Raw genomic sequence first — 71,311 nt, 5'->3', positions numbered from 1 at the left:
GGCTCACCTTCCATTCAGAAGCCAGGTTCTTTTTTCCCTTGTTTTGTGCTCATTAGTGCAAAAGAAGCAACTGTGCTGCTGTCTTAGCTGATGCCTCAGCTAGACAAAGGAGAACAGCTTCCTTAGGCGGAGGGAAGGTGTTTGTTTTGTACTAGGTGCTCACTTGGGACAAAGAGTAAACAACAAAACTAACTCCTTCCCCCCATCCTAACATTTTTGTTAGTTGTCTCCTATGAAGGTTCTCCTTTAAAGTGGCAAGATTTATTGACTGGACTTGAAGGCATCCAGATAATGCCTCAAAAGGCAAAACTATACTTATGTCAGCAGCATTAAGGGAAGTTAAAGTTGTGGATATAAGCAATCCAAACTAAGCCAGGAAGCTTCTGTTTGATTCAGACAGCTTATAGCTGGCTATCACTGAAGTTTTCTTTTGACAACTGCAGAACTATATCCTTTTGATTTTTCAGGTACAAAGTCCTGCAGTAGTTCGAAAGTGAGGAGCAAGATTTCATGCGTGCGACTGACTAGAGAGAGGCAGAAGCATTTTGAAATTATTCAACACAAGTTATGTTTTATTCTTACTGCTTTTCTTTTTAGCACCAGAAATCAGTGCTGATGTCATTCTTGTGTTAGCTGCTTAGTTTAGTGAGAATAAAGGACAGCTAAATTGGGTCCCTGCAAAATGCAACACCCAGATGGCTGAAAAGACAAGTGAACAAGGTGCTGAAATGAGAGGCTTTTGTCTTGGGTTTGAAAAAGAAATAAAAATCAGGCAGCATACAAGTAATACACATGACCATAAACAGAAGTGAAGTTCATTTTGAGCCTGAACTTTGCATTCCTTCACATCAAATCGGGCAGGCAGTATTGCTATACTTATTCTGTGTTAAAAACAGAAGCAAAAGCAAAGCAATGCAAAGAGAATCAGACCTCAAGGAGTCTCTTTGGCAGTATTTCAGTACTCAGAGATAGTTTTTGCCGGTGAAGTGCATTTCACAACCTCTGTGCAGGCCAGGTGGTATAAGGGACACGAGTTCTTATGGTGATCCTTTGCAATGACCTCCTAGCCAAATGCTCAAGTGCCAAGGAGCATCCCAGGTTTTGTTTCTATCCCAGATCCTGGATATTTCACTGAATACATTTCAACCCCTTGTCATCGCAACATTATCACTGCAGAATGACAGCAGGCTAAGCCAGTAAGTTAACCTGGATCTTGCTGTATGAGACGTTACAACAGAGGCAAGAGTAGTGGCTACAAATTGGGGGACCACTAATCTAATAATTATCAGGTAATTACACAGCCACAGTGAGCCAGGTGTGGCTGCTTTTAGAAATGTCCCAGGAGGAAATGAAGTGGAGAGGGAATTATTCTAACATATGGCAATTTATCAGTTGCTAACACCAGCAAGACTTTGTTAAAAGATTCCCCTCGGGTTCCCTATGACAATGTCATGGATTTATGACTGGTGATGAACATCTCTCTGAATAGTGCAAAATGAGGTAAAGGATTACAGGCTTCTGGGTATTCTGTGATCTGGGATACAGGTGAAACAATTTCCACCATAGAGGGTGTCTTGTGACAGAAGGCAAAATGATTGCTGGTAGTCTGTGAGATTGGTAAGGTATAATATTATTTGCTTAGATTGTTTCACACAGGAGCTAGAGAGAGAGTTGGTAGCCAAAGAACCCAGAAGAAACTTGCTTAGTTTATCTTAGAAGATACTTTTTCATCTGATTTTCTCTGTTTTTCCAGCAGCACTGGTTATATCAGACATAGCAGCATAACACATAGGTGCTAAAATTAACAATTCTGTGTTGTAACAATCTCTTTCAAAAAATGGTGACTGGAGGGAACTGCTCATGAATAAAACTGAAAAGGAAGGAGGAGCGATGCATCATGGAAATGTTGGAAGAATTCTCCTTTCAAAATTTAAATGTGAAAATTTGTTGACAAGCAATATAGATTGCTTTAGGTAGGGCAGTGATCATGTACAGATTATGGGGTTTTTTTCTTGTCAAAAGTACAAGATGACAAATGCTGAATTTTGTTTCACTGTAGGTTCACCCCATTGCTATGCATAGAAACTATTTTACCTTATGCCAGACATATGGAAGTGATCAATGTATGTAAATTACATGAGGAGAGGTAAAATACAGCTTTTTAGACTAGGAAGTGTGTACTTGTTTCTGGTTATAAGACACTGAAACCACACCAGAGAAGGAGACTTCAGGTCTTAAGTTTTCCTTTAAAATAACAACTGGCGAGTGGGTAGAATAGCGATGATTTTTGATCATCACCATGAAAGCACAATATTGTCCTGAGCTGAACCACTCAGTCAGGTCTCTCGGACACCAGGGTTTGAGAGACAATTGCTTGCCTGTGCGGGGCCGGACTGTGGACCTGTTCTGTGCGGAGGTGAGCTGTTCTGGGACCCACTTATGAGGGTGTACGTACTATGGGCGAGTGCTCAGCAGTGTAAGCCAAGTTTCTTCAAAGGTGGGGTTTAACAGGCAGGGCCAGCTTAAGTGTCTGCTGTTCATTTTCCTCCCCTGATGTCATGGTGTGCCCATGGTGTAATGATTTGAACCTACTCTAAAAACCAGGGGTTTTGAGGGGCTGAGTTATTTTGTTGGTTTCTGAGTGACCAAGGGAGGAAGAAGCAAGAGCCTAAGTCAGCTCTGCCTTTCAAATAGTTTGTAATACTACTGTCCCCCAGCTGGTGTCTAAGAAATTATTTTATGACCAAAATGCATTCACTTTGCTCCCAAAATTTTCCATTCCAAGAAAGTTGATTTTTTTTTGTTTTTTTTTTTTCCTATTCAGTATTGCAGAGTAAGAAACTAATCTAGAGTCTGGCAGGGCTTTATTCTAAGGCATTGTCATATCCTTCATTCTGAATTGAAAAATGGACAGATCACTGGGTTTCATAAATGCATGGAGAAGCTGTCAAAGCTCCTATTTGCATGTGAATGGTCAGCTGAGGTAGGAAGGGAGATACGTAAATAATTCTCTGGCTAGCTCCTGGCAAAGATCATTGCATTTCAAAGTGCTGTGAAAAGCAGCATCATAAAACTTTAACCTATTCACTGGTAGGGAAACTCCCATGCCTTAAATAGAACTGCGGTAATAATGACCACTTGGGGAAAAGCGAATCTTAAAAAGCAATATCAGGTCTCCCACCACTATACATTTTCTGCTTCTTTTAATATTTCAAAAAAGATAAGCTAAAAAAGCCGCTCTCCCTCCCCCCCGTCCAAAAAAAAAAGGAAGAAAAAAAAGCAAAAAAAAGCGCACGATCTAAGCAGTAAGCAGATGTAGACCTTCATTGAAAGTCTGGCAGACAAGTGTGATAGGAGTGGAAGAAATGTAAGGGATTTGAGTATTATTCTGAATTGTGTCTGTATCTGACCCTGGAGGCACCCAAAATAATCATTACTTTAATCTTCCTTAGAATCTGCTCATCATTTCACTATTCTGCTCCGCTGTTGTACTCCAGTACATGCTGAACTAGGTAGAATGGGTGAATGTGTTTGTTTAAAACTAAATGTATACTTCAAGAGATACAGTTCTTCATGCATCCAAAAAGGCGAAAAAGTCAAAGTAAACAGTAGAAAAATGTGGAACACAGGGTAAAATAAAAATCTTAATAGGCTCTGAGCCAGACAATTTTCTACATGTTTTATTGTACCTCGTGTCTGCTTAGATAGAATTAGCATATGTATATATGGAGAGAGAAAGATTTACTAAGCCATTTATGCCTGAAACAGCTCCAAAAACTGTGATCAGGCAAGGACTAGAATATGTTTCCAAAGTAAAGTTCACCTCCAAAGGTGATGTGAATTATCTACCTACTTCTTAATCATGAGAAAACGTGGGGCTGTTGCTGTAGTTTATCGATATCATTTCCCTCGATATTGTTTTGTAGTTTCCATCTACTTAACTCGAAATAGCATGACGTATATTTCATTCAAGCTCCATAATTCTGTAAATAGCTTGTGCCACCCTTGTAATCGTTTACAGCACACATTTTCTTTCTCAAAAAGCTTCTGCACACTAATTTGATCTGGTTACATTATGCTGAAAAGAACTCACAGAGACAAAGTTAGATGCAATTTCATTCACTGAATTTATAAAGGGCAATTATTCAAAGGCTCTGGGATTTGTTCAATCACACTAATATTCCTGTAATGAAATGTGATTTGTCTTGGTATTTACCAGGAGATTAAAAACAAAAAAAAGGACTGATCGAACAAACTCCTACTCACATGATGAGTCCCACTGACTGCAACGTACATGGCACTTGCGATGTTAAGTGCCCTTTTAGGAGGTTATACAAGTTCTTCTTCACTTATGAAATAATAAACCAACAACACCAAGCAATTGTAAGGATCACTTGAAATTTCTGAGCTCTGCCCAGTTTTCGGAAGAAATGAGGCAAAATCTGTTCAAAATACTGTTCTGTTCCCAGATTAAATTTTTCATTCAGTAACAATCCCCCTTGATCCTGCTTATCCCATGGCTCCACTGCGCTCTACCACAAGAAGAGCATTCATTGCCTTGCTGTGGTTCATTGCATCCTCATGTCCAGTATGATACAATGTCAATTGAAGTCACTACGGAAGACCCTCACTCAGTCTGGTGGATCTTTGAGTCCTTTTAAGGATGCATATCAATATGAAATTCGATCAGGTATTTTTGAATGCCCAAGCAAGTTTAAACTGAGTTTTTGCGCAAAGGAATGTCATATCTTATCCACGTCCTCCTGTTAACAGGTCTTTCCACTGAAACCTTCTGTGCAGAAGTCCATCTGTGTGAATCACAGAATCATTAAGGTTGGAAAAGACCTGTAAGATCATCAAGCCCAACCATCAACCAACACCACCATGCCCACTAAACCATGTCCCGCAATGCCACGTCCACACGTTCCTTGAACACCTCCAGTAATGGTGACTCCACCACCTCCCTGGGCAGCCTGTTGCAATGCTTTACCACTCCCTCAGTAAAGAAATTTTTCCCAATATCCAGCCTAAACCTCCCCTGAATGTAACACAGAGCACACATTAGACACAAATCAGCCTTGAAGCAATTCCACAGATTTGAGCACAGTAACTTTAGATAAGTAACACTGCAAGTTGGAATAGGTGTTCCATAATGCAGTTGTTCTGTTTCAATAACCATTCCCATATCTATCGAAAAAGGGCACAGCACTGTGGAAATTTTTATGTCTTACTGGAGTCTTACTTCCTTACTGTAGCTATGGCTCCAGACACTTTGAGTGAAAGTTGCTACTGCCTGCTTCGCACATGAGCTCATTGGAGAGGGCCCAGGAGCTCTCCCCACAGCAGCAGACTCCAGAGCTGCTTTCCTGCCACTCCAAATAGCTGCTAGTGCTAGCAGGAGAGCAAGGAATCCCTGCTCCTTTTCAAACATCAGTCTGACAAAGTGGGACAGCGAGCACGGGGCCATGTGCTCCCTCGCCCCAGACGTCTTGTCAATGGGCTCTCAGTGCTCTTTGCAAAACAGCAAGAGAAATCTCAAATTGCAGCCACTCAGATGTAGCCACTTGTGCAGACACTTCTATTATCCTAAAATTTATTGTCGCCTATGTCACATGTTAAGAAGATGCAGAAAGTCTCAAATGCAGTAGGGGGTGGTGGGGCAATAAAATTTTTCACATTTTATGACAGGTACACATTTAAAGAAGGAAGCAAAAAGAATGTTTTCTATTAAAAATAGGAGCAGAAACCATTTGTGGCATAAAATCCAATAGGAAACACATTTGCTCTACTTCTGATCTCTGGTGCAGTTGTCTGTGAAGTCCTTCACTAGTCTGTAAGGGGCATCGATTTAATTAATTGGAGCTGTTACTTAAACTATGTTAGCAGTCAGAGAACAACCCACAAAGTAACTCATTAGTAAACAGGTCTATGATGTCGTGGAACAGACGCATCCTAATACTTCTCTAATGCTGGCTAAGGATGATGTTAAAAGTTAGAAATTGCATTATATATTAACCTATATACAAAAGATTCATATACCCAGAAGGCCACTTACTCAGAAGTCTCTGCGTCCTGTTCAAGTGATAACTAAAGGACACACAGACATCAGACATCTGTGTAAAGTTGCTAGACAGTGGCAGGGTACGTGGAGCATAAACGCAACACGGGTAACTCCTTCCTCTCCTTTGTCCTACTGAGACCAGATGCTCTCTTCCACCCAACTGCTCTTCCAAAGGGATTTTTGTGTCTGACTAAGCTCAGCCTGTGCCTCTGTGAAGCTAAGCTAAGGGAAGAAACTTCCCAAACTCTCTGAATTCTGAAAGTATCCTTAGGTGCATGCATGCATTTACCTACATAATGTAGGTAACATAATGAAGCTATTTACACACCCGTACTTGGACCAGATCCATTAACAGTGCAAAATTACGCCACGCCCTGCTGCAAGTTATTTTTAGCTGTTCCTCAATGTAAATGTCTAATTCAAAATTAAGTTTCAAAATAATGAATGATGTGTTTTGTGTTTCAGTGGGTATAAACATATGCGTTGCATAGTAGATGATTTAAGCATGAAAGGGCTTGCATTCCTAAATCTGTTACAGAATGTGGGTGGGAGGTGGATCTTTTCTCCTTTGCTCATACCAGGAAACAAAGAATGAATGAATATTTGTCATGATGTTTCATCAAGACAGCATTAACATTAATTGAAGATGCACGTGTACGTTGTGGAGAGAATGACAGCTTGCTTACAGTAAAAATTTCTGAAAACCAGGACGTTAGCTTTTAGTATTTGTACAGGGTGTTAGTATGTTGGTATTGAATTGACCCAGACATGAGCCTTCTACAGTAGTCAGTTAATTAGGCCAGGTATGGAGGAGATCAAACGCTATTTAAAAATCCCAACAACAAAAAGCCCAAACCCAACCCAACCAAAACCCACCCAAAAAACCCACCCAAAAAACCTAGCACAATTTTCTTCAGCTCTGACATAAGGACTATCAGGATCTATGTCTTCTCCTGTTCTCGTGTTCTTTCCTTAACCATCCACGCATGGTCACCAGTAGTCCCTGCATTAGATTGGCTTTTGGTCTGGCTGGATATTGCTGTTCTTATGTTCCCATCTCCAAGATCAGCCTGGAGATTTCTCCATCAATGTCAGGATTCGTGCTCAGTCCTGCCCCCAGGGACAAGTTGATCCCCATGTATACCTGCTAAGCAACAGTTATAAGAAAGAAATAAGAAATAAAGGGTTGGGTTTTTTAGCAGTGTCCCTGTGTCTTAAACTGGAAATGGAATGGTATTTTATCCAGACATGCATTTAAAAAAAAAGTACAAAATAAAAAAAACAACAACCCCAACAACAGCAAAAATCCCAAACAGAGCTATTTCTAATAAAAACATTACTCATACTAGTATCATAGCCCTGACTTTACATTTATTGTCATAAATGCAAACTTACAAAGCTGTGTGGATGCTTGCCATATGCAAATCCATCCATCCATAAATCAGTGTACAGACTGGAGGCTGCACAGCTGAAGTGACTGTAATGGTAAATGAAACCTTTCACCACCAGGTCAAATGCAGTTCAGCATATGTGGTAAATGAAAAAGCGCCATCATACAGGAATTGATCTGTGGCGTGTGTGAAACGAGTGACTGACCAGTTCACACTGTCAGCCACCACAATAGGCACCCCAGGTTTGAGCTGGCAAGTAAGACAGAGCTGAGCTGTGATGGCAAAGCACTGAAGCAACCTGGCTGATGACCGTTCTCTCAAAGTCATGCATAAACAGAGAATTTGCCTTGTGGGACTGTCTGGTAGTGTATTACAAGGATTAGGCAGGCGTTTTCCATCAAAATGAATTGTCAATGAAAAAGGAAGTTTCCATTTAATCAAAATTTTCCACCAGTTCTATCCAAATGAAAACATTACTTTGGATCGTTGTGCTGACCTAAGGCACATAATATTGTATTCGTCTGACATTAACCTCTGTGTGTTTAGGGTAACAGCGAGGTTTATAAGAGCTTCGTGTGGTTTTGCTGCTTTCTTCCCCATTCTTCCCTGCACAGGACCATAAATCCCATTAAAATATTTCCGAGTACCTCAGAAATCAGAATAAGGCTTATATGATAGCAGGACAGCATAAAACATACAGCCCAGTGCCCAGTCTCAAATCCTGGCCAACAGGTCCAAATTGGGGATGAAGCATGTTTATCCTCTGTATAAGGTGCAGTTCAGTCTCAGAGGATGCCATGTAAGACAGGACACACTCAGAAGCGTTTCCAGACTTCTCGATTTGGGGATATGGCTTGGCCATGTCTGGGCTGTGGAGTACGTGCCCTGTTTTTCCCCATCAAAGCCTAAGAAAGCTGGACACCCAGATCAGAACAGACATAAATAAAATGATCAAAAGCAAAAGTTATACATTCCTGGATTTCATTTTGTTCTAAGTTGTCATTCTGTGACAAGTTCAGCATTTTGACTGTTTGTCTTCATTTGAAAACAGATGTTGGAAGATTGTAATTGCCCCTGAGACAAAAAAAATTCCTTGCTTTTCTCGGCTTTACTTATTCCTGCTCTGAAACTGTGTCATCCCAGAAAAACAGTGCCACATAAAGCTCCTGTGTGAGTTGTGAAGCTCCAAACCATCTTGACACATACAGCTATGTGTTAATGTCCAGACATAGTCCTCAACATTTCTTGCAGCAAAAACAGCGTTAAAAATTAATGTCTGATTCTTTAATAGAATTTAATACATTATTAAAAAAAATAGTGTTGTTATTGGTTATAGTTTGCTTAACAGAACTATTGCTCTGCTTTTAAAGAACAAAGCTTTTAAGACATTGATAAGTTGAGATGTGTTTGCCTTCACGTTTCAAGGATGTTTATAATGTCAGGAAGATTGGTCTTGTGGCTAAAACTCTGAATTGATAGATGATCTTCAATTCCAGAATCTTACACAAACTTTCTATGTGACGTGAGATGATAGCTCTGTGCCTCAGCTTCCAATCTGTAATTGCTTTTTATACACATTTGTTTTATTTTCCATTGACATTGCATGTTTTTTGGAGGCAAGGACTGTTTCTGCGCAATGAGATTCTATCTGGACTTTTCAGAACAAGTAGTACAACTGATAAATAACACAAGTGTTTAGTTCAAGGCTCAAACAAACGTCTGAGTACCAAGAAAAAAGCCTTACTCTTGCTTTCTGGTAAGAAAGCAATAAAAGAAATTAAATATATTAAAAAAAAAAAACTTTGAACAATGCCTTAACAGTATATCCAGCCTAATTTCACAAACCCAAGCAATTTAGTCACTTGAAAGATACCTTTCTGACTTTTGCAACTGAGAAATGAATTTTTTTAGAGGCTAGTTCCTTTTAGAAGGAGGAAAAAAAGGTGTTACTTAAAAATATCACTTTTATAATTTCCTCTTGTTCTTAAAAGTTTCTTTAAGTGATTATTCCACTACATATAAAATTCAAAAGCTGACAATTTTAGTTTTCAAAATTTCTCCCTTACATATCATCATCTTCATGTTATGCAGTTCTCTAGATATAAAGGCTGCAAAATTATTCAGGTTTGCTACATACATTCATTTCAATATGAAAAGCCTTGTTTGTCTCACATTGCTGTTGAGGAGCAGCGGTTTCATTTTCATTCTGATTGGTGCTGAAACTCTTTGTGCATTCCCCTCTTTTTCTTTTTTTTTTTTAAATTTTTGATCTGTGGTTTCAGGTGTAGTTTGTTATATCAGTCGACTGGAACACTATAGATTATCAGGGGACTTCCAGGTGTCACACAAGAAGAATCACTGTTTTCCAAAACAAGCTGTGCAGTCCCCTAGGTTCTGGCATAGATGAATATATGGGTGTTACTAGGCATAGAAAACGTTTCTGAGGAGTTAATCCCATGTTGTGTTTGAATGTTAAGGAAACCATCTACTCATTCTGAGGGGTTTAAGCTTTCTTCAGGAGGTAAGTCTGGAACAATGGTCCTTATTGACAACAGGTTTCCTTTATTTTCCATAAGGAATATAAAACCAGAATTTCTCCTTTGCTGGAGTTGCTCCTTCCTTGATGCAAGTGCGCACTGCCATTGCTGATTCATTCAAATACAGATTATTACAGTAATAATAAGTGACAAGCTATGTGTTATTTTGAAGTAACACACGTTATGGTTCACATCATGCCTTCAGAGACCTGAGCAATGTGTTATTTCACATTGACAAATGCTCCAAAGTGTTTGCGCTTATGAATAAAATATTCTCCATGTAACTTGACTTTCGAGTGTGCATTGTGCAACAGCATTAGGATGTGGGCCTCACCACAGTCATCCTAAACCTCTATCACCTTCCTCTTGGATTACTCCTCTCCCTTCTGTGGCGCTTGTTCAAAGCTTTTGGAAAGACACCAGCGGACTTTGATCAGTCCTTTAAACCGGTCGTGCCTGCTTGCTACTGCCTTGGTCTGTATGACATTCTGGATGTAATTCACGTCCTCGGTATTGCTCTATGGAAGTGCAATCTGAAGCCTATTAAATTCAGTAAGAGTCTTCCTGTTGATCTCGGTGGCCTACAAACGAGGCCACAGTCTTTGGTTATAGCTGGTGTTACAACACGAGTTCTCTTTCTGAGCTCAACCCCAACAGTTGGCCTTACCTGAGGGGACAGGCCAAGGTGCAACGTTATTTGGTTGCCCGGGATTTCTGACAAAGTCTTTTTTAGTGGTACGTCAACAGCGCTGGATCTTGCTCTGCAAGCTGGAAAGTGCTTTAACATACAGGAATGATGCAAGGGTCAATTTTTGCATGGGCGCTTGCCAGCTAAATGCAAGCCGTGGTTTGGTCCCTTGAAACTGAACTATTAAATATGCGTGAAAACTGAGAATTAAGAATGGTAACATAAAGCAGCATAGGACCTGGTGTTACACAAACTACTTTGGGCCCTGAGCAAACTGTATCGTGTCTTTTGTTAGACTGCTCGGGGTGCTGCAAGTCTTTTGGGGCAGATAAATATACAGTCCAGGCGTGCCCACCAGAGCCAATCCCATCAGACGGATAGTGAATTTGTTCTCACGTAAGAAATATCCAGGACTGTGTTTTGTTGCAAAATCCAGAAAAAATGTGAATTAAATCATCAGCACATCTTTTCCAGTTCCAGTGAAATTTACCTCCTACATAACATTTCCAATATAGAAAGTATTTCAAGAGGAAAATCTCACATGGATTAATGTTTATTGGTTGCCAAGGCAATAGTTTGGAGACCTCTCTAGCACAAAACAGATAATATTATAAGCAGAAGTAGATTAGTATGAGGAGAAAATCTGTTGACTTCGGGGAAGACAATGCTCTGAGTGTTTGTTATACCTTTTTGAGATTATATTAATTTTGCTTTGGTCATTTTTCCGTTCATTGCTGTACTTTTGTACTGTTATTTGTATGACAGGAGAAATGAAATATCCCCATGAAGACTGGATGCCACTGTACAATGCAAAACAGTGTTTCTGTGTGGAAAACCTGACAGTCCATTTAACAAGCCAGCCCTAAGGTAGGCAGGGAACTGAGACACCATAGGATAAGTGGTCAGGCCAAGGTCATACTGTGGCTTTTTGGGAGACTTGGGAAAAGGACACAACCACATCAGTCCTGAATTATCCAAGTTTTGAATGAGGAAAAACTAAAAAAAAAAGGTATTAGCTGATTTTGTTTCTGAGGAGTAAAAGTGAGGAGCTTTAGCAGATGCTACTGAGATTGACAGCTGAGAAAAAAGAGTTGAGAGATAAAAAAGGAAAATAAATGCTGAGGATTTCTGTATTTATTTCTTTTCAGCAAATGAAGTCTTTAAATTCTCTTTTGTAATCATAAGACAGTATCAGTATATTGGGCTTTTCCAAACCAAACATGACTGTGGATCTAAGCAAAAGAAGGCATTTAAAACAACATTCACTCTGAATCATTTCAAGCCTAGCAACAGATTACAAGAGCATTTCAGCAGGAACAGGAGCTGAATCCTGCACAGTTCTGTTCCAGAGTACATCTGTACCAGCTCTTCCTCCTTTTTTATATTCTCCCTACCACCATCATGATCCAACCCGTGTTATGGAAGAAGGCGAGAAGTTACCATGTTCCTTTAGAGATGAACTTGCCCAACTCCTTGCCAATTATCGCTAGGTTTTGTTTTCTGCCATTGTACCTCTGCAGCTCTTTTTACAGTTCTTCTAAACAAAACCAGGACAAAGTGATAATGAATTTTTAGATCCTTTGATTGACTGATTTCAAATTATAGTCAGTTTTATCTATAATCTTTGATATTTCTGAAGTTGCTCTGAACCTCGATTTTTCAAAGGTAGCTAGTCAGCAGAAGTGTTGGATGTTTAACACCTTTGAAAGTACTGTCTTTTAAAAGAGACAAGCCAAATCAAAGTAATATTGCTCATTCATCCTTTAAAAGCTGTGTTCTTCTCATCTCTGCCCCACACTATACATTTTTTTAAATCATGTCCGTAGTTCATAGATCCCTTTTAATCAGATGTGAAGGTAGTCTTTGTAATTTCTAGTATATATATGCATGTGTACATTCTAATATATGTATTATAGGCTAAGATAAAAATATTGCAAATATATTATATGATAATGTCTTCTGGTTACTAGAGAGAGATAGAAACAAATTAAAAAAAAAAAACAACTTGACTTTTTTGTCAGAAATCCAAGCCAAACTTTCCAGACTTGGAAACATATTACCCAATCTTTTTTCTTACGTAGTAGTTTCTTTTACTTAGCATAGTGGTTTTCACTGTCCTGAAGAAGTAGGCCAAACCACTTTTCTGATATTTTTCACTCCACTGGATCAGAGGGCTGCTCATCTCTCTTGCCATGAGATTCTATTTGCATCTCAAGTTAAAATTTTCTGTCTTGTCATCTTGATTGTTTGCCTGAGAATCTTTCAGGTGAGATCATCTTACTGTCTTTATCAGAGAGATCTGGCAAGATCCTAGAGTTGTTCAACGTTTTCAAGGATGGTGCACAGTACCCTGACAGAGTCGAAGAGTGATGAGAGCAAACAGAATTTGATATCTAGTTGTCAGAAAACTCAGATATGAGATGCTTTCTAACTCAAGGACTGAAGGTTTTGCAAAGTTTATTCAGTGCAGAGGTTTCTTAATTGTTCGTGACAGTGTTCACCTACTCCTCAGGTTGTAATTATGTCAAACAAGCAGATATTTGTTTTCTCCTGCTGCTGATGACCCCAATGAATTCGGCACATTTTTCCTTAGAATACGGGTGTCTATTTCTATTTCCATTGAAGGTTTGGCTCAAGGTCATATTTGGTCAATCGAGAGACAGGAGTCCAGTGGCACCAGGCGGGTACTGAAGTTAAAAGTGGTTGCATTGCATAATCCGAATGTCACCTATTTAATCATGCTACCTTTCTTAGAGGAGCTTCCCAACTTGGATGACAATTATGGATTTGTGGCTATTTGCTTGTTTGCTGGACGACTGAGGTGAGTATGAAGGTCACAGGGGTTCCAGGCAGGGCTGCTAGAAGAAACCTGCATATTACAGTGGTCTGGGAAAGCAGTTTGATGTAGAATCCACTCAAGCCATCGTTAAGATCCTGAATATGCAGTGAACAACATTTCCTTGCATGAATGGTAGAAAATGACCCTACATGTTAGTCTGTCGTGCTTGGTAGGAAACATATACAGGTATGTTACAGCATTTAGTAAGCCAAAGCTTACTATTCTCTGTGATTACAACCCCCCCAAGAAATGTATGGCATTATGCCAGCTCCATTTGGTGCATCCACAAAATGTGCTCAAAGGTCAACTCTGAGCTTGCTAAGATGGCTAATGCAGTTGTCAGTATGCTTTCACCATACAAATTGTTCAAGAATAAGCAGCTCTGTCCGCTGTAGGGCTCAGCTGTAGAGAAAGTGTTCTGTCTGGAGACAGGCATGCTAGGCCCAGAGTTTTGGAAATTATTCCAGTCATATCAACAGCATCTATTGGCGGGGTCTGATGAAGTAAGTGTTGACGAAGGGTCAGGGCTAGCAATACGTATTGACTAACATCGATCATCCCATCCCTGTGGGCCATGAGGAAACGTGGCAAGAAGTAGAATAGGGAACTGGTGCTCTGTAGTAAAAGATACAGGCCTAAAATATTTCTAGGAATGTGAATATAATTTCTCTAAATGGGTCTTGAAATAAACAAATTAAGTAGAAGTGGATAGTGTAAAGCTTGAGAATATGGCCCTATGCTTTAAAAATCCATAATAAAGTGAATCCAGACATTTTGATTCCATTTCTTCTCCACATCTCTATAAAAAGCAAGTGCAAAAGGAGAGTATGGGCTTGACAAAGTGACTTTTCCATAGAGTTTAAAGCAGCAATCTCACAGAAGTGGAGCGTAAGGCTTCAGACCAGTTTTCAGTAAGAGGAGCTTAGTCCCCAACCATGATTTGTACCTTCAAAACCAAATTAAACTTCTTCATGCTTCAACTGCTAAATGGAGCTAGTGCTGCCAAATCATCTTTGAACCATGTCTGGAGGCTGAAGGATGAAAAGTATTGATATTATTAATAATGGCTGATAGCCATGGACATTACAGGGGATTTGTCTTCACTAACTTATGACAGAGTTATAATTCTCTTGAGGCAATTACAGACTTCTATTTACCACATAGTGTTGTGGCTTGGGGGAACATTAATTTACAGAAAGATGAGAGCATTGTGAGGCAAAATAATTTTCAGTATGTGGAAAATAAATCTCTCCACCACATTTGCTAATAAGCCTGTGACCCAAATGCTGATTAGGTCACATTAAAAAAGAGGAGTGTTATCACTGAAGAGTCAAACTGAGAATTCCTGAAAAGTTAGGCGTCTCTACAGAAATGAAGAGAATTGTAGTCATTTTACCAGGACAGAATTTGGCTTTGTAATTTTGCTTCTGAAAATAGGGTTACCATGCACAGCAGTTCTTGACCACTCACATCAACACATCTTTTTTTTTTTTGTTTGTAAATGCATTGATTTTTAACAGTAGCAGTTTATTGTTCTTAAGGTCTAAGGATACAAACAAAGCAAGATCTCAAAAGGAGAGAGAACATTTTTTTATTAAAACTGGAAGAGTTGGAAAATGTAGTCAAGGCTTTGGTCATAAACACACTCCTTCAAATCCGCAATAAGGAATAAGGACTATTGAGAAAGAAAAGTATAAAGTTTTTGTTTGATTGGTTTTACAATACTGTACAATTTAGAACATTACTAGAAGCTCTGGCTTATGATTGAATATAGTGAATCTCTTGTACATTGCCTTAGATTTCTGTTTTGAATTCATATTAGAGTTTGTGTTGAAAGTAAAAGCTCTAATAACTAGAAAATAAACCAAAATAATCAGATATGAACTTCAACAATATGAACCTGTTATACTGAGTATAAGTGCCTGTTTAAAGGGATTTCTGTTCATCATTCTTTGTAATTCAGTGTGATATTGTATTCCATCACCAGCAGCTTAATTTATTTCTTTCACCATCTGTTCTTTTTTTTTCCTTCTTCCACGCCAAAAAATCAATAGCACTCAATGAGCAAAACGAAGCTATTCTGTAATTCAACGAAACTGGTTTTATGCTGTTGTTATTCAGAATATATTGGCTTATTTCTTACACTGGTTTTGTTTAGCTAACCAACCCTTTTGTTTTCTAAACCTGTAAAATTTGAAACAGTAAATACTGTGTGTGAGCTGCTAGTACCAGCGCTTTTGTGGCTGTTACTTCATGAGACATATATCAGGCCAGTTGGTTTTTAATTATAGGCAATAGCTAAAGCCTAATAATAAGTGTGGGTACCCTCGCCACAACTCTATCCGGCTCATCCCTTATACAGAGCAGGCTGAGCCACTTGCATAAACAGACCAGTAGTCAAAGCACTTTCCATGCCAAGCAGTATTAATCTAGCGATATCTCAAAATGTCCTTGTGTGTTCCCTGAACCGCCAAAATAATTATGTAAGTTTTGTGAGCTCCTAGAACTACAACTGTGCTCTCATTAACACCTCCTGTCCCTGTGGAGATATAAATATATATGAGTCTTCAGAATACAAAGTTTTAGATCAGAGCACTTTGCTGAATACAGGACCAAATGAAAACTAAAATCAGTAACGCAGAAACTCTCTTCGGGGTCTGAAATAGAGAAGTAGTAAGGACCACATGTGCTTGTTCATCAAGGTGATGTCCATCCATCTGTGACAGGCTTACATAGAGAGCCTCATGCCATGTCTTGTGAAGAAATGGTGGTAAATGAGAGGGTTTAGAAACCTCACACTGGAGCTTCAAAACTGTGATCAGTCTTCTGGCCTAAATTGGAATAAGTTGGACATAGGTAATTTAGCCATTGAAGTGCCATGACCCACAAAGCACTGTAGTATTTAGGCTCAGTTTGACAGTTGATTTTTAAGGCTAGATATCCTATGATCTTAAACTTGTTGCTTCTTCTGTGTAACATGATGTCACCGAATTTCACATCATAGTGTCAGTAAGTCCATATTTTCAGCTGAGTAGTTCTAAATGACATGCAAAAGATGGAGTATATGATTAGCCAAAAAATGCCGTGGCAAAACTCTCATAGTTCTTATTAGATTAGACTCACACTTTTCTGTATAAGAAAGGCTAGTAAAATATATTTTACTATGGAAAATATAGCTAGCTGCACAGAATTCCTTTCCACATGCACTTATAATTTAATACAATTCTTTCTTTCTACTAAATACTATTACTATAATGCCAGGAATTATGTTGGATTTCAGGTTCATATCCCAACTGTACAATTCAGGACATGCTTCAGACCTGTTTATTCAAATAATTTTATTCAGACTGTGGCTAAAATAAACAGAGAAGCAATTTGAAGAAACTCGACGCAGGTTTTTCTGAAAGTCTAGTAGACATAATGATTACTATTTCCAGGAAGGCTGATGATTAGAGAAAATAATGGTATAGAGAAGAGCTTTCAGAAAAGAAGAAGAAAAAAGATGGAAAAGAGCTCTTACTGAAAATTGCTGGTAACCTAAACCACCTGCAAAAATACAGTATTTGCAATAGAAGACCTTAAAGTTGAAACAGAAGTGAAAATAATACAATTATTAAATTAAGGATAATTGACAGATAAAATAAAGTGATTGATAAATGGCAATAGTGTGCTTGCTGTTTTTCCTCTCTGATTTCAAACAGAACATGATATTCATTAAGGATTCATTCAAACGGATGTGATGAAAGACAGAAAACTAGCAGGAAAAATATATCATGGCTTTACACAGTTATCATTATAAGATGTAGCTCTTTGTCAGTTACCAATTCATCAGCACTGAGAGTGCTTGCCTTCAGTACCTAACAACATCCTCATGCTAACAGTGCTCTTTTCTCTTGAAGTCTCATTTATCTTCCTACACAGGTCATTAAAGTTTGAACCTGCTTGCTTGAAGTTGTGTCTATGGTTGCCACTTTCTCTGCATCCACCCCCACGCTGTTCTTGTGCTCCTGAGATCTCTTTATTTCAACAACAGCAGCAGCAGCAAGAGTACTGGAGTTTTTGCTGGTAGAAAACTGAGGAAAGATTTTGTTTTAGTTTCATCTGAGTTTCTAATTTTAACAAGTTGCAATAGTTTTCCCTAAGCTACAAGGTCTCGCTTTTAGTGGGACTTGGTAAGTCTTAGAGCGTCTGCTCTCAGCTACATAACACATAGTACACATACATTGCCATTATTTGGATATTTTTCCTTGCTTTGCTGTTCACTGGTTCTGTTTTAGGTGCCTGTGTGCCATGACAGAACACCCTAATTCATCGTTGTGCTTGTGCCTTCCTACTTGAGGGAAGAAGTTTACCCTGTGGACTGCTGTAACAATGGTGGGATATATAAAAAAAAAAGGTTTGAATTTCTATGCGAAAACTACATGAGTTGTTAAAATGAGAATATAAGTAACTGCATGGGGAACTGGATATCAGAGATGTCCATGTGCTCCTGAGCTTTTGGCTTTCTCCTTATTGGCGGTGAGAGGGGTGTCAGTTATTACAGAATCACAGAGTACTTTAGGTTGTAAGGGACTTCTGAAAGTCACCTAATTTAACACCGAACCCCTGCCCCAAGCAAGGCTGACTAAATCAGGTTGCTCAGGGCTCTGTCCAGACAACTCTTGAGTGTCTTCAGGTTGGAAATTCTACAGCCTGTCTGGGCCTCTCTGCCCGTGTTTGGCCACTTTCACGCTGAAGAAGTTTCTCCTGATTTCTGATCAAGATTTGCTGTGGTGCCTCTTGTCCTGTCACTGCGCACCTCAAGGAGAGTGTTTTCTCGGCGTCCCGCCCCGCCCGCCCCCCCACCGCCGCCGGAGCGGGGCAGGACGCGGAGCTGCAGCGCCCGGTGCGCGGTGCCGAGGGGCCGGTTCCCGCCCGCCATCGCCTGCGGCGGGAGGAGCTCGTGGGCAGCGCCGCCCGCCCCGCCCGCCCCTGCCGCTGCGCCCCGACCGGCCGGGGGGGCTCGGCTCGGCCCGGCTGCGCTCGGCTGGACTCGTTCCGGCTCGGCTGCGCTCGGCTAAGCTCGGGTCGTTTCGGCTCGGCTGCTCTGGGCTCGGCTCGACGGGGCTCGGCTCGCCCGGCTCGACACCACTCGGCGGGACTCGGCTAAGCTCGGGTCTTTTCGGCTCCGCTCCGATCCGCTCGTCTCGGCTGGGCTCGGCTGGGCTCGGCTGCGCTCGGCTCCGCTGGACTCCGCTCGGATCGGATCGGCGGGACTCGGCGGGACTCGGCTGGACCCGGCGGGACTCGGCGGGGCGGGTCTGGGCCGGGCCCGGTGCCGGTGCCGCAGCCCCCGCGCAGGCGAACCGGCCCGGGCGCTGCCCACGCAGGAGCTCTCCTCGGGCGGGTCCCGGGACACCCCTGCCGAGCTCCGCCGAACCCCCCTCGCTGGGCGGCAGCCGGCGGGACCGAGAGACCCCGGCGGGCGCAGGGCAGAGGCGCGGCGGTCCCGCCCCTCCCCGCCCCTCCCCGCCCCTCCCGGGACAGAGGGGTCCGCAGCGGCTGTCCCGGGGCTGCTGCCCCACGCCCACCCGTGCGGCGGCACCGAAGCGGGTGGAAGAGGCCCCCGGCTGCCGACCCCACACGCGCCCCCCCGCAGGAGCTCCCGGGCCGAGGGGGCCCTGGCCGGGGACGCCCGGCGGGCTCCAGCCCCGGGACGCGGAGCAGCTCCCACGGGAGACGGTGCCGCCGCCGCCGCCGAGCCCCGCTGCGGGGAGCGGGGTGGGGAGCGTCCCGCCGGCGACCCCCCACGTCCCGGGTGGGCAGCGCGCGCGCGCACCCGCGTGTGCATTTGCTTTTCCTCCTTTCGCAGCAGTTTGGAATAACGGGGCGGGGGGGGACGGAGCCGGGGCGGGGGGGCGGGCGCGGCCGGGGTGCAATTTCTCCTTAATAATGTCATAGTCCCGATTCTTTGCAGTAAAACACATTATCATTAAATTGCCATGACGGCTCTGCTCCGCTCTGAATTGTTTATTGCATCGGGATTTCAAGCGGAAAAAACCTCCGAGTCCAATCATCAAGAAAAAGCACCAAAAAAGGCAAAGTGTCCATTGGAAATGCTGAGAAACACTCCATTCTTTCCCGTAAGCAAATTCCTTTGCTTTTAAAAGTGGTTCGTTATGTTTCATCATTATTTTTAGTGTCCACACCTGTCCAATAAGTTCCTTGAGTTTACACCAAAGGATAAGATTTACTATTGTTAATGTTGTCGTAGCTATTAGTAACACCAATATCGGGTGGGTTATTATGTTTAAGATTTTGGTAGCTGACGGGGAATAACCCCTAAACACATCCCATCTGCATCATGATGGACAGTAATTAAAGTCTTTCTTCCACTTTCTTCAACTTGTTTTAACAACCTTTTTAAATTTTCATGATGTAATAGTTTTCTTATTAGAGTGAGATTCATTCCAATAGGGGTGGGATGTCTGTCCTGAATCAATGTATAATTAAATTGTAGCAACTGATAAGTAGTAACAGGAGCCGTGTAGTTAAAATCACATCCTGTAAGACTAACAAAGTTGCAAATGCAAATATTTGAATGGTTGCTCGTGTCCACCATTTGATCATCTACTTGTACAAAATCACACTGACTTCTCCGACAAACACATCCCATACCCCTGTAAATTATAAAGGTTCTTAGGGTCTCGTTGGGATGCACCTCAAAGTGACAAACATTATGTTCAGTGTGAAGACAAATGTCTTGCCCTTTGATGGTGTTTCCTTCACAAATAAATCCTTGCTGGTCTCATACGACACAGGCCTCGACATCAGTAGTTTGCCACTTATTCCTGTTTTTCATAGCCCATACCCTATGTTTTGGGGGATGAAGTACAGTTCCGTGGTAATTTAATCCTAGCACAACAATCGGGTATATGTTATACACTAAAGCTTTATATATTGTCAGTACAAAAGCTGTAGCTGTGTTGTTAGTAGGGTCAAAGGTAAAATTAACCAAATGCCACCACGATTGGAATCTCCTTTCAAATTCCGTTGCGTTATTCCAAATCACCTTTCGGATTTCTTTTGGTAGGATTCCGTCTTCACCTTCCCTAATGATTGCAGCTGCTATTGTCTGTATCCATAATTGAGCTTGGATACAACTAAGTGCTGTAGAAACATTAGTCTGAGCCACGTCTAATGCATTTATAATCAGTTCATTGTTCTTTTCATTAAGCTTTTCCCACTGTGGTAACACATTTGCTGTAAGCCATTGGCCGGTTCCTAAAGTTAGGAGGGAAGACCTTAAAGGGTTCTGTATTTTGTTCAGATCACTGGTCACCGTGGCGAGTTTGTTCCTTATTATCTCAGTATCTATACTACTTAAAACTCCCAGTTTTCCAGGAGGCAGGGCCCCCCTTCTCTCCAGCACCTCCAGCCGGGGGTTCTTCCGCAGCCGCTCCCCAGCCCCGCGTCTGCTCCGCCCGCCCGCCCCGCTCCGCTCCGTGCCGGAGAAGACCTTTCCCAGACGCCTTTCCCGCTGCCGCCGCTCCCGCCCGTCCCCCGCGCAGGTCTCCGCCGGGCTCTGTGTGCCGGGACGGGACCCCTCGGGCTCCGTGTGCGCAGCCCTGCCCCGCACGCTGGGGACGGGCAGCAGCGCCATCCCGCTGCAGCTGCCGCGGGGACAGACCCGCGGGGGAGAAGGGGCGGGCGGGGGCGCGGGTGGGGGCCGCGGGAGGCGGCGGGGCCGGGCGGGCTGCGGGTGCGGTCCCTGTCCCTACACCGGGGCTCTTCGCCCGCTGTGCACAACGCCCGTCAGCACCGGGGGCCGAGACCTCGGTCCGTATCGCCGCTCTGCAGAGCGGGGTGCCGGGCACTGCCCATCAGCCAGCGCACCCCTGGGACACACGGGGGGTCCTTCATAGGGAACAGCGACAGAGACAGAATCACATCGCAGTCACGGACTGGTCGCTCACACCAAAGTCCGTCTGCGCCTGTCTTCATTTTAATGTCACTCGTTACACTGAGGTGGACCTGTATTTGCATCGAAAACCTCCTCCGAGGGGTGCATTTTTTACTCTTAAAAATCACTAACTGAGCATAGTTTAGGATCCCAGTCTTGACGAAATCCCAGACTCCTTCTCCACAACAACTCCCACGTCCCCACACGCCATCGCACACACTCAGTAGGTTGTTGCTGCTACAGGACACGTTGAAAAACAAGGGTTAAAATTAAGAGAGAAGAATGTAAAGAAGATACTTCATAACAACTGTGCCTGGTGCTGAGACATATTAGAGATAAAGACTGTCTTCACTAACTCTCTGCTAACTAGCAATAATGATTAGCGCAAGGACGAATCTTAGAAAAATAGAATGGACTGCCAAAATAGTGCCCTAGAGTTAACTCGTCTCATTATAATCTCATTCTAATGCTAAGGAACACACCTCCTGGCTAGAAAAGCCCCAACCCAATTAAGCCGCCTACTCTCTGAGCATGCGTGGTGAATTAAAAGAGAACTGTAATTATAAGATGAAGTCAGAAAAGTGTTAACCAAGAGTTAATTAAGGGGTAGAACCAGGAGGTGTAACTAACTTTGTTAACTGTTTTAAATACCTGTCATGATTTTAACCCAGTGTGCATGTTAGGAGGAGAAATCCCCTTGCACCCGGCGCCGCCATAAACATGCCTGCTTTATAACTCTGTGTGAGTTGTCAAGTTTGTTTCCGCGTGTCACTGCCCACTCGAAGGCCCTCGCACAGCACCGCTGTCTTCGCCAGGACGCGTATCCCAGCGACCAGGGTGAGTCTCCGTCCCTGTCCTCAGGGATACCTGAATTCCGTTTCTATAATCTGGTTCCAGTCACAGCGATTTCCCCCCTTTTGAGACTTATGGATATGTCCTCTAGCAGAGGACAAGTTTTTCCAGTGCGATTTCTGTATTTGATACCCAAGGGAATTTTTTCCCTCTGCGAGGGTTTCTGTGCAGGCACGTGCATGAAACACGGGTGTTTCTCTGTGCCCTAACTGGGACTGGTGACAGCCGGGTGGGTGGGAACGTGTGCAGTCAGGGAAGGAACTTCACTCTGTTCACAAAATTGTAAACACAGGTTCAAGTTCTACGGTCAAAACAGAGCAATAGTTAACTTCTACTGTAGCCTGAAAGTCTGCACTGTATCCTCTGAGTGTCCTTGAAAGAGGCATTTCCAACCTAGTGTAATTTGTACTTGTTCAAAACAAAGTCCAAACCTATTGCAGCTTAAGAGTGCCTATGTGGTTAGTGAGAAGAAACTAAAATTACCAAACCCGCTTGAGATCAACTTATTGTTCTGGAGTATCTCAGAGAGGGACCCTTGTCAAAGGGTCTTGTGAAACTTGTGAAAGTCCTTAAAAGTCGAAGGGGTAAGGAAGCTGTCAATTTGCTGCTAAAAAAGCATTTAAAAAAATATTTCCGTTTATTTGAGAAGGAAGCATCACTACCGGAAACTGTTTTTCAGTGTAGTTTGTAAATTAATCAGTTAATATCTCATCATTTATAAATGCACAGGGCTATACTTTATGAACACAGTATAGTTGCCTGTCAAAATAAAGCATGGGTATATCAGCCCTGAAACATGAACTCTGCCCCTCCTGTCAGTAAGTTTAAAAATGCCAAACTCACTCTACCCCACAAAACCCAAATAAAAACACTAATCCAAAACATCAGCCATTAAAGTAACCCACCACTTTGCCTAGAAAAAAATAAACTGCTGAAGGTATTGAAATGAAGGTGTTTACCACGACAGAGTAGCCCATAAAGACTGAGAAAACGGGTTTCTTGTATTTTATTAGACCACAGGCCATACTATCCCAGTTTGTTTGGGAATTGTGAAAACTTAATATTATTCTCCTTGCTATCAGACCAAAACCCATTTCTAATGATGATGTAAACATGGATTCAGAGCACAATCCTGTAATAGTTTTCTCTACTGCAACCACACTCCTCCCTCCCAGCTACCTACTGGAACAGCTTGCAGGAATGAAGTCCTCAGGCCACTGGTTAGTAATGGACTGCAGTGTTTAGTGAGAACTAATGCTGAAGGGCAGTTTTTCCACAAGTAAAAAGGGTAACTCTTATCTTGCTCCTTTTCCAGTATATTGAATTACATTACACCACAAGCAGCAGCAGTTAAGCTTACACTAGTAAAACATTATCAGAAAGACACATCGCTGCTCATTATGTCTGAAGTTGTTCAAAAACGTAGAAGAACATTTCACCGTGTAAACTGAACAGCTCTCCTCAAGAGGCCACTAAATCGATCAGCAGAGAGATTAAAACCCCTCCTTGGAAAAAGCTCCTGTCCTTTATTCCCTCATGTGGTGGAAGAATTCAAGGGAGCAGTTTTAGCAGTCTCGGGGGGGAAAAAATACCTACATGCAGAAGAGGATTCCTCACTCCAGTTAATCCTTCCTTCTCCATATATTTAGGAAAGCACATACAACATTTCTGTATTACCAGCTCAACAGTTCTTGAAGATGTGCCTTTGGAGAGGAGCACCCAGATCTGGAAACAGACACCTTCTTTCCATTGCAAGTCTTACCATAAGACCCACCCTTCCGTCTTTTCAGAACATTTTGCACCCAGTTCTGTTAAAAAGGAAGCCTGATCAAGTACTTTGAAGCTTCATGCACCGTATGCCACTCTTTTTTACATGTGGGAAAGACAGGTCTATGTTTTTACCACTATCATTTTGTGTTTTTTCAGAAGCCAACAAGAAATTAGGAAAACTCTCAATTGGAGTCTTGCGTTAAACAGTCCAGTATTGGTAAGATGCTACTTAGAAATGTAATGCAGATGTGCCAGGGAACACACGAGTCCAAAAGAATGATAACTCTATTTATGAACATGTGAGTTGTGTTTATGCACATGCTAGTAAACAAAGAGAAAAAACAGCCATGCAATTGTCCATGTTCCAGAAACGCTTCTATTTTGGCTCTTGCAACCCCCCCTGAAATGTCCATAACTTACAGCTAATTAAAATCCTCTGCGAACATTGTCTTAGTTAAATTAACGCAAAATTAACAAAACATATGAAAAACGGTAAACATCCTTTTAAGAGGAAGACGTTTTAACAGTGCCTGTCTTTGGCAACTGCCCCTTCACTTTTTTCACAGGTGGTTCCATTTGAGAAGATTTTTCACAATCTCTCTCTGCCTTCCCTTGGGAAGCTTCAGCTCGTTTTCTGATATTGCCTTTCTTAGGAGATGAAGCCCTATAGGGAGACTTGGACCTTAAAAAAACCACAAGAAACATAAATGAAGTTAATTCAAAACAGTCACTCTTCCCATTTTTTTCCTTCCCAAATTTGGTTTGGTTTTCTTCTCCCTCTCCATATGCTTATGTCAAAGCTTCTTTCAGCTGTTGCCATAATGCTCCTGCAAACTGAAGATCTTGATCACATGTAAAAGGTTCTGCTTACAAGACAGAAGAGCTGCTGCTTTGGTAGTGTGAAAACAAACAGGAAGGGTAAGGCTATTTCCACTCCCTTCTAGCACATGAAACTCCCACAGCTATTGATTGGTTTCAGGTGGTGTATCCTGGCCTCTACTGGTATGTGAACACGCACATTTTTCACTACTCCGCAACGACATGGGGTGCAACTCATTTTTGCTGCAGTAAGATGCAAAAAGAGCAAGTCTTAGTGGCTACAGTGCCCTTTCAAACATCAAGAAAACGCCATTTAGCCTGAAGAGAGTAAAACTCCATTTTAAAATGCCAGCTTAGTCTATTTACCTTCACTACTTATTTGGCAAATTGTACAGGATGCAAAATACTTGTACTGCAATCCTACGTACAGGACTATTTAATCAACACTTCTAGCCAGACATCCTAGCAATATCTTGCACGTACCTCTGGCTCTAACCAAGGAGAGTGACCGCATTTCAAGAAAAGTCCTATCTAAAAGCTTCTGAGCTCAGCCTCTTGCACTATGACTCAATGCCATTCCTCTAGGAATATGAGCCTCCTATCACTCCTCTAGGAATATGAAACTCCTATCACTGCTAATCCCTTGACTCATCCAGTCCACCTAACAATAGAGGGGTGGAGTGGAACTCCTCCCGATTTTTCTCGACAGTCTGCTTCCCCATTACAGACGTGCAAAGCAGTTACCTGGAAAACGAGCGCCTGCGCTCCTCTTGAATCTTTTTATATTCCATCAGCTCCTTAGCAAAATCACCTGTAAACTCCTCAGGCTTGGACTTTTTCTCTTCCCTGTTAAAACAAGTTTGACCTTTATTACAATTAGAGTTTGACCTTTCTTACAGGCAGACACCAAGAAACAAAACATGGCCCATATGAGAAAATGTATGCTGCATGCAAATGCAGAAGGTGAACATCCAATTTAAGCAAAAACAGTTTAGAATTCCTACAAGTTTTAGGGAAAGTGGTAGAATGACGTTTGTCTTGGTTTAGTTTTAGATGTTTACCATCTGCAATGCAAAAGCACGGTGGAGAAAACACTGTGTTATTTTTGCTTATGTCACATGCACTTCAGTGTAACTGCAGTCCGATACACCGTTGAAATACAAAAATGAAACCCAATGCAACTTGATTGAGCCAAACACTTACTCCTCTTTAAGTCTCCGTTCTTCTCTGTAAAACTCCTCCCTAGATAAGGGAGGCCAAGAGCCTCCTGGCTTGTATCAGAAACAGAGGGGCCAGCAGGACTAGGGAAGTGATCGTCCCCCTGCACTCGGCACTGCTGAGGCTGCACCTCGAATACTGTGTTCAGGATTGGGCCCCTCACTACAAGAAAGACATTGAGGTGCTGAGGCGCATCCAAAGAAGAGCAACGAAGCTGATGAAGGGTCTGGAGAGCAAGTTCTACGAGGAGTGGCTGAGGGAACGGGATTTGTTTAGTCTGGAGCAAAGGAGGCTCAGGAGAGACCTCATCGCTCTCAACAACTACCTGAAAGGAGGTTGTAGCCAGGTGGGTGTTGGTCTTTTTTCCCACGTAACAAGTGATAGGACGAGAGGACACGGCCTCAAGTTGCACCAGGGGAGGTTTACATTGAATACTAGGAAAAATTGTCTTCACTGAAAGGGTTATTAAGCACTGGAACAGGCTGCCCAGGGAAGTGGTTGAGTCACCATCCCTGGAGGTAGTGAAAAGAGGCCTAGATGTGGCACTTGGGGACAGGGTTTAGTGGTGGACTTGGCAGTGTTAGGTTTGCGGTCGGACTCGATGCTCTTAAAGGTCTTTTCCAACCTAAATGATCCTGTGATTGTATAAAGGAGGTGCTTGTGTCGTTGGGATGGTATTTGCATGAGCCGTTGGTACTGCTGTTGGTAGCCAAGCTGATGACATGCTTGCAGGAGCTGGGGGATTTCCTGGAGGGGGGACAGTGTACCCAGCAGATGGAGGCTGACCAGGTGGAAACTGAGCAGGAAACTGTGGTGGTGGTACCCGCAGCGGAAGAGGAGTGCATGGGGTGGTGGAGGAAACGAGGGATGGGTCCTGGGTTTTGTTTTGATTTATCTTTAAGAGTTTATAAACACAATGCACCCTGACAATCGATGTATAACGGACATATACCAAAAGGAAGGACTAACTTGACACGGCAATAATAGCTACAATAGACTCCTCTCTCGCCAGCTGAGAGAAAGCAGCTTGGCCATGCGAGATGACTAAATTGAAGAAATTCAGATTTGCCATAAAATGACAGCGTTGACTTTTCCAATAGTTTGGTCAATCAGTATCAACTGAGTTGTTAAAAAAAGAGTGTTGGCGGCTGATTCCTATTGGGAAATCAAGTTCTTCTCCAGCCCTATTCAGCCAGTAACCAAAGGGTGGCTTTCCACCTGATCCTTTAACTGTATTTCATTTTTATATGCAATTACGGTTTCCCCAAAAAGCCTTCATTTTTCAGAGTCCTCTTTTAAGTCATGTACTGGAGGTGGTTTTTCAATAATCTTACTGCAAGCGCCGATCCCCTTTGTTAACGCCAATTCAAATGAAGCCATTTAAAAATTCATTACCCTTTGTGTTCTCCACAGCAGTCTGTGCACACTTATTTCATTATAAATCAGCTGTTGTGTAAGTTATGTGTTACCGCCTCATTTAACAGGTTACAAGTAGTAAGATACTGAATGTCTGCGGAATACTTACAGTTCCCAGCCTGGTCTGCCACCTGCTGAGCGAGTTGTACTGGCTCTCATTGGACGACCTTTTGGAGTGGGGAGAGGAAAAAGCAAAAAATCCCATTCAGTTTCTCTGAAGATAGCTTCTTCAAAGAAATTCTGCGGTTACAGGTACTTACCAGTTGTGGGTATGGATTGTCCTCGGGGGCCCAGAAGACTTGGTAACGCAGGTTGTCTGGGAACCCGACAGCCCTTGTGAATCAATGCAAAGAGTTGGAAAATAAGCTCTACTAAAATACAAGAACGACTGCGTGTGTTGAGATACAACTTCCCTTCTCTTCCAACAAACTGCTGACTGTCAGAGGGGAAGATTTAGAACGTTCAGCAGCACTCACCAGAGCAGCAGGAGATATAACAGTCATGAGCGGTGGTGGAGGTGGCGGCAGTGGCGGCTGCTGTGGCTGTTGAATCTGCTGACGGAGCCTTTTTGTGTAGCCAGTTCCATTTTTGAAGTTGTTCACAGCCTAGAGGCAGAAAAACATTGACAGAAAGGTAGTATGAAACTTCAGTAGACAGACGGAGAAAAGCCTGCACAGAGTAAAATTCCTTGCGTCCTTGCTTGGTAAATGCAACCAATCCTAAAATAAATCAGCATACAGATACATGAACACATCACATTAAACCCTGATATTAATGATTGGTAACTCAGAGTATCTGTATTTAAAGTACTTCTGTGTAAACCCCAAACTTGAAAGTGAGGCAATCATGTCAAACAAAAGGGTGACCTGAATTTGCCAGATTGTCTCTAGAGTTGTAAGCTTCTGTGACAACAGATAATGTATTTGAGCAGTAAATTGAGCCTCATTCAATTCAGCCTTGCTTAAGGAGATGGAAATTCTTATTTTCTTCCCTTTCCGCTTTGTACAGAGACTTTTCCTACGAACAGTTTACGTAACAGTCATCAGGTTACCTTGCGCAGGAACTGGTTGGCAATTAAAGAATCAGGAGAAACATCTGCCTGATGACACGTTGGGCATGTATGTTCCTCAGAGTCCAGTAACACTGTTCTAATACCTGTGAATCATTAGAATCGTCAAAATAGTTTTCAGCCAAACTAAGGAAATTTTGGGGGGTTCTAATCAATTATAAAAACACGCATATGATTAATGGGTGAATATGGTCTTGAATTGAAGGAACATGAAGCTCTAAATGTTCAAGAGTGCAAAAGATTTCTAGTATGCAGCAAATGACTCTACAGTTTTGATATTTCACTATTGTAACATTTGAAGATGTCTTGATGTTTCGACTAGCCTTTTTCACACTACCTAGTACAGTGAGAAGTCACCAACCACAACGTTCATGAATAAAACACATCTCAAAAAGCCATTAGTAGGTTTGAGTTGGGAAGGTTTTAAGCAACTCTCCTGTGGAGAAGAATGTGGATTAAATGCCTAACCACCCATTTGTGGCAGACCACAGCAAGTCACCGGAGCTGGCTACATAATTTTGTATGAGAGAACAGGCTGTGGACAAACAAAATGTGCTCGATATGTAACACTGTAATCACCTGCACAATTCTGCACTCTTCTCACGCTCGTTCTTCTGCACGTAAAGAGGATTTAACTAGAGACGCAGAAAGGGAAAAAAGCTCTCTGCCTTTTTTTTTCCTTTCCATGAGAAGAGTCCTTTCCTATCCAGGGTATTGTGGCGAACGAGTGGTTTAGGCCACTTAAAGAATCACCGTCAAGGGTATTGGCAAAAGGGATTTTAATAGAAGTTTATGAAAAGGTGACTGATGAGAATTCATTGGCAAGGTTCACTCTATTACTTACTAAAACATAGAAAGGAAAATGGAATTAGAATCAAATCAGAATGATTTCTACAGAGAGACGGGAGAAACAAAAGGGTAAAGAGGACCCTCCCGTTGAGTCACGAGGTTCAGAATGCACCCCCTTGCTTTCTAAACTCCTGCTCAGAGAGGAGTTTAAGTGCGGCTGAATCCAGACTTAGTCTCAGACTTGGTCAATGGTTCATGTCTAAAGGATTCTATGTATTTAGCAGCAATCTAAGGTTCGTTCACAGTTTAAGGCAGATCACAAGATTTTAGCAGCACTTCATCATTGATGAGTCTAACGTTTGCAAAGTGAGTTAATAGAATTTACTACAATCACAACAGTGACTTGATTACAGATTTGAAATGGTAATATTTATACTGTGCTTGTTACCGGGTATTCAAATTGATTCACACACTCACGCACACAGTCACAAATAGAGAGTGAGAGGTGTACAAAGGTACCTGTTAAAAATTCCCCTCGAGTTCTATGAAATATTCACTTGTCAGCATTTCTCAACGGGCAAGGGTTGAGCCTCCAGGAGGAGAGGTTTTCAGCCCATATCCCGTCGCCAGCTTTCGGCGGCAGTCCTCTGAATTTCGCAAACTGGAGAGTTTGCGAACTCCGAGAGGCGTCCCACTTGGAGGGAGATGCTGTTTGCTGCCCGCTGTGGTCCAGGAGAGCTCAAAGGGCCTCACTTGGGACTGCTGTTTAAAGGTTTGCAAGATGATTGGCTTTAGTCATTAGTAAAATGATGGAATTTGGGTAACGGTGGTGTCATTCCACTTGGGCTACGATCCTGATAAGGAATGTCCAGGGCTGTCGGGGAGTGACTGATTATTCCATTGTTCCCGCTCCCGCTACCAGCCTCGGTCAGGTAACAGCAGTGCTTGGTACGGTCAGAGCGGCCCATGACGGGGTGGGGGGGAGCCATGCACTACCACAGGTATACTTAAGTATTAAACGGAACTGGGAACAAAGTCATTTCATTATCGCCTCTTTCTGCTTTGAGAAGATCAGACGTGATGTTTTGAATTAACAAACATGGGAGTAACACTTACATTCGTCACAAAAACTGTTTCCGCAGCAGGGAATAACAGCGGCATCAGTCATGATATCTTTACAAATGACACATGACAGCTCCTCTGGAAGAGGATCATCTGAGAGGGCGGAGGAGGAGAAAGAGGAGGAGGAGGAGGGCTCCTCTGGTAGAAAGGGAGGCTTTTCCTTCTTTCCTCTAGCATAAGCTTCCCTGGAGGGGGGGTGGGGAAGGAAAAAGAAAACAGTTAGAGGTGGGTAAAGGAAAACTTTTCCGAGCTTTGGATTTAATCCAAGGACGATAACAAATGGAATTGTCCTCACTCTACATTTGCCTTCTAAAACGTAGGCATTTAGTTTAAACTACTTTCCTCGAGCCACCACACTAGAAGGGGGAGGGGGGGACAATTTTCCTTCTGCAGAACTCTGCCATTCATTGGATCAACTAAGACATTAGCTCAGACTAGACAAGTCCTTTTTGACAGCTAGAAAGCAGGTGAAATGAATCTCACCTCTCTTTGCCAGAGGGTAAATGTAAATTGCAGGCTCAGGAGAAAGTTAGTCTCTGAGTAATTACGTTTTATAAAGGGAAGAAGTCTGTGTTACAGCTTCTACAAAAGGAGATCCATGACAGAAAACCAGAAATGCTACCAAGTGCGTTTTCAAACAGCCCCTCTTGTCAGCACACAGTAGTACGCTGGCCAACTTGGTTGCGCTGCCACTCAAACATTTACACATGGTTTCTCTCGCTCACTTTTTGGTCAGTCCAATTAATGCCATACTTACGCATTAATCGTTGGGATTGCATATTTTCCCCTGCTTGTCAGCATAGCACCCTTTGTATTGGGATCTTCCACCTCCATCATGAAACTCCTTGGAATTCCGGTGCTCATTTTAATTCTGGGAACAGACTCAAAATTTTTGTCCTGTTCAGAAAAGAAATGCGGACATATCTCATCTTAAGACCCACACGTAAAATGGCATTTCAATGATTATTTGAAGCAGCAAAAGCCTGTAATCCTCTCCTGTTGCCTAGCGTAAGGGTTGCTTGACTAAAAGACTGATTTTCCTAAATGAATATAGCCAAGACGTTCCAAAGGCTTGAGCAGCATTTTGAACTCAATTGACATTCTTTGGCTCATCTTCAGGTTCCTTAAGGGTGAATATCCCTCAGCTCACCATCCATTCAGAGAAGAGACACAAACCCGCTGCTCCTCCACAGCGCAATTCAGAGCGAGAGCTTAATTTGGTGCTCTGAATCAGTCACTGGAGAAACTTACATTCACCACCTAGACAGGAAGGTTGAATTCATAGCTCAAGCACATACATTCCGTGACTAACATTAAATGGCATGAACACTCACTTGTGTAATTAACACATGCAAATATTCAATAGATGGGGTCAACAGAAACCGCCTATTCTTATACGAAATACTGCAAACTGTGAACTGCCATTAAAGAGAGTTAAAAGCATAAAAATTTCCCCTAATATTGCAATATATAAAAATATGCATGAAAGTTCACAGAGAAAGCTCTATGCACACATTTAATATCTATGACCTCGAAAAAAGAAAATTTCACATTTGTGATTCCAGGTTTCCCTTGAATTTTGAAGGGCTTTGCAAAATTGCCACATAACCTCTATATTTCACCCCAAGAGAAACAATTTTTCCTAGGAGCGTTCATGGACTTGTTACCTAACTGCCAAGATAAAAAAATGAAAAACTAAGTCACACCACAAGTCCCCCACAATCTTACCCCAGTTGTTGGGCAGTTCTTCCTATAGTGGCCCGGTTTTCCACAACGAAAGCAAGTATATGATGGTGGAGGTGGAGCCAAGGGTTTCTTCATGTAACTAAAAGGTTTTGGGGAAAAAAAGAACAAGGTATGCGTGTGTCTCTCGTGTTGAAACAAACATCTCTACAATTTTTCCATCAGCTTCAAAGGACAGATTTGACATTATCAACACTTACTTGATTGGATCATATGCACAGCAAGACTGCATCATCATAGCTTTTATTTTCTCTTCTTCAGAAGCATTGGCTTCAGCCAGATCGGCGGTCTGTCCAAGAGGTAATTATTGGACACACATGTTAGAAACACATTTAAGCCCACCCAGCCAAAGACACCACCGCTCACCCAGTCCTGTAAAGAGCAGCACAACGCTAGCTGAGGTTGCATGAAAACAGCTGCTTATATAAAATATAGTTGCCCTGAAGACGTTCTGGGGAGTCCTGATGCCATTCCGTGCTGTTTATGTGCCTCTTAACCTACTTGAAAAGAGCATTCTTGGGCACTCAAAAGCTTAGGCTCTGTTTGGACCTTATGTAAAGACCCCTGTAAGCAATCCCATTTTCTGCCAAGTGGACTGAAGCGATGTGTAGAAAAAATGAGACTATCCCCTATGTTTAAACTGATTTTTAAGCTCCAGACTATGTGGAGGGGAAGATGTCCACTGGACATTTAATTGAGAAAGATGTATGCAAGTATCATTATTTACATTTTGCAGCACTAAAGGACACACAAGAGTCGGGGGAGTTGTTTCTGCTTACTGAAAGTCAGCTTCAGACACAGACGCCTTAAAAGGAATCCAGCTTTTTATAATCCCTCAGCAGGACAAAAGATGCTTTCCAGTAGAAATTTGACCATCATGTGCAGCAGGCAGTCACAACTGCATGCCCCCCCCGCCTCCTAACTTCTTCATGGAAAGTGATTTAACTACAGTAAGCAAAACCTGCACTTTTTTCCAGATGACTGTGGCCTTTTAACATACAAATTGTAATCTAAACCTTATGCAGAACTAGAACTTCAACTTAATGAAGCCAGCTGATTGTTCTTCAGTAGTATTTGTTCAAACCATTTTATTACACACTGGTCCAGGCACAAGCAGGGTCTAAGGGAGTGACTGTAAATGATGTGGACCTTCAAGCACCTAGCATTCAGATCAACCTCTCATGTTTTTGTTTTTCTAGGCATGCAACCAGCTAGTTTCCACGTTTTATTAAATGGGAGTTTCACAGACACAGTTTTTTCTCAATAGTAACATAATCCAGGTCGACATCTATGAAATCATCTCCATTAACATATAGAGAAAACTTTACAGATACTTGACTAATTTCTTTGAACCCAAATGGCTTACAAAACACATCCAAACCCCACAAAACATTCCTAGGAATAGACCAAATCTCCAATATGGCATTTAATACACAGTAAGAATAAAACAGAAAACTTCTTACAATGCATTGCCTCCACGCTAAGCCAGACTGCACTAAAGAGGTTAGAGGAAGTCATAGTTTTGAGCTGCTTTAGGTTATGTTCCTGCATTTTTCTGAAATACTTGAATTTTCTCAAAAGCTGAAATGTGTACTCCACTTGGACAGGTTTTCACATTTCAGAGTAAAACTTCACATGAGTTTACAGAACCAAGGACACGTTTAGGGACAGCACTAATGGAGACCGCTTTCTTTTGGAGGTTACCTTCCAAACTAATTTTTTTGGATTTTTTTTGCCAAATGTACACAATTTAATTTCTGCACTGAGAGTGGGAAGAAGTTACCAGAGGGAAGAGACTTCTCTTTCTTGGAAATGAACCCCTGCCTCACTTTTCAGATGAAAGAACTAGCTCCTCTGCATTAGGCCCTGCCTTCTCTCATCTTTGTAACTCTAAAGACTAGGCATTTCATTGGCTAGCACTGTGCCTTTTCACAAAGCACGATCGCTAGTGCTTTCCCAGACAAAGTTACCCATTGTTGAGCAAAAAATGCAAGCAGTTCCGTAGCAAAACATGGCATTACAGCAGTTTCAGAAGCTCACATCTGCTAATATGCCACACATGCACCTGGGTATGTTCCTCTAAACAATTAGGTACATTTATGCAATTTACACAGTCTGCGATCAAGCAAATTAGATTGTGTTGTCCACACTCTATATACTACAATTTAAGAAATTGTGCAGCATTCAAAGAATGGATCTACAGTCTGTAAGGACTAGAAATCCAAAAACAGCCATGCAATTGTCCACGTTCCGGAAACGCTTCTCTTTTGGCTCTTGCAAACCCCCCTCAAATGTCCATAACTTACAGCCAATTAAATTCTTCTGTGAAAATCCTGTTAGTTTCCAACACAAAATTAGTGAAACGTATGAAAAACAGTAAACAGCTTCTGAAGTGCTGCTTCTTTGTGTCTTGAAGATGAGTAATACTGCAACGTTACCTTGAGCTTGGAAAGGTACTCCCCTTCTATCTTCCCAAACTGGCAACTACTCTTTACGGGATAGTAGCAGAACATACAGACATTTTACAGTTAAAATAAATACTTTAAATTATTGAAAATTAAATTCAAGCTTTGCTCACATTACAAAGGTTATCCAGCCCTAGATCACAGTATAAGGTCTAAAAGTACGAAGCAAATGTTGTTTGAAGAGAATATGTATGTACCTTAATAAGCTGGGCCAGCGAAAGAGGTGCAGAAGGGTCATCAATCTGTTCACAAAAAAATAAACACATATTCAAGTTCTACAGTCAAAACAGAGCAATAGTTAACCTCTACTGTAGCCTGAAAGTCTGCACTGTATCCTCTGAGTGTCCCTGAAAGAGGCATTTCCAACCTAGTGTGATTTGTACTTGTTCAAAACAAAGTCCAAACCCATGACAGCTTAAGAGTGCCTATGTGGTTAGTGAGAAGAAACTAAAATAACCAAACCCGCCTGAGATCAATTTATTGCTCTGTGGTATATCAGAGAGGGACCCTTGTCAAATGCTCACAAGTCCTTAAAAGTCGAAGGGGTAAGGAATCTGTCAATTTTCTGCTTAAAAGGATTAAAAAACATATTTAAGTTTATTTGAGAAGGAAAATGTGCCTTTGGAGAGGAGCACTCCGATCTGGGAAAAGAGACCATTGCAAGTCTTACCAGAAGATCCACCTTTCCTTCTTTTCAGAACATTTTGCACCCAGTTCTGTTAAAAAGGAAGCCTGATCAAGTACTTTGAAGCTTCATGCACCGTATGCCACTCTTTGTTACATGTGGGAAAGACAGGCCTATGTTTTCTCCTGGCAGGCACAGCCACTATCATTCTGTGGTTTTTCAGAACCCAACGAGTAATTAGGAAACCTCTCGATTGGAGTCTTGCATTAAACAGTCCAGTATTGACCAGTAACTGAAACATAACAGTTAATAAACTATTAGTGAGTTCTTGTATTTTTTCAGGAAGCAGTTATGTTCTGGCCTGCAGGCAACAGTCTCGTTTCTTCGAGGAGCTGATAGCACTCCTTTCTACTGAACAGTTACCAAAAGCAGCCAATAGATAATTAATGTGCTATTTAGAACGTTTGCGCAACAACCATCTTCCAGTGATCCAACATTCGTGGGTCTTTTGTTTTTTCCTTTAAATTTCCATGGAATTATATCCTGCCAGTCCCTCCAGTCAGTCACGTTGAAACAACATCTCCATGAAACTTGTATACAACCCCAAGATAATACTGCAGAAGAATTGGGAAAAAAAACCCCAACCAACAAACAAACGTAAAACCCCAGACTCGACAGTCAATGTATTAACTCCCATTTCAAACAGAAGACTAAACAGCAACGAACACAAAGCAAGTGGGAAAGGGGAGGCAAAATAGGAGGAAAAGGCTATTCTCACTGCTGGAGTGCCACATTTAAATTACAGTGGTTTTCTAAAACCTGATAGCTTGGCTAAACTAAAAATTCAGCCAGGAAGGATCCCAGCTGTGCTTGACGGTGCTAAATCAATGGGCACAACTCTCTGCATTTCTGCAGCCTCTAAGGACAAACACCAACTAGAGCTCCTTGCAGTTACTGAACTTGTAATCCTAAACCAAAAAGGATCCCCTTTCTTGCTTTGGCTGTAGTTAACAGTAGGACAGCAGCACAAATGTGGAAGTCTAGGTTGCCAGCTAACATAAGAGCAAGACAATGAAGAGTCAAAGTATAAGCTATTGTGCATCCTTTTTAAAAAAATGTTAACTCATTTTCACTTTGCTGCTTTACTGTTCAACAACAATTGCCAAGCTTTCCAGTGATTTATTCCCACCACACTAAGATCCAGGTTCTGCTTTGAAATACATACAGAAATACGTGTATTAACAAACCCAACCAAACAATAGAAACCCCCCACCCTTTAGACCAAGACCTGAGCTAGCTTTAAGAATAGAGCTCAGTGTGTCTCCAGCGCTAGAAGCATCTGAGGCTGCTGTGCTTTGACAGGGAGAGAGAGAGAGGGCTTGTAAGGAGAGATGCAAGGCTTCCACCCACCCTGTGGCTACCCACAACCCAAACCAGGAACAGTCAGAGTAAAGAAGAAGGGAATGATTTTGCCTCGAATTTCATTTGCTTTGATTAGTTCTAACTAGTCTTCCCTCCCACCTCAGGGTTTTTACTTTTCTTTTTTTGTTTTTTGAGACATCTATGTTAGCTTATGGTAAGATGCTACTTAGAAATGTAATGCAGACATGCCAAGGAACACACGAGGCTAAAAGAATGTTTTTTTTCTGAACACCTGAGTTGTGTTTATACACATGCAAGGATACAAAGAGAAAAATAACTGTTTTCAGGAAAGAAAAACCCATCAGAATTAGATCAAATACTATAAACGTGGTTTATATAAATGCATTACATTGACTACTAGGGTCACTGGGCCAGTTAAACTAACTCAAACTCACAAGGAGAGGCATTAAAAACACCACATGGAAATTTTTACAGTATTTGGAATATTTTGAAATGCAGAGTTACACATCGTATTCGAGCCAAGTGGCAAATCAAGATCTAGACCACTACCAGTCAAGTATTTCCTTCTATTACTTATTTATAATTTAGCAGCAGAATGACAGTGTTTTCAAACCTGAAGAAAAATGCTGCCCCTTTTCCAAATGTAAATTCAGAATGGTGCTATACTAAAGAAGGGCTTAACCTTTGGGAAATTAAAGCAGCATCCAACCCTGAAGTCACCCAGATCCAAAAATGGACTGCAGGCAGAAGTTAAGAGAAATGACAGGGATTACACCCACTAATGCACCAGGCTCTAACTTTGTGCCAAAATTTGTACACTGGGTTTTAGATGCTTTCGTTTGCAGGCAAACTATTAAACTAAACTGATTAGTCAGATGAAGTGATCAAATGCAGAACTTGACAATACCACTTTATGTAGCAATGCTATTTAAATTCACCGCCATCTATTAAAGGCATTTACGTACTCAGAGGGGCCCAAACAATATCATTTCAATTATACAGTTTTTGGAACAAATACCCAAGTATTTACGGACCTGAAAAGGAATCATTTAGCTGCACAGAACTGTCCTCACAACGTACGGGATATGTTGGTTTTGGTATTTGTTTGAAGCCCCAAGTCAAAATTAAGAAAGAGTACCAAGTTTAACAAGAATGGTTTCTCAGCTGTTTTTGATAACACTTTCAAGAACCATTAGGCAAAAAAAGTATTTAAAAACAACAGCTAAGTGATAGGCTGTGAAAATGGCAAAAAATACACTCCAAACAATTTGTATTGCGAGAAAGAAAAAGCACACAACACCCGATACAAACATCCAGAGTACTAGCAGTAGACAGACAGCTGCAGAACATGGCGCCATGTTCTAACACGTTCTAAAAACCATCATACATTATCTGTACAACACACAGTCACACAGGAAATATTCTGGCATAGTCAGTATGAAATACAATGCATTACTAGGCACAAATACCAAGATTCCCATGAGAACTGTGCAAATGATGGCATGACTCAGTTTTTACTATGTTGAATCAAGGACATGCTATTTACAACATATTTACTGGAAAATATATTAAGCTAATGTTTGGAAAATTAATACAAGGCTACATTGTTTAGAATGAAGTGCAGTGTGTAGGAAAAAGCCTGAGATTGTGTTTTTACATACTGCTTTTGGTGTTCCGCTCGCTGGCGCAGTTCGACTTCTAGAAGAAGAAATAAAGGTGATCAGAACTTCAAATAAAGCACTTGTACCCAACATCGAGCAGTGAAAGCACGTTGTAAAACCACAACATCAGAAATATTATCTTCTCATAGTCTAGTGAATATGGAAATTTATTCATATACATAAACTCTTCTCTCTTTTGATAACACTCAGTGCCACTAATAAAACCACCCAAAATCCCATTTCTACTTTGTCACAAATTCCTCTAAGACTTACAGATCTAGAACACAACAGTGCAAGAGGAAGTCCTCGGATATTTTGTCTCTGCTGCATTAAGTATCTAACATATGAAGTCTGTAGTACAGCTTTGTGTTCTTAAATAATCGAGCATCAACATCTGAAGGTAACTTTAGCCAAGCTGTATGCCCCTAGTCTTACAAATAGGCACCAGAGAGAGCACTTCAGTTTCTAAGAAAGAACAGGGATAGTCGAGACCCTTTGAAGTGCAAGTTTACTTAAGGGTAAAAAATCAGTCCTCTGACAAAGAAATAACAACAATGTCAGCAGCATAGTCTTTAGAACAGTGTTTCTTTGTGGAAGCCCAAGCACTGTGTTCAGACATTGACCATACTTAGCCATGAAAATGCCAAAATACTACATGTGTTACATATGCTATGTTAACTAAGAATAGTAGTAGAAATGTCACCTGAAAGCAGCTCCTAGGATTTTGTGCGATTTAGGAGCCCTGTGGGGGGAAAAAAAAAAAGGTCTTAATTGCCAGAATTTGCTTTAAGATAATCTTGAACATGCTACAGTATCTTAGGAAATATTTATTGCGTTTGAAAACCTGCTGGGATTCCACATACTCATTGATCTGTATCTGCAGGCTGCTCATCATGAATCAGACATTCAACCACTGATGTAGCTAACAAACAATTCAGACATCGTCCAAAGTGTCCCATGAGCAGAGGCAATTCCGAGGCTGCTGTGGAACTGAGGCACAAATAGAAAGGCTCATGCTTCCTGCCACTACTACAACAGCACCAGGCTCGCAGCTACAGCCACGTACCTCCTGAAGACGAGGAAGCATGAGGAAATACTTTAGATGGCCACACATGGGTTTCTTCATCCACTGAACCTGAAGAACATACTACAAGGGGAGTAACGCACTTTGAAGGCCTCTCCACCATTTCAGCACACATTCATCATTCCCAAACACTAACCACTCTACCAGCTGTTTCTGCAATGCTTCCAGCTGAAGGAATAGAAAGTTGATCTGCCTGGTTAATTTTCAACGTTAGAACAGCGGTGCCATTCTTTCCTTATCCCCACATCCAGCTATTTATTTGACCTTTGATGCTAGCAGCACCTATCCTCTCATTTTAGGGCAGCATTACAATAGCAAGAGAGGGCACCATCCAACCAGAAACAGAGGATGCACTGACGAGGCAGCACTAAGCATACGTATTTCAATTAATCCCCCAAACAAGGCCATGTTTATAAGCACCACGCTGTGGCGTCCAGAATTACTAGCGAGTGCCTGAAAGCAGTGCAACAACCATGGCACTAATATGCCCAGAGTTTACGTGCAGAGCCACATAACTTCAGGGGTTTTTGCTTGCAAATGCTTCATGAACACCAGGATGCTGCTGTACTGTTTCTTCCAGACACACTGTAACTCATCAGTCTACTTTATTTCTTGAGAACCCACGTTACAAAGACGTGGCAAAACCACAAGCTAGTAACAGCTACTCATTGTGGTGGAGACGCATATCTTTAAGGCGGCTGCAAAACATGACCATTCAAACAATGCTAATGTAGCTGATACAGAACTGGACTGTATGAATACAGAAATGACAGCCATAATCCTGCAGTCATGATTGCATTTGCATAGCTGTAATTGTAATCAATATACCCCATTCTCTGTCCTCCGTAAATCTTAGGAACACAGAATTAAACCCTGGAGCAGAGATATCAGCTTAGGGGAAAAGCAGGCTTAGACAGACAGCTAGTAACATTTGGGAAGGTCCTAAACTGCTTACGCAGTTTCAGGTTTGGAAAGGATTCACTGTTCCTTCATCGTACTCGCACAAAAGGCAGTACACTTTAGGATATTGTTCTTTTTCTCTGCCTGAAACGGGCATTGTCTTTAGGAAACTAAGAGGAATCACTTATGAATGCCACTTCTTGTTTGCGTGGTTCATCAGCAGGCAACCTTGGTCTTTCCTCTCTAGCTAGTATGCAAAACCCCCAGATTTGGGGCAAAAGAAAACCTGCCATATCCTACCCCCTGCTCCTCCAAATGCCAGAAATAGTTAAACACTCAGAATCAGACTCTTCTGAGATGGCAACAAATTCGAAGTTTACACTACAATGCGTATCTCCCTCTACTATAAAAGCAATAAAAACAAACACACAGAATGAGGAATCTCTCCACCGAGAGGAAACGGGGTCTACAACTTGGCCCTCAGAACAACCAACCCCAAGAAGAAACACAAAAGAATCATTGCACAGATTACCAATGTGGGAGTTCGAACCCCGTGTCCCAGCAGGCCCAAAAATGTAAGTCTACTTTGGGACAGATGCATTAAAATCTACCCCACGACAACAAAACTTGACAGCAGCTTTAACAAGAAAGAGCCCATCTGAATGTGCTTTATGGATACTTACAGAACACAGGTTTTGCTGGTAGCTTTAACTCCTCCCGCAGGGATTCTTCTAACAATTACTGAGGAGTTCTTAGGAATCAGGGCCCGATCATCGGTGTATTCTGAAAACAACATAAACCCAGAAAAAAACAGGAGTCAATTCCTAAGAATGTGTATTAATCTGCAATTATATAGCACTTCAGAGAATCCCTTTAGGGATACAGAAGCAAAACTTTATACGTAACATCACGCTGTTACCGTCTCAACACACTAACGGTACATTTCAAGAAATCTTCAGGTTTGATAATCAAACACAAGCAGCAAAATCTTTTCCAGTTTTTTACAATAGTTTGAACGCCAACAGCGAAATAGTCTCAAAGGTCACGAAAGGAGAGCCTGCTAATGCACGAGGTTCTTTCCTGACCTGGCTTAAGTTGCTTTTGCTTCCATTAGGCTACAAAACCAATAGATCTTTGGAGAAAACCAAAGCACAGCAAAGTCTCCCCTGCATAAACCAGACTCTAAAGTCTGACTAGCTTGCCCCGCAACAAAACAGGCACTTAGCTAAAGCATGAAAACTCTGCGCCAGCGCTTTTGTGGCTGTTGACTAAAACCGATACACCTACACTGCTAGTGCTCCAGACTGATAGAACAGAGAAGAGAGCCTGCCATCGCTGCCTATTTCTTGGAGCTTAATCCATCAACAACCACACTTCTCAGCTGCTCAGTGCTTTCCATTGAAATGGAAACGAAACTGGCAGGGCTAGAGGATTCTCTCTGGTCCAGATCACAAACCACTGGATGAAGACCAGTTCAGAGCCCCATTTTTGGGTTTCTAGCATTTTTTTTGTATTTTCCCTGATAAGCAGAATAGCACATTCTCCAAGTGCTTGGAGTCAGAATGTTACAGGGCAGGAAAGAGTACTCAAGAGACCTGAGTTCTGGAGTCTGCAGCCCTTCCACTATATTGTGAGAACATCTAGTACAAAAAACAGGTCAAGAAATTCAGATCAAATTCAAAGGAGGCAAGTTTAAATGCCTCATTCCTGAGTACAGGCTTTTTGAAGGGAATTCTGCCTTTCTAGAATGTGTCTCTAGAGTAAACGTGGAAGAGGACACACACCCCCCCACCTTTTAAAATGGGTCCTAACCATCCATTTTGCTTTCCCAGCATCTTAAAAAGAGTCCATCAGAAATTTTTTTTCCACTGATACTTAAAATCCTGTTTACTTTTAGCTTGTATTAGCATTGCTTCTATGACTAGATTTCCATTATGAAAAGTAACAGTTACTGAACTGTAAAAGCTTAGAGGAGTACTCAGAAAAATCTGAACAAGTAGGCCATCTTCACTCAAGGTCCACTTGGTTCTTTCCAAGATCACGTCAGCGTTTAGTCAGTCACAGATTATGTTATAAAAACCCAATACTTCATGACCACATGTAAGAATTCCAAACATCCCATTTAGGCAGAATATCCGGGCCTAGTTTGTTCCTTTATCTTCCGAAGGTGAGTTTAAGCATCTACATCTGATTAATAACAACTGAAATTCATGGTTACCCATCTAAACCAAAAATTTGACATAGACATAGATGACACTGAAATGTATTCTCCAGCTTTAGCTCTGAAAACCCCTGGGGGGTTTTTGCGTTTTCACAAGGAAAACACCCTTACCCCTTGCTTCAGTAAGCACCTGTGTCTCTAATATAGCAAGCGTAAGATTTTATGCTCATTTTACAAAGGTCAAAGTGCAACACAACCTGCCTAGAGGAGGATCTTGTCGCTGTTAAACAAGAGTGATGCTCTTTAAAGCAGGAAAGATACTCCTGCTTGAACTTCACCTTCAGGCAATGCCACATTTAGCAGAACCTAGTGAAGCAGATACTTTGTCTTCACTGTCTTCGGATTACATATGAAAACAAAGCAACACACTTTGTAAAATGGCTGTTATGGATATTAGAGTAACGCTTTGTGGGGGAACATATTTACGAGCATAAATTTTTCTTCTGAAATGTTGCGTTCTGTTCCTCACCTGCTATAACAGAACCCACGTGCTTGGCCTATTTCAAAACATTTTTTCTTCTAGTGATAATAATTGGGCTCCTTCAAAGTTTATTACCATCCAGCATTCTGGTTTTAAGGCTCTGTTTGACACAGACCCAACTACTACAGGAGTGACGTCAGCCAGTCGGCCATTCAGCCTGCTAGCATTTGTGAAGCTGGAGGTACGTTAGCAACTGATGACAAAATTCAGAGACCCTTCTGCAGCAAAGCCCTTAAAGCAAATTAAACACTGTTCAAAAGGTCTTGACCATTTTCTTCAATACTACTAGAAAAATTCAAGCCTTGTGAAATGTCTCTCTGCCTACGCATGTCATGCAATGCAATGGCATCCCTAAGACCCCTAACATTGTGCCCTTAAGTCTCTTCGCAGACATTCTCCTGAAATAGTTTCAATACCTGTAGATACACAGCGAGCTTTAAGTCCAATCACTTGAAAGGCCAGGGCTGAAGTTACAGTTACCGCAGTGTACATATTTTTCTGTTTAAGTTTTAATACATCAAAGAGGAAGAGGAAAAAAACCACTAGTCCACATTTCAAAGAAAGGCTGTTGTAAGAGTGTCAGAGAACCACAGGAGGAAAAAAAAAAAGAACTTTAAGGACTGAAAACACTTTATAAGTCTTTTTATTTCTGAAAAGTCACAACCCAGAGTATTTAATCACATTTAAACTTACCGAGATGGCAGATTACCAAACTGAAATGTCATACCAAAACCATTATCACCTCTGAGAAAGAAGCACCATTTATTAGATTTAAAAGAATTTATGACTGCTCTAAGAACATTTCTTACATATATTCACCGTAAATGTTCTGCCATAAAACCTCAGTATTGCCCTGATGTGGTTAGCATGTAGTACCAGGAAAAAAAATCACAGTTAGAAATGGATGATACAATGATATTCAATAGCATCACTTTCAGCTTACTCTGTTTTTATAAGATATCCTCCCACATTTCCTTATCATTTTACCTAGAGGAATTCCAGGAAACCAAAACTTTGGTAAGCACTACATGTCGCACGTCAACCACGTCTCCTTCTACGCCTAGCTCCGTGTCTAAAACACAGATCTGAAGGTAGCTGTCGGAAGAGCAACTACAAAAGAACAGCTCTGTGAGGCCCCCAACACAAGTCACAGCTACCGATCGTGGCCGAATCGCATTACCGCTTCCCATCCCACTTCAGCCCCGGCGCCGCTTGCCCTCCTGGTCCCCCGCACGCCGGCGGGATGGGCCCCAGGCTGACTCCCCCCCCGGCTGCCCCCACGCACCTTCTTTGCTCTGGGCGTTGGTGATCTGCAGGTCGCAGTTGGCCGCCTTCAGCTTCTCGCGGCCCATGATCTGGCGCTTGAGGTCGCACAGGGAGATGTGGAGGCCGTTGAAGGTGACCGTGGCATAGTTCAGCTGGGAGGAGAACTTATAATGGACGCACGACATGGTCGGGGCCAGGCGGTGCCTGCTTTGCGATGGTGTCTACCACGGCAGACCGCGTCACGACCTCTGTGCTGGCGGCTTGAGGAAGGGCCCACTGAGGGGGTCGGGGAAAGCAGCACCCCCTGAGGTCGAGCTCCTCCTCGCAGCCCAGGCGGGCGTCAGGCAACGGGGAGAGGCCTCTGCAGCCCCGGCTCAGACCCACTCCCTTTCTCGCACACAGCACTTCCAGGCCCAACCGCTCGCTGTGGCGACTCAGGCGCCCCTGCCTCAACATTCCGCAGAGGGGTTTCCCTTGCCTCAACATTCCGCAGAGGGGTTTCCCTTGCCTCAACATTCCGCAGAGGGGTTTCCCTTGCCTCAACATTCCGCAGAGGGGTTTCCCTTGCCTCAACATTCCGCAGAGGGGTTTCCCTTGCCTCAACATTCCGCAGAGGGGTTTCTGGGCCGACAACCGTTGCGCACGCACAACAGCCCCCCGCACCCAGTGCATTTTGACAACAGGCCCGTGTCACGTGAGCGCGGCGGCTCCGCCATCTTCTTCCGAAGTCTGAGCGCCCCACAGGGGAGGGCCGTTACCAGTCCATGTCACCGCCCGTCAGCCCCGGGCCTGTCACTGCCCCCAGCTGCTCGTGTCCCTGCTGCCCCCCGGCCCATCACCGCCCGGTGTCCTGTCACCCCCCAGGCCTCTCACCGCCCGCTGTCCCTCCTGTCACCCCAGGCTGGCACCACCCGCTGTCCCCTCCTCTCAGCAGCCAGGCAGGGCAAGGCAGCCTGGGGAGATGCAGCGGCCTTTTCCTGGGGCCCTCAGCTAACGAGGACGGGCTTCCACGACAGCTTAGTTTAGGTCTTTCAATGCCTTTTGGGTTTCCTAAGTCAGGAAAGCCTTTTGATTTCAGTGCTGTCCTCTATATCCAAGGGAGAGTTGGTTTTGCTCTTTGTGTCTGTTTGTTTTTCCTGTTCGTAGTGGTTTGGAAGCCCAGGTTTTAATAGGGTAGCATTGCTTAAAAGCCAGTGGTGGAATATGGATTATACATACTCGTTCCATAATCCGGCCATAGCCACAGTCCAGCTACAGCAGCAGAGGCAAATAAGCCCGACTGTTGCATATGCCCTAAAAGCCCATCCTCTTCCAGAAATCAACTCCCCTGGGTATCTGTCCCATTGAATTCTCAGTGGTACAAGGACGGGCATCTACGTTAGGAATTTTCACTGAAGAAAGGAAGGATACCACCCTGCTGCCAAGAAGGGTTTGTCGCTAGTCTGAAAGGAGACCCCTGGGTCTATCTACTGCTATCTACAAGAAAAAGTGTTACAGCCCTCTGATAGCATGTGGCACTAAGTTCCACCTGTCTGTAACAGCTTTTATCCCACAGTTAGGGGTTGCAGAACTAGAAAGAGCTATTGCAAATGTGTCAAGGGAATTAGAAAAAGCCATTACTGAAAGCGCAGCTAGTATTACAGCCCTATGGGAAGAAATCAAATTATTATCACAAATGGTAATATAGAATCCATTAGCCCTAGACCACTTTTTAGAAGTACAGGACAGAGTATGTGTATCATTGAATAACAGCTGCTGGGGTCTTATGTAAATCACGCCCAGAAAAGTGAAACTGATAGAAGCAAGTGTCTCTAGTGATCTCCTTGCCCATCCACCTGTGGTCACATCTACCTGGCTGGCTGTGCCACCTCATCCCATGCCCACCTCTAGCAAATGAAGGTGGTGTGTTGCATGGGAACATTTTACAGTCAATGTTCAAAGCATTCCTGAGTTAGGACTGAGAAAGAAATGAACCTGTGTGGCATCAGGTGCTTGTTAACGTCATCACACTTAGCAAAAGCCTTCCTAGTAGATGGTCTCTCCTGGAAGTCCCTCTGCAACCACGCTGAAATTGAGATGCAAGAATAAACTCATTACCGTTGCTGCACACTTACCATCTCCCAGGGGAAAGTCACTGAGCGTGGAAGGCCAGAGCAGGAGTCAAGTGTCCTGGACGTTTAGTAGGGCCTGCTGAGGGCTTCTCATCAATGAGTGGTTTAGGCTGCTTAAAGAATCACCATCAAGGGTATTGGGAAAAGCAATTTTAATAGACGTTTATAAAAGTGCGACTCAACAGAATTCGATGGCAAGGTTCACTCTACTACTTACTAAAACATACAAAGGGAAATCAAATGAGAATCAACTCAGAATGATTTATACAGAGGGAGAGAGCAGAGAAACAAAGGGGTAAAGAATAAGGAAGACCCTCCCATTGAGTCACAAGGTTCAGAATGGACTCCCTTGCTTTCTAAACTTCTCAAAGAGGAGATTAGCTGCCGCTGAACCCAGACTCATTCCAAGGCTTGGTCAACGCTTTATCTCTAAAGGAAAAGAGAAGGTACAAGGGATGAAGAGTTCCTCCCGTTGAGTCATGAGGGTCGGAATTGACCCCCTTGCTTTCTAAGCTCCTTCTCAGAGAGCAGTCTAGGTGCGGCTAGGTGTAATCCTAGTCCCAGACTTGGTCAATGCGTTTCATCTAAGGATTATGTGTATTTAGCAGCAATTTGAGGTTCATTCACCGTTTGAGGTAAATTATAAGATTTAGGCAGCACTTAATCAAGGATTAATTTTAGGATTTACAAAGCGAGCTAATCACAACAATAGCCTGAAGCGAGCTAATCACAACAATAGCCTGATTACAGATTGATCCACACACGCACGCACACAGACATAAAGCTATAGATACATATACAAAGGTATACCTGTTAAAAATTCCCCTCGAGTTCCGTGAAATATTCACTTCAAATGTCTCAGTATTTCTCAGGGGGCCAGGGTTGAGCCTCCAGGAGGGGAGGGTTTCAGCCCAGGTTTCGTCGCCAGCTTTCGGTGGCAGTCCTCCAAATTTCACAAACTGGAGAGTTTGCGAACTCTGAGAGGCGTCCCACTTGGAGGGAGATGCTGGTCGCAGCCCGCTGCGGTCCAGGAGAGCTCAAAGGGCCTCCCTTGGGACCGCTGTTTGTAGGTTTGCAAGATGATTGGCTTTAGTCATTAGTAAAATGATGGCATTTCGGTAACCGTGGTGTCGTTCCACTTGGGTTACGATCCTGATAAGGAGTGCTCCAGGGCTGTTAGGGAATGACAGATCATCCCATGCTGACACTAATGCCAAAGCTGAACCCCTCACCAGATGCCTGAAGCCTAAACCCTCACCCAACTCCCTAATCCTGTCCCTCACCCTCCCTCATCTTCAACCCCTCTCCTAAGCCTAACTGATGTTTCCCAGGATCTAGAAGCAGGGCAGGGATTGTGAGGTTCTGAAGGGAAAGGCCAGGGAGATGAGATGAGAGGTTAGGCAAGAGGAAGGTGAAGGCATAGGTGACATTGCCGGAGAGTAGGTTGTGATGTCATTTCTGCCGGAGGAAGCCGGCTGGTGAGGAGCAGCATTGTGAGGATGCTTGTGAGTGACATCAAAGAGAGAGATGGGACAACGGGGTAGGCCAAAGGAGAGGCATGTGAGAGGGACAGCACTTGCTTGTTGTCTGTGAGGTCCCTACCCCTCAAATGCTAGCCTTAACGGCAGCCCTCACCTCTAGCCTTAATGGCAGCCCTCACCTCTAGCCCTAACCCAACCCCTCAACCCACAAAGCTAGTCAGTGCTCAAATCAATTACAAGAAGCTCTAAGCAGAATCACAAACCCTCACGCTGAGCCTCACCCTGATCCCTAACCCTAAAAGGGGAGCTCTCAGCCCTAGCCCTGCCCTGAGCACAAAGCCCAAAGCAGAAACTCTCCCCAGATGCCTGAACCCAAGCTGCTAACATAAACCCCTAACCCCTAAGCCCTAGCACCCTCCCTCGAAGCCCCTAACCTTCCACCTGTCCTCCATGGCACTGCAGATGCCATTCCGCGTGCAAATACCAAGAGAGAGAGCACTGCAGGCGAACACACTATCGCAGAAGGAGATACCCCTGGAGGTGCAGATGTCGATGCAGATACCTTTGCAGATGGATGATCCATTCCTAGTAACATTGCAGATGCAGGTGCCACTGCAGCACAGGAGTCTTTCCTGGGCCCTGTGCACTTTCTAAGGTGCACTTTTATAAGGCGACCTGGAGGACGCATCCATCATCAGGTCTGTTGATGTCATCAAATGGGGAGGAGCATTCCTGTGCCTTAAGGATGCCATTCAGAGAAGCCCTGCCAGGTGGGAGGGATGCCTTGCCACAAACCTCCTGAAATTCCACAAGAACTAGCACTGGGTCCTGCACCTGGGCCAGACCGGCCCCCTCCAGTGATATGGGCTGGGGATCATCTGACCGGGATGCAGTTCTGTGGAACATACCCTGATGCTCCTGGGCGACAGAAGACAAAACACCTTCCAGCAGTGTGCCCTGGTAGCAAAGAAGTGTCCTGGGCTGTATGAACAGGGGCCTCACCCAAAGATGGAGGGAAGTGATTATCTCCCCTTACTCGTCACTCATTAGACCACATGCACAATACGGGGTCAATTTTTGGGCTCCCGGTACAAGAAAGATGTTAATAAGTGGGAGCAAGATCAGCAGAGGGCCATGAAGATGCTCGGGGCCTGGAGCACTTCCCTGCAAGGAGATGCTGCAGGACAGGGCATTTTCATTCTCTAGAATGGGAGGGCTTTGGGACCCTGCCAGCAGCCTGGCCAGTCCCTAGGCAGAGGTTTTCAGGAAAATGGATCCAAATTCATCCCTGTGGTGCTTGGCAGGAGGAAAACAGACAATAGTCTAGACGATGTTGAAATATGAAAGCTTCAGGCTAGAGGTAAGGAAAACCTTCTTCCCCTTTGGAGCAGCCCAGCATTGAAGCAGGTTGCCCAGAGGGGCTGTACCATCTTCATCCTGCCATATTGCCAATTCCTTAGTGGATAGCTAGCTTTTATAAGGCAACCTGGAGGACGCAACCATCATCCTGTCTGTTGGATTCTTTCTCCTTAACGGTCAGTGTTTTGGGGACTTGCCTGTGGCATTTAGCCCATGGCAAGAGGTCACGCAGAGCAGCTGTGTTTCTGGCCCCACCCTGGAGAGAAGCCACCTGTGTGCACTGAAAAGGGGGGGTGCTGAGACAGGCTGTGTCCCTGGGGGCAAGCCTGTGCCTGTGGGATGCTCGGCCATGGGGTGAGAGCATGTAGGGAAGGGCTGGACTGCTTTCACGGGGCAGTGTTTAGGTTCGGTCAGGTGAAACGGTGCTGTCAGAGCTCTCTGCCTTGCTTATGCTGTTGATCTCGGTGCTCTCCTCTCGTCCTTGTCTTGCAATGTTTTGGCTGAGGCATAGACATGAAATGGAGGGAGCTGATCGTCCTCACTCACGCACATGCCCTCTCCCTGCAGCTGAAGGTGACCAGACAAGGTCTTTGCGGGGGGTGTTGTTTTATTAGTCTCATATCAGAGGTATTAGAGGAATTGTGTAGAGGGAATGTCGGAGTCCAAAAGTGGGAGCAGGTGCCTGGGGCTTGATCAGCGTCACCTGGAAGGGGAAAAGTGAGGAAAAAAAAGGGTGACCGTGGTGCCTTGTTCTTAAGAAGACTTGTCTTCAGAGAAGGCCGTCTGGCATAACAAGTTGATGTAGGTGCATTTGCCCAGAGCTGAGCTGGCACTGGAACTGGCTCCAAGTCCAGAGTCCTTCTAGCTCCAGCCAGACTTTGCTAGATGCCCCTGCCCTCCCAGCTGATCCCCAGTGCATAAGAAAGGTCTGCTCTTGGGTCTGCTTGTCCCTTCTGCGGCAGTGTGTCCTCCTGAAGAGCTTGTGATGTGTGAGCGCCTATCAGCATTGAATGGCTCAGCTAGGGGAGATGCAAAGATGGGGGTTTTGGCCTCCCTCTGCTCGGCTTTGGGCCAAGGCCAGGGAGCAGGCCTGCTGTCCTGTGTTTTGTCACTCCACTAAGGTGGTCTTGAGTTCTCAGAAGCCCCGTCGGAAGGGGGAGATGCTTAAGGGTTGGTTGTTGCAAAGCGGAGGAGGAGAGGTGGGCAGGCTGCCTTACCTTTCCCGGGTGGTAGTCTGCTGGCCCCGGCTTCACTGTTTTGTCGCCTCTGAGTCTACTGTTGGTTCCCATCGTGTACACGGGAGCCCTTTTTTTGTAGACATCCAGTTCCACCTTGGGGAATGCAGCAGGACCTGGCGTCTGTAAGAGAGGCAGGGAGGTTGTTGGGTACAGAAGGCGGGTGTTGATTCTTGCTGGGTGCCCACACGGGCTGTGCTACTTGAGCTGGCTGGCCAGAGAAGTGGTGTGAGAGGCACGGAGCGATTGTAACAAGGGAACCTCCATTTAACCTGCCAAGAGGCAGATTTCCCAGAGGAGGAGGGAGATTCCCATTAGTGCCGATGAGCTTTGCCCCACCAAAACCGTTAGTGTTAGGAAACGAGGGACCGCAGGTGTCGGCAGAGCCTCCCCTTTCCCGCTGTTAAGAGCAGGAGAGCCAGGGGACCCAAGGCTTCTTGGGTTTTGCTGCTGGTGCAGGGAAGTGCGCGTTAAGGGAGGCTGCAGCAGGCGCTGGAGCCCTTCTAACCTGAGCTTCAGCTGCTGACGCGAGAGAGCAGAGAAGCATAGCTCACCTTGGAGAGGTCTTCAGCAAAGCCATTGTGCTTACTCTTCCCTTTCATGGAGTAGCACGGGCTGGCGTGGGTGTAGGCTGTGTTGGGTCCCACCAGCCGAGGCAGGGTGTAGGTGCCAGGACCTGGAAGGGGAATGGGAAGAACGCCTGTGTGAGTCCTGCGGGGAGAGCAGCAGCGCTGGGGTGGGAGAGGAGCAGCCTGTCAAGGCTGCTGCCAGGAGCAGGAAGGATGTTTTGCCCCTCCTCCCAATGTATTCGTCTTCGGTCACACGTGGCATGTGTCGGCAGCTCCAAGCCTGAGTTGCCGCTTCTTCTATGGGATGAGAGAAGTTGGTGGTGTGGAATAATTGCTGGAGGTAACTTAGGAATTAGATTTATATTCGCATTTTACGGAAAGGCACTATTCACTAATCTAGCCGTGAGAGTTCTCACTGAACGCCATAAATCCCTTAAGTGTGGCCATGCTAGGTCATGGAACACGACTGGACTGAAAGTGCATGGTGTTACGAGTGCATCTGTAATCATGAGAGTTCAATACATTGAACGCGACCGGACTTGTAACACAGAGCATTGGGCATCACTCAGAATCTAAGCCTCGCCGCCCCCAGCCCCTCTGATATTTGAGGACAAGCTGGAACGCAAGGGGGTTTATTTTCTGCCAAATTGCCTTGCCCTTTAGCGCAACAGGTGGTCTGGGACGTCAAGCAAGCTTGTCAAGAGGCCGTTGTGTCCTGCTGTGCAGGCTTTTCCCTAGGCCTGTTGAATAAGCTGTCCAGCAGATTTTCCTGGGAGGACACACAGGCTGCAAGTGTGTGTATTTCCCCAAGTTCCCCTACCTGGAGTTTGGTCGGTTTTGACAGCCTTGTGCCGGAAGGCCATGGACTGTGCCGGCGCGCATTTGTAGAGGTGTTTGTTGGCCTTGTCGGTGGAGTAGTCACCTAGGGCAGAGGAGAAATGGAGAAAAGCAGTGAAGCTGAGCTCTTTTCCTCAAGCCAAAGAGGAAGGGTCAGGTGGAGGTCTCAGCCTTGTTTGCTTTCTGTCTGGAAACCTCTGAAGCTCCTTCAGGGCATGAGCTGATGGTTTTGTACCCCGGTAGCACAGGGCAAAAGGAAGGCGTGCTTGTCTTGCCTGAAAGAAGTGCTGGAGAAATGGTACTCACTCGGTCCAGGGGTGACCTCGGTCTTTATCTTGGGAAGTCCGCACATGTGGTGTGCTGGAGCCACGTACTTCCCGTTCCTGGTGATGGAGGGCTGGACATAGTACCGAGGACCCGGAGAACAGCTGTCTGCGACGGGACGTTTGGCCCCTTGAAACGTGTACGCAGGCGCTTTGGTTTTGCTGGGATTGTGAGCCAGGTAACCTAGGAAGAAAAGCCTGTGAAAGGACACCTGCCTGCAACTGCCTATTTAAAGCTAGTTTCTAAGTGGAGGAGTCGGAGTTGCCGGCCTCAGGAAAGTCCCTTCCTGTGTGACTTTTTCCTCCAAGGAGGATACCAGCAGGCCAATACAATGGTACAACGACCTCCAGCAAGAACAATGTAGGCACTGTGCAATTAATCAGCATATCTCCAAAATGCTATTGTTATGAAGTAGTAAACCCCAAAACAGTTGCTAAGTTAACTTAAAGCAAACGTAAAGATCGCTTCCGTGACGTTTTGCTTTCCCAGCGCCCTGATGGAAAAGAAAATGAAACTTTACTGCTATGACAGAGGAGGAGAAGAAGAAAGTGAAGGAGAAGAAGCAGAGAAGTTGAAAAAGAAGGAGAAGAAGAACAGGAAGAGAAGATGAAGTACAAGAGGAGAAGATGAAGGAGGAGAAGAAGAGAAGGAGGAGAAGCAGAAAAAGAGGAAGAGGAGGAGGAGGAGAAGAAGAGAAGAAGGAAAGGGTGAAGTGGGAGCAACAAGTTTGTGGCAAAGATACAGAACAAGCTTCCTCCTGTGCACTCAGGCGTTAAGGGGCTGCTAAGGCCACCTCTGGGCTTTGCAGAGCCAGGCAGCTCTTCTCCGGGGCTTTCCCATGAGCAGCCTGAGCTTCCTCTGGCAGGCCTGTGTCCTTGCTGCAGCTGAGAACATGGAGGATTGGAGCAAAGGGGAATGGGGCAGTGGCTACTTGTCCCCTGGAGGTAGTGGATGTGGCGCTCCCCCCTTGTATGGTGGTTTTACCTGTGGTCCCGGGGATTGAGTACTTGGGTCCTGGGCTGGTAAACTGGGCCATGATGGGGCCGCGTGGGCGATGAGGTCTCCAGGTGCCCACCCAGGCTCCGTCCATCTTGGAGGTGGCTACAAAGCCTATGGCAAGAGCAGGAGAGTTGTTGAGGGGCTTCTCTGACAGAGGCCCGGTGTGAAACCTCCCCAGGAGGAGCAGCGACGTGTCACCTTTCTCAGCCTTGGCCATCGGACTGGGTGCGGACGAGCTCGTTGGCTGCTGCAGCTCTCGGTCGCAGAGCACAGTGAGGGTGAGGGCAGGCAGCGATCGGGCAGGAGAGGTTGTGCTGTCAGCTGCCAGGTGGCCTTGGGAAGAGGCCTTCACTCATCATGGGGACGCACTGTGACATCATACAGGCTCCTGGCGCCTGGCATACGTGCTGTTGCGTGATACGGCTGATCAGGAGCTGGGGTTGTCCAACTTGCAGGGCTAGACCTTCATGAGGTCTGCATGGCAGAAACATGCAAGGAGGGAAAAACTGATGTGATTTGTGCATTTCATCTAGCAGCCTTAGACTGTTGGGCTCACGTAATAGCATGAATGTGCATTTGAGCACCTGGAATTTTCTATTTCGTGTCTTATTTTCCAGATGTCCCTGAATCTACCTTTTTTTTCTTGGGGAGGGCAAATTGGGCCTGATGTTAGTAAGAGGAAATTGCTGCTGGCGGCTCTCAGTTACCAAGGCTGAGGAATACCTCTGCAGTGCCACTTTTAGGAGGTTGTCCTTGGAAACACAGGCACGAGAGGCCTTTCCCAAGGTGCAGAAGAAACCGTGCAGACTTGTGTGTACTTTCTTGATCATGCAAGGAAAGCTAGATGCCAGCCACAGATCAGGAGCGTTTTCACATTTCTCCCCAGGAAGTCACATGTCCTATATTACATGGGTTTCTCATAGGAATAAAAATTGTGAGAGGGCACAGAAGGGTTTCTGTACTGGGCCTGGCTGGGATGCAGGTAATTTTTTTCCTCGCAGCCTGCATGATGCTGTCTTGAGTATTGAGGGTGAATAGGGAATGGGAATCAATGAGAAATGCAGGAATGAAGGGATGTCTTGCAGCTGTGCTGGACAGCGTCGAACTGTTTGAGGAAGAGGTCAGCAAATGGGATGATCTGGAAGAAAAAAAATGTGAAAACTTTCCTAAGGAAGAAGTCTTTTTCTCAGAGTTCTTGCAGCTCGTCAGCTTGGCCCCATTTCCACCCTTTTTGTTTGTCCACTTGTCTAATTCTGTACTGCCAACAGTTCAGATAGTACAGAATCATAGAATCACAGAATCATTTAGGTTGGAGAAGACCTTTAAGATCATCCAGTCTAATGGCAAATAAACACTGCCATGTCCACCACTAAGCCATGTCCCTAAGTGCCACATCTACACCTCTTTTAAATACCTCCAGGTACCACTTCCCTGGGCAGCCTGTTCCAGTGCTTGATAACCCTTTCAGTGAAGAAGTTTTTCCTAACATGCAATCTAAACCTCCCCTGGCACAACTTGAGGCCGTTTCCTCTCGTCCTATCACTTGTTACCTGGCAAAAGAGACCGACACCCACCTGGCTACAACCTCCTTTCAGGTAGTTGTAGAGAGTGATAAGGTCTCCCCTGAGCCTCCTTTGCTTCAGACTAAAGAACTGCAGTTCCCTCAGCCGCTCCTCGTAGAACTTGCTCTCCAGACCCTTCACCAGCTTCATTGCCCTTCTTTGGACTCACTCTAGCACCTCAGTGCCTGCCTTGTAGCGAGTGGCCCAGAGCTAATCACAGTATTCGAGGTGCGGCCTCACCAGTGCCGAGTATACAAAGGTACAATCATTTCCCTACTCCTGCTGGCCCCACTGTTTCTGATACAAGCCAGGACGTCATTGGCCTTCTTGGCCACCTGGGCACGCTGCTGGCTCATAATCAGCTGGCTGTTGATCAACACCCCTAAGTCCTCTTCCACCAGGCAGCTTTCCAGCCACTCTTCCCCAAGCCTGTAGCGTTGCATGGGGTCGTTGTGACACGAGTGCAGGACCTGGCACTCAGCCTTGTTGAACCTCATACGATTGGCCTCGGCCCGTCGATCCAGCCTGTCTAGATCCCTCTGCAGAGCCTTCCCACCCTCAAGCAGATCAACACTCCCGCCCAACTTGGTGTCGTCTGCAAACCTACTGACGGTGCATGCGATCCCCTCATCCAGATCACTGATAAAGATACTAAACAGAACTGGCCCCAATACTGAGCCCTGGAGAACACCACTTGTGACCGGCCATCCACTGGAGATAACTCCATTCCCCACAAGCCTTTGGGCCCGGCCATCCAGCCAGCTTTTTACCCAGTAAAGAGTATGGCTGTCCAAGCCATGAGCAGCCAGGAGGAGGAGGAGGGAAAAACAAGAGGCCACAGGAAGGAAGAGAAGGAGGAAGGCAAAGGAGGCTACGGGAGGAAAAGGGAGAAGGAGAAGGAGGAGGAACAAACAGAGGCTACAGGAAGGAAGAGAAGGAGGAGGCAAAGGAGGCTACAGGAGGAAAAGGGAGAAGGAGAAGGAGGAGGCAACAGGAGGCCACAGGAGGAGAAGGCAAAAGAATGCAAAACGAGCCAACAAGAGGTGGTTTCAACATGAGGAAACAGCAGGAGGATGAGGAGGCAAAAGGAGGCAATAGGAGGAAGGGGAGGAGGAGGAAACAGGAGGCAACAGGAGGCAAAAGGAGGAGGAGGAAGAAGAGGAAAAAAGAAGCAACAGGAAGAAACAAGAGGAGGAAGAAGAGGAGGAGCAGGAAATGGGAAGCAAAAGGAGGGAACAGGAGGAGGAGGCAAAAGGAGGCAATAGGAGGAGAGGTTACAGGAGGCAATAGGTAGCAAAAGGAGGACACAGAGGAAGGAAGAGGATGAGGCAACAGGAGGTAACAGGAGGCAACTGGAGGAGGAGGAGGATGAGGAAGCAACAGAAGGCAACAGGAGGCAGCTATAGGTAACAGAAGGAGGAGGAGGGAACAGGACGAGGAAGAAGAGGAGGCAACAGGAGGAGGAGGAAACAGGAGGCAAAGGAGAAGGAGCAGGAGGAGGAAACAGGAGGCAAAAGGAGAAGGTAGAGGAGGATGTAACAGGACGCAGGTGGAGGCAGTAGGAGGACAAGGAAAAGGAGGCAAGAGGAGGCAGTAGGAGACAACATGAGGAGTGGGAGGAAGAGGAAACAGGAGGCAACAGGTGCCAACATGAGGAGGAAGAGGAGGAGGAGGAGGAGGAGGAGGAGGAGGAGGAGGAGGAGGGAACAGGAAGCAACATGTGGCAACAAGAGGAGGAGGCAAGAGGAGGCCACAATAAGAAGGAGGCAAAAGAACGCAAGAGAAGAGGAAGGGACCAGGAGACAAAAGATGGAGGAAGAGGCAACAGGAGGCAAGCAGAGGAGGTGGGAAGAGGAGAGAAGAGGAGGCGAGGGGAGGCAAGAGAAGGCAACAGGATGCAAAAGGTAGAGGAGTCCACAAGAAGAAACAAGAGGAAGGAGGCTACAGGAGAAGAAGGGTGATGATGATGAGGAGGCAATAGGAGGAGGAAGAAACATGAGGCAACAGGAGAAAATAGGATGAGGAGTAGGAGGAGGCAACAGGAGGCAAGAGGAAGCAACAAGAGGAAAGAAGAGGAGGAGGAAGAGGAGGCAATAGGAGGCCACAGGAGAAGGCAACAGGATACAACAGGAGGACAAAGGAGGAGAAGGAGGATTCAGCACGAGGAAACAGCAGAAGGAAGAGGGTGAGGAGGCAACAGGAGGAGGAGGAGGAAGAGTAGGAGAAGGAAACAGAAGGAAACCGGAGGCAACAGGAGGAGAAGGAGGAGGAGAAAAGAGGAGGCCACAGGAGGCAAAAGGAGGAAGAGGAGGAGGCAACAGGAGGCAATGGTAAGAGGTGGGAGAAGAGGAGGAGGAGAAAGAAGAGGAGGCAACAGGAGAAAACAGGAGGAGGAGGAAGCGGTGACAGGAGGCAACAGGTAGCAAGATGAGGAGGAGGAAGAGGAGGCACAGACACAACAGGAAGTAACTGGAGGAGGAAGACGAGGAGGACACAGGAGGCAAAATAAGGAAAGAGGAAGATGAGGAGGCAACAAGAGGCAACAGGAAGAGGAGGAGGGAGCAGAGGACAAATCATCCCCATATTCCCTCTATGTTTTAAGCACATCAAAACTCAGGGATGGAGCACCTGCCATGTCTGGCTCTCTTCAGCAATTCAGAAAATCCAAGCCTAGTGCTGAAGTCGTTACTCACAGCAGTCCACATCACAACCGTCGCTCCTCTTGGCCACACAGGGGAAACCTCTGGATGACAGCGGATGTCAGGACGCACTCCAGAAAGAGAAGATCAGGGCAAGAAGATCCCCGTCACCTAATCACAAAGAAATAATTCTAGCTCAATGAAATGACTACCCAAAACAAAACGCACAGAACAGCATCCGCCATCAGAATTATTTCAGCGGTAGTTTTAACTGCTGCAGAGCTGCAGGCTGACGACCTTACCATCACTGTCACAGGGCCCCAGTTATCAGGAGGTACAAAGGCCCTTTTGAGAGAGTCCAATGCATGTCACCTTCTATGAAGAGGACCTGCTGCTTACCTGTTGCCAGCATTAGCAGCAGAGCCCTCCGGCTCTCCAGCCCACACTTTCCCACCTTGTATGCAGCAGCGACCAGCTTTCAGCTGCTACTTTAACAGCTCTCTTGGCCGCGCTCCTTTTCTGTCTCCCTTCCTACCATATCAGTCAGGGTGGGCTTCTTGTCATTCTAGACTGGGCCCAGCTTCTCAGTAGGAGGACTACACTGCTGTCCCATTGCTTGCCTGTTTTAGCATACGGAAAAGAAATTACAATTAGCAAACAGGAACTCTACTCATGGCCCATATCTATCTCGTCTACAGCCCACAGCTCTGAAGGTATAGAACAGCCTATACTTATATCCTGTATTACAGGGCATTTTGAGAAACAAGGGTTAAAAGTAAGAAAGAAAAGTGTAGAGAAGATACTTTGTAACAACTGCACCCGGTACTTAGACATATTAGAGGTAAAGACTGCACTGACTCTCTGCTGATAAAGACTGTCTTCACTGACTCTCTGCTAACTAGCAATAATGATTAGCACAAGGACGAATCGTAGAAATATAGAAAAGACTGCCAAAATAGCGCCCTAGAGTTAACTTGTCTCATTATAATCTCATTTTAATACCAAAAACCACACCTCCTAGCTAGAAAAGCCCCAACCCAATTTACCCCCTACTCTCTGAGCATGCGTGGTGAATTAAAAGAGAACTGTAACTTTCAGATGAAGTAAGAAAAGTATTAACCAAGAGTTAATTAAGGGGTAGAACCAGGAGGCGTAACTAACTTTGTTAACTGTTTTAAATACCTGTCATGATTTTAACCCGGTGTGCATGTTAGGAGGAGAAATCCCCTTGCACCCGGCGCTGCAATAAACCAATGTCAGCTTTATAACTCTGTGTGAGTTGTGAAGTTTGTTTCTGCGTGTCACCTGCCAGGACAGAATGGGCCCTGTCCCAGTCCAAACTGGACCCCCTGGCCCCCTCCAAGGACAGACTGGGGTCATTCACAGTCCAAAATGGATCCCCTGGCCCACTCCCAGGACAGACTGGGCCCTGTCCCAGTCCAAACTGGATCCCCTGGCCCCCTCCCAGGACAGATTGGAATCATTCCCAGTCCAAACTGGATCCCATGGCCCACTCCCAGGACAGACTGGGATTGTTCCCAGTCCAAACTGGATCCCCTGGTCCCCTCACAGGACAGACTGGGCTATATCCCACTCCAAACTGGATCCCATGGCCGCCTCCAGGACAGACTGGGATCATTCCCAGTCCAAACTGAATCCCATTGCCCCCTCCCAGGACACACTGGGCTATATCCCACTCCAAACTGGATCCCGTGGCACCCTCCCAGTCCAGAGTGGGATCATTCCCAGTCCAAACTGGATCCACTGGCCCCTCCCAGGACAGACTGGGCCCTGTCCCAGTCCAAAGTGCATACCCTGGCTTCCTCCCAGTATGGACTAGAATCATTCCCAGTCCAAAATGGATCCCCTGGCCCCCTCACAGGACAGACTGGGCCCTGTCCCAGTCCAAACTTAATCCCCTGGCCCCCTCACAGTACAGATTAGGCCCTGAACCAGTCCAGATTGGATCCCCTGGCCCCATCCCAGGACAGACTGGGCCCTGTCCCAGTCCAAACTGGAGCCCCTGGGCCCCACCGAGGACAGACACGGATCATTCCCAATCCAAAATGGATCCCCTGGCCCCATCCCAGGACAGACTGGGCCCTGTCCCAGTCCAAACTGGTTCCCCTGGCCCCCTCACAGGACAGACTGGGATCATTCCCAATCCAACCTGAATCCCCTGGCCCCCTCCCAGTCCAGACCGGGATCATTCCCGGTCCAAACTGGATGCCCTGGCCCCCTACTAGGACATACTGGGACCTGTCCCACTCCAAACTGGATCCCACGGCCCCCTCCCAGGACAGACTGGGCCCTGTCCCACTCCAAACTGGGTCCACTGGCCCGCTCCCAGGACAGACTGGGCCCTCTCCCAGTCAAACTGGATCCCCTGGCACCCTCCCAGGACAGACTGGGACCTCTCCCAATCAAAACTGGATCCCCTGGCCCCCTCCCAGGACAGACTGGGATCATTCCCAGTCCAAACTGGATTCCCTGGCCCCCTCCCAGGACAGATTGGGATAATTCCCAGTCCAAACTGGATCCCCTGGCCCCCTCCCAGGACAGACTGGGATCATACCCAGACGAAACTGAATCCCCTGGCCCCCTCCTAGGACACACTGGGCTCTATCCCAGTCCAAACTAGATGCCATCACCCTCTCCTAGGACAGACTTGGATCATTCCCACTCCAAATTGAATCCCCTCGCCCCATCCCAGGGCAGACTGGGATCATTCCCAGTCCAAACTGGATCCCCTGGCCCCTCTCCCATTCCAGACTGGGATCATTCCCAGTCCAAAATGGATCCCCTGGCCCCTTCCCAGTCCAGAACGGGATCATTCCCAGTCCAAACTGGATCCCCTGGCCCCCTCCCCGTACAAACTTGGCCCTGTCCCAGTCCAAACTGGATCCCCTGGCCCCCTCCCAGGACCGAATGGGCCCTGTCTCAGTCCAAACTGGATCCCCTGGCCCCCTCCCAGGACAGAATGGGCCCTGTCCCAATCCAAACTGGATCCCCTGGCCCCTCCCCGTACAGACTTGGCCCTGTCCCCGTCCAAACTGGATCCCCTGGCCCACTCCCAGGACAGACTGGAATCGTTCCCAGTCCAAACTGGATCCCCTGGCCCCCTCCCAGGACAGACTGGGCTATATCCCACTCCAAACTGGATCCCATGGCCGCCTCCCAGAACAGAATGGGATCATTCCCGCTCCAAACTGAATCCCATAGCCCCCTCCCAGGACAGACTGGGCCCTGTCCCAGTCCAAACTGGATCCCATTGCACCCTCCCAGTCCAGAGTGGGATCATTCCCAGTCCAAACTGGATCCAATAGCCCCCTCCCAGTCCAGACCGGAATCATTCCCAGTCCAAAGTGCATACCCTGGCTTCCTCCCAGTATGGACTAGAATCATTCCCAATCAAAAATGGATCCCCTGGCCCCCTCACAGGACAGACTGGGCCCTGTCCCAGTCCAAACTTAATCCCCTGGCCCCCTCCCAGGACAGATTGGGCCCTGCCCCAGTCCAGATTGGATCCCCTGGCCCCCTCCCACGACAGACTGGGATCATTCCCAGTCCAAACTGGATGCCCTGGCCCTCTCCCAGGACAGACTGGGATCATTCCCAGTCCCAACTGGATTACCTGGCCCCCTCCCTGGACAGAGTGTGCCCTGTCCCAGTCCAAACTGGATCCCCTGGCTCCCACCGAGGACAGACACGGATCATTCCCAGTCCAAAATGGATCCCCTGGCCCCCTCCCAGGACAGTTTGGAATCATTCCCACGTCACACTAGTTCCCCTGGCCCCCTCGCAGGACAGACTGGGATCATTCCCAGTCCAAACTGGATCCACTGGCCCCTCCCGGGACAGACTGGGCCCTGTCCAAGTCCAAAGTGCATACCCTGGCTTCCTCCCAGTATGGACTAGAATCATTCCCAGTCCAAACTGGATCCCCTGGCCCCCTTCCAGGACAGACTGGGCCCTGTCCCAGTCCAAACTGGATCCCCTCGCCCCCTTCCAGGACAGATTGGGATCATTCCCAGTCCAGACTCGATCCCCTGGCCCCCTCCCAGGACAGAATGGGCCCCGTCCCAATCCAAACTGGATCCCCTGGCCCCTCCCCATACAGACTTGGCCCTGTCCCAGTCCAAACTGGATCCCCTCGCCCCCTTCCAGGACAGATTGGGATCATTCCCAGTCCAAACTCGATCCCCTGGCCCCCTCCCAGGACAGAATGGGCCCCGTCCCAATCCAAACTGGATCCCCTGGCCCCTCCCCATACAGACTTGGCCCTGTACCAGTGCAAACTGGATCCCCTGGCCCCCTCCCAGGACAGACTGGGCCCTGTCCCAGTCCAAACTGGATCCCATGGCCACCTCCCAGGACAGACTGGGACCAGTCCCAGTCCAAATTGAATCCCATTGTCCCCTCCCAGGACAGACTGGGCCCTGTCCCAGTCCAAACTGGATCCCCTCGCCCCCTTCCAGGACAGATTGGGATCATTCCCAGTCCAAACTCGATCCCCTGGCCCCCTCCCAGGACAGAATGGGCCCTGTCCCAATCAAAACTGGATCCCCTGGCCCCTCCCCATACAGACTTGGCCCTGTCACAGTCCAAACTGGATCCCCTGGCCCCCTCCCAGGACAGATTGGAGTCATTCCCAGTCCAAACTGGATCCCCTGGCCCCCTCCCAGGACAGACTTGGATCATTCCCAGTCCAAACTGAATCCCATTGCCCCCTCCCAGGACAGACTGGGCTATATCCCACTCCAAACTGGATCCCATGGCCGCCTCCAGGACAGACTGGGATCATTCCCAATCCAAACTGAATCCCATTGCCCCCTCCCAGGACAGACTGGGCCCTGTCCCAGTCCAAACTGGATCCCGTGGCACCCTCCCAGTCCAGAGTGGGATCATTCCCAGTCCAAACTTGATCCTCTGGCCCCCTCCCAGGACAGACTGGGCCCTGTCCCAGTCCAAAGTGCATACCCTGGCTTCCTCCCAGTATGGACTAGAATCATTCCCAGTCCAAAATGGATCCCCTGGCCCCCTCACAGGACAGATTGGGCCCTGAACCAGTCCAGATTGGATCCCCTGGCCTCATCCCAGGACAGACTGGGCCCTGTCCCAGTCCAAACTGGTTCCCCTGGCCCCCTCACAGGACAGACTGGGATCATTCCCAGTCCAACCTGGATCCCCTGGCCCCCTCCCAGTCCAGACCGGGATCATTCCCGGTCCAAACTGGATGCCCTGGCCCCCTCCTAGGACACACTGGGACCTATCCCACTCCAAACTGGATCCCACGGCCCCCTCCCAGGACAGACTGGGCCCTGTCCCACTCCAAACTGGGTCCACTGGCCCGCTCCCAGGACAGACTGGGCCCTCTCCCAGTCAAAACTGGATCCCCTGGCCCCCTCCCAGGACAGACTGGGCTCTCTCCCAGTCAAAACTGGATCCCCTGGCCCCCTCCCAGGACAGACTGGGCCCCGTCCCAATCCAAACTGGATTCCCTGGCCCCCTCCCAGGACAGATTGGGATCATTCCCAGTCCAAACTGGATCCCCTGGCCCCCTCCCAGGACAGACTGGGATCATACCCAGAACAAACTGAATCCCCTGGCCCCCTCCTAGGACACACTGGGCTCTATCCCAGTCCAAACTAGATGCCATCACCCTCTCCTAGGACAGACTTGGATCATTCCCACTCCAAATTGAATCCCCTCGCCCCATCCCAGGGGCAGACTGGGATCATTCCCAGTCCAAACTGGATCCCCTGGCCCCTCTCCCATTCCAGACTGGGATCATTCCCAGTCCAAAATGGATCCCCTGGCCCCTTCCCAGTCCAGAACGGGATCATTCCCAGTCCAAACTGGATCCCCTGGCCCCCTCCCAGGACAGAATGGGCCCTGTCCCAATCCAAACTGGATCCCCTGGCCCCGTCCCAGGACAGAATGGGCCCTGTCTCAGTCCAAACTGGATCCCCTGGCCCCCTCCCAGGACAGAATGGGCCCTGTCCCAATCCAAACTGGATCCCCTGGCCCCTCCCCGTACAGACTTGGCCCTGTCCCCGTCCAAACTGGATCCCCTGGCCCCCTCCCAGGACACACTGGGCTATATCCCACTCCAAACTGGTTCCCATGGCCGCCTCCCAGAACAGAATGGGATCATTCCCGCTCCAAACTGAATCCCATAGCCCCCTCCCAGGACAGACTGGGCCCTGTCCCAGTCCAAACTGGATCCCATTGCACCCTCCCAGTCCAGAGTGGGATCATTCCCAGTCCAAACTGGATCCAATAGCCCCCTCCCAGTCCAGACCGGGATCATTCCCAGTCCAAAGTGCATACCCTGGCTTCCTCCCAGTATGGACTAGAATCTTTCCCAATCAAAAATGGATCCCCTGGCCCCCTCACAGGACAGACTGGGCCCTGTCCCAGTCCAAACTTAATCCCCTGGCCCCCTCCCAGGACAGATTGGGCCCTGCCCCAGTCCAGATTGGATCCCCTGGCCCCTCCCACGACAGACTGTGATCATTCCCAGTCCAAACTGGATGCCCTGGCCCTCTCCCAGGACAGACTGGGATCATTCCCAGTCCCAACTGGATTACCTGGCCCCCTCCCTGGACAGAGTGTGCCCTGTCCCAGTCCAAACTGGATCCCCTGGCTCCCACCGAGGACAGACACAGATCATTCCCAGTCCAAACTGGATCCCCTGGCCCCCTCCCAGGACAGTTTGGAATCATTCCCACGTCACACTGGTTCCCCTGGCCCCCTCGCAGGACAGACTGGGATCATTCCCAGTCCAAACTGGATCCACTGGCCCCTCCCAGGACAGACTGGGCCCTGTCCAAGTCCAAAGTGCATACTCTGGCTTCCTCCCAGTATATGGTGGAAGGTGCTTCCTCCCAGGTGCTTTGGGACCTCAAGGGTGAAAAGGAAAGACAGACTCGTGTAGTTACGGGATCTCTTGAGGTGTTTTTGCTCATCGCTTTGCTCATGCTTTGCTCATCGCTTCTGTAACGTTTCCTGGGCTATTCACTGGATATGTGCATAGAGAGGCAACTGGGGCCATCAACTAAGTTTCCAGCTCGGGGTTTCCTCTTCCAATAAAGCATGCTTCCATTTTCTCATAGGTAACCAACTGAAAGACAGAAGCTGAAGCAGCATGTGCTTCTTGTGAAAATAGGTAACAACAGATGGTTGTGTTCAGTTGATCCATAATTGCTTCCTGTGTAGGAAAACGGTACGTTAATTTAATCTTTTGTGTATAGGCAGGGCCTTGATAATGTTACTGCCTACGCAGTTGAGGATGTCCGTTTTTCTGCATATTTGTGACTGATGTTTGTTGTTCCTTTTCCTAAGGAAAATCTTGCAGTGTACTCCCGAGGGAGAATGAAATGCAAAGAACTGATGAAGAAAGAGCAGCCAGTCAAGGAGGGAGTGTAGGTGAGTACTGTTTTTCAATTTTCTCAACTGTGTTCTAGCCAAAAGCCTTGTCTTCAACAATTGAAATGAGCTGAACCACTGGCTATTCGTCATCCCTGCACAATTCTGTAGGGTTATGGACTTTACCAGCTGTAGTCATGGACTCTGGGCCTGTCCTGTAGTGAGGTCAAAGAAGGTATTCAGGGGAAAAAAAGGTGCTTTTCCAAAACGCCTACAAGACAGAAGGCAACAGCTGGCTGCAGATGGGTGGGAATACACAGAAGTGGGCAGTGTCACTCGGAACGAGGAACAGTGATGTGGGTACAGCCGTAGCGTGACAGTTTTCATAGCCTTGAGCAGCACAGCAGGAATTTTCAGGCAGCAAGGCCGGCTGCAGGGGTGTGTGAGCAGCTCCTCCCCAGTGTGGGGATGGGAAGGGGAGAGGGGACAGTGCTGTTCCTGTTGGTGTGTAGCAGGGGACAGTTAGTGGAAGCTGCTTACAGGATATATAACTAAGAGCTGTCATCTTGGTACTCAGTGGGAAGTCACACGAGGAAGGAGGCTGAATCATGAAAGGCCGTATTAACTGTGTGTGTGAAGTGAAGTAGTTGAGCTGATCAGATCTCGAATAAGAGATGATTTGGGCAATACCTGGCAAAGTCAGCATCTTGTACATGTTGCGCAGACTGCGTTACTTTGACCACTGGCAAGGACAGGAGTGCGATAGGAGCGTTGGCGTGCCAAGGAATGGGGATGGAAGTGATCACAGACTCATTTCTCAGTTTTCCATGGGCTGTCTGTATACCGCATGTGAGTGGCCTTGCATTCGGAAAGAATGCCACTCTTTTTGTGAACAGAAAAAAAAAGGTAAAAAAAAGTGGTGCTTTCCAAGGAATAAAATTTAATCTGCTTTAATGAGCAGGTCGGTTACGCATGGCAGAGCTAGGACTTGGAGTGAGATTACCATGCTTAGTCGTACCGTTCTAACGTATTAACGGTTTCCTAGGAGCTGCATCAGAGTGAAGCCAGATGAGAGAGTCTTGCCTGCTGTTAGTCACTGAGGCTGATGACAGGTCACCAGCAGTTTTGGCAAGGACAGAGCAAGATCGATGTGTATGTGCCTGTGTGCTGATTGCCTTCAGGTTTTGCAGGTTGTAGGTTTGGCAGGACCGATTGTGTTGTTAACGTGATGGTACCAGCAAAACCTACAGGCATCTGTGTGGGCATCTTGGATTTTATATGATTTGCAAAAGTACTTGAACAGTTTAATGCTCTCTTGAGGTACGGTAGTTAGAATGTCATCAGAAGAAAGTGAAGAGTACGAAGATGAAGATGGCGAAGATACTCCAAAGCGTCACAACCTCTGACAGCAGAAATGTGTCGTTTGCAGTTTATATGAGCCGTTTTCCTTCAATGTACTGTTCTTTTCAAAGATTTGCAGAGGATGTTTTGCTATTCTCATCTCAGAACTCAGTGATTTTAAGTTAAAGCTCTCCACTGAGATTTAAAATAAAAAAAGTCCAATGTGACCTGGCAAGAAGAGTAATTACACAGACTCGATAGCCTTATTCTTGTAGTTTCAGTTCTCGTTAAACAGCAGGTGGGTGTTTTTTCACTTGTGCTAGGCAATGATTAAAAAAAGAAAAAAAGACCCCCCCTTGAAACTTCTTCTGCAATTAGAGGTGGGTGAGACACATCACCTTTTCTGCCTCTTCCGCTCTCCTGCTTTCTCTTAAATTTGTTTGTATCATTATTCTAAATTCTTTGCTTTCACTAGAGCCAAGACAAGGTATTTTTTTTGGGCCGGTCATCTCCTGTCAGGCAGAGATATCCATGTAGATGTGCTCGGTCACAGAGGCCTTGCTGCAAAAGGACTAAAGGGTGGGTGCTCAGTGAATGATGCTTTGGAGGGGTTTCAGATTGGTGGTAATGACTGAAATTGCCCTCTAACAGTCTTGGACTACTTAATCTGGAAGCGTACAGTTTCTTCTCTTATAACTGAACATAACTCAGTTAGAGGGAGAGCCTATTTTGAAGTGTTATTGGTTTGGGGACAGACCAGCTGGGGGCTGGGGCCCTCGGGGGTGGGGGCTGTTTCTGCCCAGTGCCCTTGGCCTGGCGCTCACAGCTGGGAACAGGCTTTCCCAAATCCTGCTGGAAGAAGCCCACCCCCGGCACGGCCTCGGGGTCTGCTGCCAACCTGCCTTCATATCGGCTCTTCCCAGCAGGACGTTGCCCAGGGGTTACTCTGAGCGTTGCTGTTTTCCTTCAGGAAGCACGCTACACACCAAGCACACCCAGAGCTGCGCCTGCCCCAGAAGACTTCAGGCACTGCTGGGGTTCTGGGACTTCTGGGACTGCTGGTTCCCACCAGCCGTCCAGCTCAGGAAGAGGCAGGTAAGATGTGACAGATGGGGTACTGACTGGTTGTCACTTCTCTTGCAGGAACAGGATTTAACATCAGAAGGGAGGCAGGACAAGAGAGCCCATGAGGTCCAAAAGTGCATCAGACAGCTGGTGCAGGCATGGTGACAGCAGAGGAGGACGAGAAGGAGATGCGGGTGAGGCGGCTGGGACAGTGCTTCCAAGGTAACATCTGCCACACAAACACAAAGAGAGACAGAGGCATTGGGAGGTCGTGGAGTGGGTGAGAAAGGTGCCTGGGAGCAAGGAGAGCATGGGGAGATGGGAGACCGAGATGGAGGGGAAAACTCCAGGGTGTTGGAAGTGAGGACAAATCCCCCTTCTGCTGTGCAGGTGCTTGTGAGGTCACTGGTGGCTGAGTAGCTGTTAGAATTGGAGCAGGCCCCGGGCTTGTGCAGGCTCATGTGATGTCATATGTATTTGAGTAGTTACAGGGCAGGAGCAGGCTCCTGGCTTGTGCATCTCTTTGTGATGTCACAGGTGGATGAGTACGTGATAGGGTGGAAGGAGGCACTTGGCTTGTTCATGTGCCTGTGATGTCACGTGTGCCTGAGCAGGTGATAGGCCTGGAGCAGGAACCTTCTATGTGCAACTGCTTATGATGTCACAAGTGCCTGAGAAGTTCATATGGCAGGAACAAGCTCCTGGCCTGTGCAGGTGCTTGTGATGTCACAGGTGTCTGAGTAGCCATAGGGCAGAAGCAGGCACCTGGCTTGTAGAGCTGCCTCTGATGTCACTGGTGGCTAAGTAGCTGTTTGGGTATGAATGAACACCTGGCTTGTGCAGGTGCTTGTGATATCACTGGTGGCTCTGTAGCTCTTAGGGCAGGAGCAGGCAGCTGGCTTCTGCAGCTTCTTGTGATGCCACATGTGCCTGAGCAGGTGACAGGGCAGAAACAGGCACCTGGCTTGTTGTTTTAGGAATTATGCAGCCACCACCTAGGCCATGGTAGGAATTATGCAGGTGCCACCTCAACAGTGCTCGGCCCTAGGTTCCTGCTCCCAGAAGACGAGTCTCCAATCCGCTGAGTAAATGAGTGGTTTATTTATCCGACATGCGGAGCACCTCGAGCTGGGTGCCTCCAAGGAGGGACCCCTACGGCAGATCGCACACCCCAATTATACATTTACAGACAGATTTCCCGGAACGTCCCACCCATCACCCAATCCCCAAGTCCAATCATTTAATTCTGGTCGATGGTCTCTTGATTTCGTCTTGTTTTTCTTGGTCTCTGGGCTGGCCGCCTTCTGAAGTTTCCTCATTCTCTTGGAATTGTGTCCTTGATACTTTTCTTCTTCATTCTGCTTGCATCTGCTAGCTTCAGCTAGTTCTGTGGTTACGTTTCTCCCCCAGTCAGCTCTCAGTATCATCCTACTCCACACTGCCTTTAACTTCTCTCTGCCTCGCTCCCCTCCCTTCGGTGCCTGCAGGCAGTGCCCTCAGCCCTCTGCGCTTTGCAGAGAAGCTGCTCTTTGGCAGAGTTGTCCCTCTGCCAGCACTGCCCAGTTGCCAGGAGCTCCCTCCATCCCAGGAGCCGGCTGATCTCAGCAGCAGAGGACCAGCCCAAGGCATCACCTTTTCTTCCCCCTCTGGGCTCCCTTCAGGTGTCCCTGGGGCTCCGGGGGAACCTGCTGTGAAACTGGCAGAAGGAATCACTGATGTCCCCTTCCTCAGCCAGGGATAGAGACTTCTTTCCAGCAGTGTCATTTCTCATATCAGGAAAAAAGCCTGGGCATGGCAATTGCCTTTACTTGTCCCATCATTAGGCAGGACACCCAGACAGTGCCAGGGAGGGATCTCCTTTACCCCTGCAGAGGAAAGGGCTTCAGCTGAATCAGTTGAGGCACCTCCTCCTGTGTTTTCAGTCTTGGAGACAGAAAAGGAGTTGGCTCCCTCCCATGCAGACCACAAACCCACAAATCCCACAAAGGAGGTGGAGTTCCTCTTGCCTCAGTTCAGGTGTGCACAAAATGGCCACCTGCATGTGAGGTCCTGGTCTCAGCTCTGACGCTAATTAATGGAGAGGGAGGGCAGCAGTGAGCTGCTCTGGCACAAACACCTGGTGACCTGTAAGGTACTAGAGATGGCCCAGGGTATGTGCAGGCAACTACAAGCTCTAATGGAGCAACTCGGAGAGACCGGGCAGCATCCGGGGGCACATTCTTGGAGGTTGTTGGGAAAATTCCTTTGGCCAGCTGAAATGACAGCAGATGCCAAAATTTAGGGCAATTGGACCTTTTGCTACTCATTATGTTCAGGGCTTCATCACCCATAACAGTAACTTGGAAAGACAAACACCGTAGCCTCGAACATACAGCCCCCAAACACCTTGCTCCTTTTTTCCCCAACTTTTATTGCTGAGCGTGACGTCATATGGTATGGAATATCCCTTTGGTCAGTTGGGGTCAGCTGTCCCAGCCACGCCCCCTCCCATCTTCTTGCCCACCCCCAGCCTAGTTGCTGGTGGGTCAGCATGAGAAGCAAAGGCGGCCTTGATGCTGTGCCAGCACTGCTGACCGATAGCTAAAACATTGGTGTGTTATGAAGACTGTTTTGGTCACAAATCCAACACAAGGCACCCTATGGGCCGCTATGGAGAAAATTAACTCCATCCCAGCGAAAACGAGTGCAGTAAAGCCCATGCTACTCCTGCCACGCAAGCAACTCACAGCAGAGAGGAGTGTTTGGGCACACTGGAGGGGCTGTTGCATCCCACAGGCCTTCGATCCCATCTCTTACAACTGCCCAACCGCAGCCAACCCCCAAAGCCCACCTGCCTGGATGGACTCCCAGTAGCAGAGACATGTTGGTGCAGGGGGCGGATGGGGTTTTTGGAAAAGGACTGGGGATAAAGGGGATGACCGTTTCCCAGGACACGAAGGGAAATCCATCGACTCTCTCCCCAGTTGTGCTGTCTCCCTGCTGGTGTCATAATGCACCTTCAAATGACACGGGCTGATGTCACAGGGGGATGCCCCACACCACAGGAAGGTCTCCCCAGCACCGCGGTGGTGCCGGCACTTCCCGGCGAGGCCTGGGTGCTGCTGGGCACTGCTCAGGGGCTCCCCACTGCTGCCCTTCAGAGCTGCTCCACAGCCAGGAGTGGGTTGGGAAGCAGCAGGGCTGCGCTGGGGGACCCTCGCTGACAGGCAAGATCCTTGCTGACAGGCAGAGCAGGGGCACATCGGAGAGGAGTTTTGGACAAAGAACTGCGAAAAGAATCCCTTTCCCTGAGCTGAGGGCAAGCGGCAAGTGCGATGGAGGGCTGCTGCACCGTGGCCGTCAGCTTGAAGCTGAGCAGCTTGTTCCCCACACTCCTGCAGCTCTCCACCAAGGGTAAGGGTTTCGGGAGCTCCCTCCCGAGGGATTGCACCAGGGCAGTCCATTGTCAAAAGCTACAGCTGCTGGGCTGTGGTGGTGGCTGGACAGGGCTGTGGGCTGCCACGAGAGCCCTGCCTGAGGGTCCCACGGGGCTTGAGGGACAATGTGGCAACCTGGACTCCCAGCTGCCCGCCCTGAGGCTCCCGTGGGCATGGGTTGGTCCCCTCACGAGAGGGGCCATTGAGGACCAGCTTTCCCTGGGAGCTCTTGTGGTTCTGGCTCTGGGATGAAAAGGGTCCTGCGTCCCAGGGGCGGGGGTGTCCTACAGCTCCCATAGGGCTCTCATGAGCCAGCTGGAAATGCCTGTGCCATAAATCATCCCTTTACCTTGAACTAGTCTCCTTTGGGAGAACCTCTGTTCCTTCCCACGGGATCCTCTTGTGCCACCAGGCTGGCAGATCATGTCCTGGGCTCTGGGGTGCCATCCCTTTCTGGGGGTTAGATGGTCACAGCCCTGGTCCGGAGCCCTTCCCACGTCCCCATTTCTGCCCCAGCCCTGCCCTGGGCGCAGACTAGGGCTGGCAGTCTGAAATTGGGGCGCAGCCCAGCCTCGCAGCCATTGCGGTGTTTGTCTGGGCTGTTTGTGGACACCTGCATCTATCATCCCCTGGGCTAGTAGCTTGCCGAGAGGCTGTGAA

The 71,311-nt window shown here is 46.3% G+C and overlaps 2 protein-coding genes across 2 annotated transcripts; both read right to left on the bottom strand.

Annotated features, from left to right (window-relative positions):
* Positions 1–24,584: 24,584 nt before the first annotated feature.
* On the bottom strand, positions 24,585–44,527 carry LOC132320841 (E3 ubiquitin-protein ligase RBBP6-like). Its single transcript, XM_059834467.1, has 13 exons — positions 44,362–44,527; positions 41,058–41,157; positions 38,391–38,427; positions 34,919–34,963; positions 32,457–32,545; positions 32,242–32,338; positions 31,271–31,410; positions 30,508–30,698; positions 28,585–28,688; positions 28,010–28,084; positions 26,885–27,012; positions 25,644–25,745; positions 24,585–24,762 (listed from the first exon to the last, which is right to left on the bottom strand). The coding sequence occupies exons 1-13, from the start codon at positions 44,525–44,527 to the stop codon at positions 24,585–24,587; spliced, it is 1,452 nt and encodes a 483-aa protein (XP_059690450.1).
* Positions 44,528–49,909: 5,382 nt separating this feature from the next.
* Positions 49,910–53,348, bottom strand: LOC132320840 (outer dense fiber protein 3-like). Its single transcript, XM_059834466.1, has 6 exons — positions 53,243–53,348; positions 52,241–52,441; positions 51,918–52,019; positions 51,083–51,204; positions 50,511–50,651; positions 49,910–49,996 (listed from the first exon to the last, which is right to left on the bottom strand). Exons 1-6 carry the CDS (start codon positions 53,346–53,348, stop codon positions 49,910–49,912), a joined length of 759 nt encoding a protein of 252 aa, XP_059690449.1.
* Between the last annotated feature and the right edge of the window lie 17,963 nt (positions 53,349–71,311).

This window comes from Gavia stellata, unplaced genomic scaffold (genome assembly GCF_030936135.1).
Source record: "Gavia stellata isolate bGavSte3 unplaced genomic scaffold, bGavSte3.hap2 HAP2_SCAFFOLD_34, whole genome shotgun sequence".
Classification (NCBI taxonomy): domain Eukaryota; kingdom Metazoa; phylum Chordata; class Aves; order Gaviiformes; family Gaviidae; genus Gavia; species Gavia stellata.
The sequence above is the reverse complement of the archived record's forward strand: the minus strand, read 5'-3'. Positions and strand labels throughout refer to the sequence as shown.

Coding starts and splice junctions, on each gene's coding strand:
- LOC132320841 (XM_059834467.1), bottom strand. CDS start 44,527: ATGTCGTGCGTCCATTATAAGTTCTCCTCCCAGCTGAACTATGCCACG. Junction 32,339..32,456: donor TGTGCATATGATCCAATCAA/GTAAGTGTTGAT, acceptor AAAACCTTTTAG/TTACATGAAGAAACCCTTGG. Junction 24,763..25,643: donor CGCAGGCGCTCGTTTTCCAG/GTAACTGCTTTG, acceptor GGTTTTTTTAAG/GTCCAAGTCTCCCTATAGGG.
- LOC132320840 (XM_059834466.1), bottom strand. CDS start 53,348: ATGGACGGAGCCTGGGTGGGCACCTGGAGACCTCATCGCCCACGCGGC. Junction 52,020..52,240: donor CGAGGTCACCCCTGGACCGA/GTGAGTACCATT, acceptor CCTCTGCCCTAG/GTGACTACTCCACCGACAAG. Junction 51,205..51,917: donor CAAAACCGACCAAACTCCAG/GTAGGGGAACTT, acceptor TTCCCCTTCCAG/GTCCTGGCACCTACACCCTG.